The following is a 71369-nucleotide window of genomic DNA, read 5'->3' as shown; positions in this document are numbered from 1 at the left end:
GACTAACCTATTAACCGGAGGCCCGGCCCAAATTGCTGTTTTCTTGCCTATTTCAGTGTTTCGAAGAAAAGGAATATCAAACGGAGTCCAAACGGAATGAAACCTTCGGGAGAGTTATTTTTGGAACGGAAGCGATCCAGGAGACTTGGAGTAGACGTCAGGGAAGCTTCGAGGTGGCCACGAGGCAGGGAGGCGCGCCTGCCCCCCCTGGGCGCGCCCCCCACCCTCGTGGCTCCCCTGACCGACTTCTTTCGCCTATATATATCCATATACCCTAAAAACATCGAGGAACAGAATAGATCGGGAGTTCCGCCGCCGCAAGCCTCTGTAGCCACCAAAAACCAATCGGGACCCTGTTACGGCACCCTGCCAGAGGGGGGATCCCTCACCGGGGGCCATCTTCATCATCCCGGCGCTCTCCATGATGAGGAGGGAGTAGTTCACCCTCGGGGCTGAGGGTATGTACCAGTAGCTATGTGTTTGATCTCTCTCTCTCTTGTTCTTGAGATGGTATGATCTTGATGTATCACGAGCTTTGCTATTATAGTTGGATCTTATGATGTTTCTCCCCCTCTCCTCTCTTGTAATGGATTGATTTTTCCCTTTGAAGTGATCTTATCGAATTGAGTCTTTAAGGATTTGAGAACACTTGATGTATGTCTTGCATGTGCTTATCTGTGGTGACAATGGGATATCACGTGATTCACTTGATGTATTTCTTGGTGATCAACTTGCGGGTTCAGTGACCTTGTGAACTTATGCATAGGGGTTGGCACACATTTTCGTCTTGACTCTCCAGTAGAAACTTTGGGGCACGCTTTGAAGTTCTTTGTGTTGGTTGAATAGATATATCTGAGATTGTGTGATGCATATCGTATAATCAAACCCACAGATACTTGAGGTGACATTGGATTATCTAGGTGACATTAGGGTTTTGGTTGATTTGCGTCTTAAGGTGTTATTCTAGTACGAACTCTATGATAGGTCGATCCGAAAGAATAACTTTGAGGTGGTTTCGTACCCTACAATAATCTCTTCGTTTGTTCTCCGCTATTAGTGACTTTGGAGTGACTCTTTGTTGCATGTTGAGGGATAGTTATATGATCCAATTATGTTATTATTGTTGAGAGAACTTGCACTAGTGAAAGTATGAACCCTAGGCCTTGTTTCCTAGCATTGCAATACCGTTTACACTCACTTTTACCACTTGTTACCTTGCTGTTTTTATATTTTCAGATTAGAAAAACCTATATCTACCATCCATAGTGCACTTGTATCACCATCTCTTCGCCGAACTAGTGCACCTATACAATTTACCATTGTATTGGGTGTGTTGGGGACACAAGAGACTCTTTGTTATTTGGTTGCAGGGTTGCTTGAGAGAGACCATCTTCATCCTACGCCTCCCACGGATTGATAAACCTTAGGTCATCCACTTGAGGGAAATTTTCTACTGTCCTACAAACCTCTGCACTTGGAGGCCCAACAACGTCTACAAGAAGAAGGTTGCGTAGTAGACATCAAGCAGTTTCTGGCGCCGTTGCCGGGGAGGTTAGTGCTTGAAGGTATATCTTTAGATCTTGCAATCGAATCTTTTAGTTTCTTGTTTTATCACTAGTTTAGTTTATAAAAGAAAACTACAAAAAATGGAATTGAGGGTGCCTCATATGCTTCATCTTTTTAATGTCTTTCGTGAAAATAAGGATTCCGATAATTGTGCTCAATTGCTAGAGGAAGAATGCATTAGAATGTTTGGCACTAAATATTTGAATGATTAGCATGATTTCAATGTTGTTAGTATGAATTCCTTGAATACCCATGATGCTAATGATATGCAAAGCCACAAGCTTGGGGAAGCTATGTTTGATGAAGATGATATTTTTTGTCCCCCAAGTTTTGATGAGCAAATTTATTGTGATGATAGCATGCCTCCTATTTATGATGATTATATTGATGAAAGTGGGTTTGGAAGAGTGTCAACTTTAGGAAGTAATGATCCCACTATTTTGGAGGGTGTTGAATCTTATTGTGATAATTATGAAAGTGGATTTGGAGAGGCCATGACTTTATTTAGTGATGAATCCATTATTTCGGAAGAGGTTCCAATTGGTTATGAGAACAAAGTTGCTATCTATGATGATTATTGTGATGACTTCTATGCTATTAAAAATAATGATAACCATGAAACTTGTCATCATGATTTTCAATTGGATTATGCCTCACATGATAATTATTTTGTTGAGTTTGCTCCCACTACTATTCCCAATGAGAAGAATTTTGCTTATGTAGAGAGTAGTAAATTTTCTATACTTGTAGATCATGAAAAGAATGCTTTAGGTGCTGGTTATATTGTTGAATTCATTCATGATGCTACTGAAAATTATTATGAGGGAGGAACATATGCTTGTAGGAATTGCAATAATATCAAGTTTCCTCTCTATGTGCTTAAAATTTTAAAGTTATGCTTGTTTTGCCTTCCTATGCTAGTTGATTATTGTTCCCATAAGTTGTTTGCTCACAAAATCCCTATGCATAGGAAGTGGGTTAGACTTAAATGTGCTAGTCATATTTTTCATGATGCTCTCTTTATGTTTCTATTCTTATCTTTTATGTGAGCATCAATGAAATCATCATGCCTAGCTAGGGGCGTTAAACGTTAGCGCTTGTTGGGAGGCAACCCAATTTTATTTTAGTTCTTTGCCTTTTGCTCCTGCTTAGTAATAAATAATCCATCTAGCCTCTGGTTAGATGCGGTTTTATGTTTTAATTAGTGTTTGTGCCAAGTAGAACCTTTGGGAAGACTTGGGTGAAGTCTTTATGATCATGCTGTAAAAAATAGAAACTTTAGCGCTCACAAGATTAGCTGCCATTTTTTACTGGATAGCGATTTTAAGTTTATTCTTTTTGCAGATGATTAATAGACAAATTCCTCAGGTCTACCAATTTATTTCAGAATTTTTAGAGTTCCAGAAGTATACGTTTGATACAGATTACTACATACTGTTCTGTTTTTGACAGATTCTGTTTTCTATGTGTTGTTTCCTTATTTTGATGAATCTATGAGTAGTATAGGAGGGTATGAACCATAGATAAGTTGGAATACAGTAGATATTACACCAACATGAATTTAGAGCGAGTTAACAACAGTACCTAAGTGGTGGTTTTATTTTCTTATACTAACGGAGCTTACGAGTTTTCTGTTGAGTTTTGTGTTGTGAAGTTTTCAAGTTTTGGGTAAAGATTCGATGAACTATGAAATAAGGAGTGGCAAGAGCCTAATCTTGGGGATACCCAAGGCACCCCAAGGCAATATTCAAGGATGACCAAGAGCCTAAGCTTGGGGATGCCCCGGAAGGCATCCCCTCTTTCGTCTTCGTTCATCGGTAACATTACTTGGAGCTATATTTTTATTCACCACATGATATGTTTTTTGCTTGGAGCATCAATTTATTCTGTTAGGATTTGCTTGCTTTTATTTAGAATAATGTTTTGCATCTTTTATTTCAATAAAAGTGGCATTGATAGCCTTTACTATGCTTATTTTACAAGTCTACATGTTGCTGTTTGAAAACAGAAAGTTTACCGCTGTTGCAAAAATTCCCTAGAAAAGTCAGAATGTGATAAAACGTTGAAACCTTTGCATAATAATCTCTGATAAATTTACTACAGTGGGAATTTTCTTTCATAATTTTTGGAGCTAGGGAAGTATGGATCTTGCTGCCTTCTTTACAGACTGTCCTGTTTAGGCAGATTGATTTATGTTTGCTTCTTTAATGATTATATTTGAGGATAGGACTATTAAATATGCAGAGGCATTTAGTATGCAATGTTGAATAATAATTTTAGCGATTTTCTAGGGTATGATAAGGTTTTTGCATTGGTTTATACTAACTTATCTCACGAGTCCTTGTTGAGTTTTGTGTGGATGAAGCTTTTGAGATTTAGGAAGACCGTGATATGAGAGGAATTAATGAGACACAAAAGCTCAAGCTTGGGGATGCCCAAGGCATCCCAAGATAATATTTCAAGAAGTCTCAAGCGTCTAAGCTTGGGGATGCCCCGGTTGGCTTCCCACCTTTCTTCTTCGACAACTATCGGTTAGTATCAGTTGATCCTAAGTTTTTGCTTCTTCACGTGATGTTTGCTATTCTTAGAATGTCATTTTATTTTGTTTTGCTCGCTGTTTGAATAAAATATCAAGATCTGAAATTCTTCAATGAGAGAGAGTCTTCACATAGCTACATAATTATTTAACTACTCATTGATCTTCACTTATATCTTTTTGGAGTAGTTTGTCATTTACTCGTGTGCTTCACTTATATCCTATGAGTAAATAGTTGAATGAGCGAATATCATAAATCTGAAATTATATATGTTTTATATGCTTATCCCATGGGGAGTAATGACTTCACATATAAGAAGTAGAGGTGGTAAATTTATTGAAGGTTAGCAAACATTGTATTGGTCACTTGAACAATTCATGAAAGAATATTGAGGGAAGAGAGATTTCACATATAAATATACTATCTTGGACACCTTTTATAATTGTGAGCACTCATTAAAATATGACATGCTAAAAGGTTGATGTTGGACAAGGAAGACAACGTAATGGGTTATGTTTTCTTATATCCGAAATAAAGTATATTGTCATGGATCATTCAACATGCTGAGCTTGCCTTTATCCCTCATGCTAGCCAATTCTTTGCACCAAGTAGAGATACTACTTGTGCTTCCAAACATCCCTTAAACCAGTATTGCCATGAGAGTCCACCATACCTACCTATGGATTGACTAAGATCCTTCAAGTAAGTTGTCGTCGGTGCATGCAATAAAAATTGCTCTCTAAATATGTATGATCTATTAGTGTGGATAAAATAAGATGTATACGATCTTGTGATGTGGAAGCAATAAAAGCGACAGACTGCATAATAAAGGTCCCTATCACAAGTGGCAATATAAAGTGACGTTCTTTCGCATTAAGATTTTGTGCATCCAACTATAAAAGCACATGACAACCTCTGCTTCCCTCTGCGAAGGGCCTATCTTTTATTCTTGTCCTATACCTTATGCAAGAGTCATGGTGATCTTCACCTTTCCTTTTTACATTTTATCCTTTGGCAAGCACATTGTGTTGGAAAGATCCTGATATATATATATATATATATATATATATATATATATATATATATATATATATATATATATATATATATATATATATATATATATATCCAATTGGATGTAAGGCATCATGAACTATTATTGTTGACATTACCCTTGAGGTAAAAGGTTGGGAGGAGAATCTATAAGCCCCTATCTTTCTCTGTGTCTGATTAAAACTTTGAACCCATAAATATCGCGTGAGTGTTAGCAATTGTGAAAGACTAAATGATAGTTGAGTATGTGAAGTTTGCTGAATCAAAGCTCTGACATAGACTCTTCCTGAAAATAAGATGAATTGTAATTGTTTAATGACTAATAACACGGTTTGTTAGTTTTCAAGAAAGTTTATGATCTATACTTTAACATGTGAATAGTTTGTTACTTGATCATGAAAGGATTTATGGGATGAGCTACTGTTATGACAAATGATGATGCTAGAAAAGGTGAATGAAATTATCATTGATCAAACTTGTGCACCTGGTAGCATTCACACTTCATAAATTATTTCTTTTATCATTTACCTACTCGAGGACGAGCAAATTAAGCTTGGGGATGCTGATACGTCTCCAACGTATCTATAATTTATGAAGTATTCATGCTATTATATTATCTATTTTGGATGTTTATGGGCTTTACTAAACATGTTTATATTATATTTGGGACTAACCTATTAACCGGAGGCCCAGCCCAAATTGCTGTTTTCTTGCCTATTTCAGTGTTTCAAAGAAAAGGAATATCAAACGGAGTCCAAACGGAATGAAACCTTCGGGAGAGTTACTTTTTGAATGGAAGCAATCCAGGAGACTTGGAGTAGACGTCAGGGAAGCTTCGAGGTGGCCACGAGGCAGGGAGGCGTGCCTGCCCCCTGGGCGCGCCCCCCACCCTCGTGGCTCCCCTGACTGACTTCTTTCACCTATATATATATCCATATACCCTAAAAATATCGAGGAACAGAATAGATCGGGAGTTCCGCCGCCGCAAGCCTCTGTAGCCACCAAAAACCAATCGGGACCCTGTTCCGGCACCCTGCCGGAGGGGGGAACCCTCACTGGTGGCCATCTTCATCATCCCGGCGCTCTCCATGACGAGGAGGGAGTAGTTCACCCTCGGGGCTGAGGGTATGTACCAGCAGCTATGTGTTTGATCTCTCTCTCTCTCTCTCTCTCTCTCTCTCGTGTTCTTGAGATGGTACGATCTTGATGTATCGCGAGCTTTGCTATTATAGTTGGATCTTATGATGTTTCTCCCCCTCTACTCTCTTGTAATGGATTGAGTTTTCCCTTTGAAGTGATCTTATCGGATTGAGTCTTCAAGGATTTGAGAACACTTGATGTATGTCTTGCATGTGCTTATCTGTGGTGACAATGGGATATCACGTGATTCACTTGATGTATGTTTTGGTGATCAACTTGCGGGTTCAGTGACCTTGTGAACTTATGCATAGGGGTTGCCACACGTTTTCGTCTTGACTCTCCAGTAGAAACTTTGGGGCACTCTTCGAAGTTCTTTGTGTTGGTTAAATAGATGAATCTGAGATTGTGTGATGCATATCGTATAATCAAACACACAGATACTTGAGGTGAAATTGGAGTATGTAGGTGACATTAGGATTTTGGTTGATTTGCGTCTTAAGGTGTTATTCTAGTACGAACTCTATGATAGATCGATCCGAAAGAATAACTTTGAGGTGGTTTCGTACCCTAAAATAATCTCTTCGTTTGTTCTCCGCTATTACTGACTTTGGAGTGACTCTTTGTTGCATGTTGAGGGATAGTTATATGATCCAATTATATTATTATTGTTGAGAGAACTTGCACTAGTGAAAGTATGAACCCTAGGCCTTGTTTCTTAGCATTGCAATACCGTTTACGCTCACTTTTACCACTTGTTACCTTGCTGTTTTTATATTTTCATATTACAAAAACCTATATCTACCATCCATATTGCACTTGTATCACCATCTCTTCGCCGAACTAGTGCACCTATACAATTTACCATTGTATTGGGTGTGTCGGGACACAAGAGACTCTTTGTTATTTGGTTGCAGGGTTGCTTGAGAGAGACCATCTTCATCCTACGCCTCCCACGGATTGATAAACCTTAGGTCATCCACTTGAGGGAAATTTGCTACTGTCCTACAAACCTCTACACTTGGAGGCCCAACAACATCTACAAGAAGAAGGTTGCGTAGTAGACATCAATGGTATTTACCTAGAGAAACCCAGCTGCAGTGATGTGAAGTGATGGTGAGTTTTAGATGTAGCCGGTCCTGGACAGTCCTTGTGGAGAAGGGGATTTTTATCTCAGATGATACCACTACTAGGAAAATGCTTATACATAGAATTTTGGTAGTAGCGCCTGTTTGGGCACCCACGCTACTGGTATTTACCAGTAGCGCCGGCCAAAACGGGCGCTACTGCTACTGAGTAGCAGCAGCGCTGCTTGGAGCGGGCCGCGCTGCTGTTTAGCGGGCCGCCGGGGCCAAAGGGCAGGCCACTTAGCTGTAGCGTGTGTTTTGCGCCAACGCTACAGCTAGTGGGCTTAGCAGTAGCGCTAGCCCATTGCCGGCGCTGCTGTTAAGCCCACTCCCTCTCCCGCGCGCGCCCCCGGCCCGGCCTCATCTCACTCAGCTCACTCACACTCCACACTCCTCCCTCAATCCCCCGCGCGCTACCGTCGACCCCCGCATGCTGCCGTCCCCCGCGCCGGCCCTCCTCCCTGCTTCGGCCGCCCGCGCCGGCCCTCCTCCCTGCCGGCCGCCCTCCCCATCGTCGGCCTCCTCCCCCGCCGGCCTCCCCGGCCCCCGCGCCAGCTCTCCTCCTGCACCGGCCCTCCTCCACCGAGATATACTCCTCACTCCTTCCTCCTCCTCCCTCCCTCCCTAGTTATAGTTATTAGAGTAGTTATTTTGAATCCTATGTAGTTGAAAAATGTAGGTTATTAGAATAATGTAGGTTATGATCGAACCCTAGCTAGGACAGATTAGGTATGAACCCTAGTTAATTCGTATGAACCCTAGGTTTTTGAATTTAGCTAGGTTTTAAAGTTAGGACAGAAATTTAGCTAGGTTTTTAATTAGGTGTAGTTAATAGAATTTAGGTGTTTTAAGTGTATGTAAAAGAATTTTAGGTGTTTTAGTAGTTTTAGGTGTAGTTAACAGAATTTTAGGTGTTTTAGTTGTTTTAGGTGTAGTTAACAGAATTCTAGGTATTTTTTTAGTTAAAGCAATTGTTGTTATTTTTTTTAGTTAAAGCAATTTTTCCTGTTATATGCAAATTTGCAGTGGACATGTCATATTTTGAACATGTCACATTTTGGACATGTCAAATTTTTCCGAGTGGCCTATGTTTTGCCAGAAATGTCGATTCGTTTATGTTCTGGCAAATTTCAGGCGCTCGATATGTCATGTTTTTAGCAAAGGTCATGCCAAATTTTGCTAAGTGTTTATTAATTTTGTTTTCATAATTAAGCATTTTGTTCTCGACGTCGACGATGCCTATCCCGCATCCTCGTCGTCGACTCGGCGGAGGACTCCTGGTTGAGCCGAGTGGCCATGTCCGGGACTGGGCTCCGCCAGGCTGGTACTGGGTTGTGCTACCTTCTGGTGAGCGCAGCTTAGTGAGGAGCCAGCCCGTCGTCGACCCGGAGCTTCTTTGGTGGCGGTCACTGTCGGTGTCAAAACCGGCGGATCTCGGGTAGGGGGTCCCGAACTGTGCGTCTAAGGCGGATGGTAACAGGAGGCAGGGGACACAATGTTTACCCAGGTTCGGGCCCTCTCGATGGAGGTAATACCCTACTTCCTGCTTGATTGATCTTGATGATATGAGTATTACAAGAGTTGATCTACCACGAGATCGTAGAGGCTAAGCCCTAGAAGGTAGCCTATGATTATGATTGTTGTTGTCCTACGGACTAAACCCTCCGGTTTATATAGACACCGGAGGGGGCTAGGGTTACACAGAGTTGGTTACAAGGGAGGAGATCTATATATCCGAATTGCCAAGCTTGCCTTCCACGCCAAGGAGAGTCCTACCCGGACACGGGACGAAGTCTTCAATCTTGTATCTTCATAGTCCAATAGTCCGGCCAAAGTATATAGTCCGGCTGTCCGAGGACCCCCTAATCCAGGACTCCCTCAGTAGCCCCTGAACCAGGCTTCAATGACGATGAGTCCGGCGTGCAGATTGTCTTCGGCATTGCAAGGCGGGTTCTTCTCCAAATTCTGAGTACCTGACGAGTAGTGTCCGGCTTCCCATGAATGTTGCACTCCTTGGCTTCTGCGCCTAATAATGGCTATCCTCCACGTGTCGAGCGAATGCGAGAAGTCGGGGCATTTTTACACTTGCCACCCTAACCATGTGAGTAAATCGTCTATTTAAAGGGCCGGGGATCCTCAGATCCAGATCACACCATTCTCCCTCAGCGAGTATCCATCGGAGCGCGCCCGGAAAAATCCGTCCCATCATGGCCGGCCATCGCAGCTCCTCCTCTCGCTCCCATAGCCCTAAACCAGGCAATTGGAAGAAGTGTTCTGTCTCCCACAGACAGTTACTAGAGTTACAGACCCAGGGGTTTCTCCCTCCTGCGTATATGGTCCCCGTCCGAGCCGGGTAGCCACTTACAATGGTGGGGAGCAAGCGGAGAGCTTTCCCAACCCATCCATGGGGGAGCGGGTATGCCTTGTCCCTTACTTATTGAGGGGACTTGGATTTCCAATCCACCCGTTCCTCCGCGGGCTACTGGAGTTCTACGGCCTCCAGCTGCATAACTTTACTCCCGCCTCCATATTACACATCGCTGGCTACTTCGCCCTTTGCGAGCTGTTTTTGGGCTGCGAAGCTCATTTCGAGCTATGGAAGAGGCTATTCTGCCTCGTACCCCGTACACAGGAGGGGTCAATATACCAAGTGGGCGGAGCCGAGATATGGCGCATCGCCGGGACCGGATACTTGTCCGGTACTCCGAAGAAGACATCCGAAGACTGGCCTTGGGAGTGGTTTTATATGGAGGACGTCCCCCTTCCAGACCCTATTCGGATGGGCCTTCCTGAGTTCGACAACGCCCCTTTGAAGAAACGCCGCAGCTGGCGCCCTCGGAGCCCCCAGGAGGAAGATAACGGATAAGTCCTTTACCTGATGGGCCGGATAAAAACGCTGGCCAAATCAAGATTGACAATAATCGAGGTTATGTCAATATGCATAATGCGGGGGGTGCAGCCACTTCAATATCGGGGACAACCCATGTGGCACTTCAATGGAGAAGACGATGCCACCCGCTGCGGTCGTAAGGGACCGGACTCCGTCGCTGCTCTAGCGAAAATACTGTCCGATTTATATAAAGGAGAGGAAGAGGAGTTCATCCGCATTAAGCCACGGGATGGATTCTCCATGTACAACCCCCCAAACTGGGTGAGCTGCTAGTTTTTACTCCAAACCTTCCCGCATTCTTCGTCATAAGTATTTACCTTGCTATTTCATAGCAGGAACTGCGAAAAGCTGTGAGGGAGGTCCACAACCCGCCTCCACAACCAGAGGACCCTGACCGGGCCCTCGACCCCGGACTCGAAGAAGATCCGGACACATTTGTGGAGCTCATCGACAGGACATTCTAACAATTAAGCTGCGATGGTGCCTTGGTGGCCATCATAGCTGATTATCCTGGACTACTCCCTGCATCGCATGTAAGTAAAACCGGAGTCCTAACTTCCGAGAAGGATCCCTTTTTTGCACTTCACCTACCGCACACATATGGTGTCTTACAGGGAAGGTCCTCGGGACGCCATGCCGAACCCGCAATGACTCACCAACAAGGGGCACCGAAACCGGGTAGGCTTAAAAGGAAGGCGGTCAGGACTGAGACGCCGTCGCGGAGGTATGAAAAAAGAACCCCGCTCCATGGTTGTCGTCTTTTAAAATAACGTCTGTGTTTCCTAGCAGGAAAAACGCTCGCCGGACCATATCCGGAGAGCCTGCCGGCCACGCCTCCACCAGCCAGGCTCCCAAGCCGGACTTAGAGGCAGACACTAACGTGGGGCCAACACCGGATGTTCCTCCTACAGAGGATGCAGATAGGCTGTCCGCTACGAATTCCGAAGTGGAGAGTGCCATGAATCACAGGCGTCGCCGGGCCGTACTCCGCGACGCTTGTTTCTCTCAAGAGGCGTTCGATGCCTTCGACTCAGGAGACGCGTACATCCGAGCTGCTCGAAATGGTCTTGCCAGAGCCATGGGCCAGTATGTAAAGGATATACGGGTAAGAAAATCTAATAATTATGTATATCAGTAGCCCCTGAGACTTGAAACAGTTGGCACAACTGATTTAAGGATCGTTGTTTTCGTAGGTTCTTACGGAGAAGAATACCCAGTTGTCTCGAGAGCTAGAGGAGTGCAAAGCCCAGCTACGGGCCGCAGTTGCCGCAGTGAAGGAGTCCGAGAAGGCCCCATCTGCTAACACTTGTTTCTATCGAAAAGAATGACATGTACCAGTTGGTATTCAGCATGCATGCAAATCTAACAATAGATTCTGCAGATGACCCCGGAGTGAATCCGGAGGTCGTACGAGGGGATGAGCAACATGCTCAACGACAGCTAAAGGCTGGCGAGCGCATGCTTACGCAGGTTAGGCGGGAGAAAAACGATCTCCAAGATGCCAATACCCAGCTGGGCGTTGAACTGAAAGATGTTCGAGCCCAGCTTTCTGACTCCATAAAGGAGAATAAGAGGCTTCGACGCGGCATTTTTAGTAAGTGCTTGAACGAACTTTTATAGAGTTCGGCGAAGAAACCGGCTAACAGAGTTATATCTGTAGGTATGCTGACGGGTCGTCCCGCGGAGGAGATGCCCGGGTCTGCGGGTGATCTTCTACCAGAGCTCTCACAACTGCACGAACAAGTACGGCAGGTGATGCAAAGCATTGCCCAAGCCTTGTGGCCATCGGCCTCCCTGCCAGGAGGCATGGGGGAGCTTGTAGAGATGCTCAAGGGAGCGCGACAGCGCTTCCGATTATGGAAGATATCAGCCTGCCGACAAGGTGCAAGGGAAGCCTGGGCCATGGTGAAGACACGATATACCAAGGCTGACCCGAACCACATGGCCGAGGTCGGACCTGTGGGGTCTGATGGGAAAGAGATCCCCGTCAGTTTGGTGTATGACCAGGTGAAATTAGCCGCAAAGTATTCCCAACAGGATTGTAGGCTAGACATCCTGTTGGATGGTATAGAAGAAGAATTTAGTCAGTCTAAGTGACTGTGTACTTCCAGTGACATATATTGTCCCTAGCTGGATTGTAAATCATTTGTCATGGCGGACCTTTTCGCTTCGACCTCTGGACCCGACAGTCCGGAGTGTATCCGAATACCCGCTCAGTTATGTAAAAACCGGGGTACGCGTGGAAACCAGGCGTAGGGGTCATAAGTGCTTGAACAGACAAGTACCCAACTAGCTATGTTATATTACATGGATAGTAAGAAACATCTTCTAGGAAGAATAGTTCCGTTAAGGGTTCCTTTCCCTGGGTACGCATGCATTAATGTGCATGTCCGAACTGTGAAAAAGGACGCAGGATATAAACATCTGGGGGCATGTATTACAATAAATAGAAGTCATCTTTTGTTCACCGACCGAATATTCCCTTAAGAACGCTAGCTTTCGGCTTCACCCAGTCTGAGGTACACATCCGGCTGACCCGGCAGTAAGAATCGCAGAGGTGCTCCCCTTATGCCCTAGCCGAATTAACTGGAACGTAGGGCATAAACACAAGAGCCAGGCAACCCAGCTTGGCCAAAACTTAAGTCATATCGATGCATATAATGGCGAAGAAAAGGTACATGTGGAAAGGTAACACATGTACGGGGGCATAAAGCCCGGAACATAATTATATTAAGCTTCTGTATAAGAAGCCCCCAGGTATAATGAGCACGCGTGGCGCGTCAAGATTGTGTAGTCAAGACACATTTTAACCTTTTAAGGCTGTGAAGAAAAAGGGAAGAAAGAAAGAAAGAAAGAAAGAAAAGACAGATAACGGATATATAAAAAATTGACGAAGGTAAGGAGACGAACACATAGTCCGGCACTAGGCGTAGAACCTTCGGAGTCTGGCTGCGTTCCATGGGTTTGGCTCGAGTCGATTGTCTAATGCATCCCGCAGACAGTACGCTCCACCGGTCAGAACTTGGTCAATAACGAAGGGACCTTCCCATTTCGGCTTGAGCTTGTTCTTTTTCTTCTCCGGTAGGCGTAGAACGAGTTCGCCAACGTTATAAGTTTTGGCCCGTACTTCTCTGCTTTGATACCGTCGAGCCTGTTGCTGATAGAATGCGGAGCGGGCTTTTGCCATGTCACGCTCCTCCTCCAGGGCGTCCAAACTATCCTGCCGATCAAGCTCGGCTTCTTTCTCTTCGTACATGCGTACTCGAGGTGAGTCATGAATTATGTCGCAGGGCAGTACCGCCTCTGCGCCGTACACCATAAAGATGGTGTGTATCCGGTAGTGCGATTCGGCGTGGTCCGCAGCCCCCATAGTACGGAGTCGAGCTCCTCGACCCAGTGCGTATCTGATTCCTTCAAGGATCGCACTAATCTGGGTTTAATGCCGCTCATGATAAGACCATTCGCTCGCTCGGCTTGACCGTTCGTTTGCAGGTGATAGACAGAGGCATAATCGAGCTTAATGCCCATGTTGCTGCACCAAGTTTTTACCTCGTCGGCTGTAAAGTTCGAGCCGTTATCGGTGATGATGCTGTGGGGGACGCCGTAACGGTGTACAACCCCGGATATGAAGTCTATCACTAGTCCGGACTCGGCCGTTTTAACTGGTTTGGCTTCTATCCATTTGGTGAATTTATCCACCATGACCAATAGGTATTTTTTCTTATGGCTTCCCCTTTTAAGGGGTCCGACCATATCAAGCCCTCAGACCGCAAAGGGCCAAGTAATGGGGATTGTTTGGAGAGCGGTAGGTGGCATATGGCTTTGTTTTGCAAAAAGCTGGCAACCGACGCAACGTTGAACGAGGTCATGTGCGTCTGCTCGGGCCGTCGGCCAGTAAAAACTTGTACGGAAGGCCTTGCTTACAAGGGCCCGAGCTGCGGCGTGGTGGCCGCCAAGTCCAGCATGAATTTCTGCCAAAAGTTGCCATCCTTCCTCTTCGGAGATGCACCTTTGAAGTACTTCGGTAGCGCTTTTCTTATAAAGCTCTCCCTCGTGGACCTTGTAGGCTTTAGACCGCCGCACAATGCAACGTGCCTCGTTTGGGTCCTCAGGGAGTTCTTGCCTAGTTAGGTAGGCCAAGAAGGGTTCTGTCCACGGGGCGATGACAGCCATAATCACGTGGGCCGAAGGCGTTATTTCGGTGGCAGAGCCTCCGATTACGTCGGAGTGTTCCATATCTGGTGTTGTGGCCAGGTCCGGACTGTTGTTGCTGGTCTCTCCTTCCCATACCACGGATGGCTTAAATAGCCTTTCCAAAAAGATATTAGGTGGGACAGGGTCGCGTTTAGCGCCGATGCGGGCGAGGATATCCGCCGCTTGATTGTTTTCTCGGACCACATGGTGGAATTCAAGCCCCTCGAACTGAGCTGACATTTTGAGGACGGCGTTGCGGTAAGCCGCCATTTTAGGGTCCTTGGCGTCAAAGTCTCCATTTATTTGAGATATTGCGAGGTTCGAATCCCCACGCACCTTTAGGCGTTGAATGCCCATGGATACTATCATCCGGAGACCATGCAACAGGGCCTCATATTCTGCTGCATTGTTGGAGTCTGTGTATAATATTTGGAGTACATATTGGACTGTATCTTCGGTGGGGGATGTCAGGACGACGCCTGCCCCCAGACCAGCCAGCATCTTAGAGGCGTCAAAGTGCATGATCCAATTGGAGTACGCGCTGTACTCTTTGAGTGGTACTTCAGAAGCCACCGTAATTGAACACTCTTGAAAGTAGTGTCATAATTTCCGGGATGCCATGAAGACCGCGTATGCTATCTTTTGATAATGTGGGTATCGTGATTTGCATGGAGTGAGGACAGTGGATATGTAGTATACAGGCTTTTGAAGCGGGAACTTATGTCCGTCCGTCTCTCGTTCGACGACGAGCACTGCGCTTACAACTTGGTGTGTTGCCGCTATATATAACAGCATTGGTTCACCGACGTTTGACATGGCCAAGATTGGGTTGGTGGCCAAAACGGCTTTTATTTCTTCCAATCCGGCCGTGGCCGCATCCGTCCACTCGAAGTGTTCGGTGCGTCGGAGAAGGCGATAGAGGGGTAGTGCCTTTTCTCCTAATCGGGAGATAAAGCGGCTTAAGGCAGCCACGCATCCAGTTAATTTCTGGATTTGCTTGAGGTCTGTTGGGATAGCCAACTGGGACAGAGCTCGGATTTTGGCCAGATTTGCTTCAATTCCTCTACTGGAGACGATGAAGCCCAAGAGCTTTCCGGCGGGCACGCCGAAAACGCATTTTTCCGGATTGAGCTTGATGTCATATGTTCGGAGATTGTCGAACGTGAGCCTAAAGTCGTCTATTAAGGATTCGACGTGTCTGGTTTTAATGACCACGTCGTCTACGTATGCCTCCACTGTTTTTCCAATTTGTGTTTCCAGATATGTCTGAATCATGCGTTGATAGGTTGCACCGGCGTTTTTGAGCCTGAAAGGCATGGTGTTAAAACAGAAGGGGCCGTATGGAGTGATAAATGCCGTTGCGGCTTGATCGGACTCCGCCATCTTAATTTGATGGTATCCGGAGTATGCGTCGAGGAAACACAATGAGTCATGTCCTGCGGTAGCGTCGATAATTTGATCGATGTGGGGGAGGGGGAAGGGATCCTTGGGGCAAGCCTTGTTAAGGTCCTTGAAATCGACACATAGGCGCCAGGATTTGTCCTTCTTTGGTACCATCACCAGGTTTGCTAGCCAGTCCAGATGTTTTATTTCTCTAATGAATCCGGCCTCGAGTAACTTGGCTAGCTCTTCTCCCATGGCTTGTCGCTTAGGCTCAGAGAAACGCCGAAGAGTCTACTTGACCGGCTTGAACCCCTTTAGAATGTTAAGGCTATGCTCGGCCAGCCTGCGTGGGATTCCTGGCATGTCTGAAGGATGCCAGGCGAAGATGTCCCAATTCTCGCGCAAGAAGTCCCGCAGTGCGGCGTCTAATGTGGGGTTTAACTGTGCCCCGATGGATGCTGTTTTTGTAGGGTCCGTTGGGTGGACCTGGAATTTGACTATTTCGTCTGCTGGTTTAAAAGAGGTGGGCTTGGGTCTTTTGTCGACTATCACGTCGTCCTTGTCCACTGTGGAGCGCAGCGCAGTTAGTTCTTCGGCCGCAAGGGCTTCGGATAACGCCTTGAGGGCTAGTGCGGCGGTTTTATTTTTGGCGCGGAGTGCTATGTCCGGATCACTAGCTAGAGTGATGATTCCATTGGGCCCGGGCATTTTGAGCTTCATGTACCCGTAATGGGGTATAGCTTGGAAGATCGTGAATGCCTCCCGCCCTAAAAGGGCGTGGTATCCGCTACTGAACGGGGCCACTTCGAATGTGATTTCTTCAGACCTATAATTCTCCGGCGTGCCGAATACCACATCTAGTGTGATTTTTCTCGCACATCGTGCCTCCCGACTAGGGATGATTCCTCTGAAGGTCGTGCTGCTTTGCTCAATGCGGCTCTTTTCTATTTCCATTTTTTGAAGAGTCTCCTCATAGATGAGGTTTAATCCGCTGCCACCGTCCATGAGCACTTTAGTAAGCCGGAAACCGTCCACAATTGGACTAAGGACCAAGGCGGCTGGTGCTCGGGTTGTTCGGAATTTAGGTTCGTCATTGGCATTGAAGGTTATAGCCGTATCGCTCCATGGATTTATTGCTGCCACGTGGCAGACTTCGGCAAGGCTACGGAGTGCTCGCTTGCGCCTATTATTTGAGGCGAAGGTCTCGAAGACTGTTAATACTGTATTGTTATTTTTCAACGGGATGGTGCTCTGTTGTATTGTTGATGAGGATATCCTCGCCGCTCTTGGCCACCTGCCGGAGTATCCAACGTGCTCTAAGGCTATGTGTTGGCATGGTATCCGTTGTACTGTGAATTTTGCATGGCCCATTGAGCCATCCCTCCAATACGATTCCACGCCCTGTAGTGGGCTTTTGTTTCTTTGTAATTGGATCGGGTGACTTACGAGAGTACACCCTTTTAGTTCGGACGGGGGGTTTAGTGAGAGCCGGAGGATCCCAAAATTTTGTTTAGGTTTTCCAGGCGCTTTCCATCGCACAGTACTTCTGTACTATGGCCGCCAAGTCAGCAAAGTGTGCTATGTCACGGCGACTTATGGCGTTGAGGATTCCCTTGTCCGTGCAATTTTTGCAAAATAATGAAATTGCGTCTTCCTCGCGACAGTCCTTGACCTTGCTCATTACAAGGAGGAATCTGGCCCAATAGTGATGTACTGTCTCTTGGGGCTCTTGTCTAATGTGGGAAAGATCACTTATATCTGGGTGGGTGGGTAGATTTAGGTCCGAACCCTGACCCGATCTGAGACCCAGGGGCGGAGGAGTTTTCGAGCTTGGCAGTTCGGGCTCCGGGATGTTGCACAATAGATCTGGCCCGCTGTCTGATTCTAGGTTCAAAGCTTGGGCCATGTCCTCCCGTAGACGGGTACCCGGCTTGGAGAGCTCGGGAATCCGGACATAGTTTGTCCTCAAGATAGAGGAAGAATCGCTGCGTTGCTCCTCCACCACCGCTATCTGATGGGTGACCGGCAGAGAGTTAATCTCCCTTTGGTCGGGTTTAAGCCCGATCCGATCATAGTCCGTAGCGACTCCCAGGGCGGCGATGCGATCCAAGAGCTCGTTCAAGGAAGAGAGCTCCATTGGATCCATCTGCTCGGCGAATCCCGAGCCGACGTGGAGGCTGTTTTTGATGACCCGAGAAGTCATCGTCGGCGCAACGGCCGAACGGGCGGTCATGACGAAGCCGCCTAGTCGGAGAGTTTGGCCTACAGCCAGGGCTCCCCCAGAGGTGATGTTGTCCTTGACAACAAGACGAGCCATCAAGCCTTATGGTGATGGCACAGTGGAACTCTGAATGAAAGCACCAATGTCGGTGTCAAAATCGGTGGATCTCGGGTAGGGGGTCCCGAACTGTGCGTGTAAGGCGGATGGTAACAGGAGGCGGGGGACACAATGTTTACCCAGGTTCGGGCCCTCTCGATGGAGGTAATACCCTACTTCCTGCTTGATTGATCTTGATGATATGAGTATTACAAGAGTTGATCTACCACAAGATCGTAGAGGCTAAGCCCTAGAAGCTAGCCTATAATTATGATTGTTGTTGTCCTACGGACTAAACCCTCCGGTTTATATAGACACCGAAGGGGGCTAGGGTTACACAGAGTCGGTTACAAGGGAGGAGATCTACAGATCCGAATTGCCAAGCTTGCCTTCCACGCCAAGGAGAGTCCTGCCCGGACACGGGACGAAGTCTTCAATCTTCTATCTTCATAGTCCAACAGTCCGGCCAAAGTATATAGTCCGGCTGTCTGAGGACCCCCTAATCCAGGACTCCCTCAGTCATGTGGGCCTGCATCGGTGGAGAGGCTTGAGTCCCCCGCGCATGTGGTACAGCACCGTGTCATGGAGGAGAACGCGCACGTCCAGCGCTACTTGGTTGCGTTGGCGAACGGGCGGTTCTCCAATACCTGGCAGATTCTTTGGGGATCTCACCGGAGCTATGATCCGGTGATGGTTCCTTCTCTTTGGGTGTCCACCGCGGCCCACTAAACCTAGAGGAGCTATTATTCGAGATGTATTAGTGATATTATATGATGATCTTTGCTACAAACTACTATATATGTACTCGATGATGGATTATTAATTACCTATTAGTTATTTGCTTATTGAATGCAAAAGATGAGCGCGGTTTGTGCTACAAACTACTATATATGTATTCGATGATGGATTATATGATGATCTTTGCTACAAACTAGGTTCGATGATGATCTTTGCTACAAACTACTACAAACTACAATTTTTAGGTGTTTTAGTTGTCATATGATGATCTTTGCTACAAACTACTATATATGTATTGGATGATGGATTATTAATTACCTATTAGGAAATGTCTGACGACGAAAGGGAATTCGCTATGTGCGATTACTGCGAAGATGAGCGCGGTCTGTGCGACAGGCCTCACCTGGTAGAAGGTCGGCACTTCAGCATCAAGCTCCAAGAGACCTTCGATGTTGAAACGGTACGCAACGACGACAAGTGTTTTTGTTATTTTTTGCATGACTTCTCTGCTTCTTCAACGTGTAATTTCCATCTTTTACAATTCGACTAGCTTATCCCATGCCATGCAAGACGCTATGTCTTGGAGAAGATGGGTTTTGAAGATCATAAAAGAATGGAGACAAACATAATTCAACTAAGGACCCATCATGGTTATGATTTTGCTGTAAATCTATACAATTCTGTGAACTCATCCAATTTTGGTTGCCTGAATTGGGAAGCCCTTTGCAAGGCGTATGATTTTCATGAGGGTATGCTTCTCACCTTCGATCTTGGTGATCCTGACATCGACGAAAATAATATGACCATTTGGGTCCTTGTTGACACGCTTCCAGTTCTACCGCTGTGTGAGTTTCTTAAACATATTTACCAAGTAATTTATATTGTTTATTTCAAAATATTTGACAGCTTATTTTCATTGACAGCTTATTTTCATTCTTCAAAAAATATACGAAAAATGGTAGACAGAACCTACTACTACAATGATGAAGCACAATTAATTTATAAGGAGCAAGATGGTCTTATCGCATTTTTTACTAATCTTGAGAATTACAATAGCTATTATCAAACTCCTCCACATTATGGTCAATACGTGCCACTAGTGCACGTGTTGAACTACGGTAACATCAATGGAGATATCATGGTAAGATTTTCTACTATTACGACATCCGTGCATCTTTTGCATAAATTCTTCTAAAACTAAACTACATTGCTAACTACAAAGTTATTACTATGTTTTTGAACAGAAAATCCCGATGGATTGTGTGCCTCATCTGATGTTGCCGAGAGATCGCGTTAATGTTATGAGCTTACGGCCACCACGGCCAGGTCAGCCGCAGTATCCACATCACTCCTGTCCATACCGGATTTCTAAAAGCGAGGAAGCCATGATAATAAATGATTTCAAAAAATGTTTGAACCATCGTAGAGAGCTACTTGGAAGCAACATTGTGCGTAGGCCAAGACTTGGAGACAGGATGATCTCCGTTCTTTATTATGGAGAGTCAGTTTTCCTTAATGGAGAGTCAATGCCTATCTTGTTTTATGATATTTTACCTAAGAGAGGGTAGAGTAGGTCCTATGAGAGGAGTAGGTCGTAGCTAGAATGTGTTATTATGTGCTACGATGTGTTAGAGTTGATGATGATGATGATGAAGAGTTGTGATTATGACTAGTGACCAACTTGTTATATGATGTCTCATTGACGAACATTGTTTGGTGGTGATGACAAGTGGTAATGAATATGCTATTTAAACAGACTAGTTCATGATGAGTTGTTATTGTATAAAAAATATATCTGTTTAAACATGTATAGCGCCAAAATGCTAAAAAAAACATAAAGTTAGCAGTGGCGCGGGCCAAAATATTACCAGCAGCGCTCACTTACCAGTAGCGCTCCCAAGTGCCGCGCTACTCGTACTTGAACTTACCAGTAGCGCTGGCCTAAAAACGCGCTACTGCTACAAAATAGCTGTAGCGCCGTAGCAGTAGCGCTGGTGCCCGTGCTACTGGTAGCTCAAAAACCAGCGCTACTGGTAAGCTTTTCCCTAGTAGTAGTGTACTTCCAGCCAAAAGGTGCGCACAGAGTTTAACTGCAAGTTGCAACCACAATGCCTATATCAGGAGAGTTTCTTGTTACCAATTTCAACTTTCTGTATGTGCGTCACCTCACCGCCATCTTGCAACTTATAATACCTGCTGCAGGCATTATACGGCACGGCTCTTCTGTAAGAAAAGTATGATGGGAGCATTATCGTGGCCATGGACCAAACAATTGTGGAAAAAATTGGCTATGTCGGTGAGAGGAAGGTGATAAGCGCTTGGAAAAAATTGTGTGGCCAGTGGTTGCCTGGGTTACTAGTTCAATCTTCCTGCACCTCAACATCTTGTTTTCTTTATCGGTGAAAGGGAAAAGGGGTATATATCCCACTAAAGCCAAAATTGCCACACGTTACTGTTCTTCATTTTCATTTCATTTTCTAATTCATTATACGTGCTTTTATTTAACACGTAAACTTGAATGTCTACGCGAAATCATTGTGCAGGAAATCTCTTGGTTGCGGCGCAGAGCGGCTTGTTGTCGAGGTTGAAAGCACAGAGGAGAAGTACCATCCGACCCCCGCGTCGTCCCCAGGCGACTCGGGGGATCCCATCTCGCTGGCCGGCGCCGCACCTCTCTCTCCTCCCCCCTCGCCGCCGCCGGGCAAAACCCGCGCTGCGGACGGCGGCGGCGGGGCGTTCGCTGCGCAGCGGCGAGGTTCCTTGGTGGTGGGAGGCGCTCTTTCCGCCGGCTCGGCGGCGCAGCCGCGGCGGCTCCCCATGTGCGACACCGGCGGCTCCCTGCGTGGATCTCGCGCTAGCGCCTCCAGATCCGGCCGGCGCGGGTGAGGAGGGGTGGCGGCCCTCCTTCCCCTGCTCATGGGCGATGGGGCGGCTTCGGCGGCCCGGCAGCCCGGCGGCTTCGGCGTCCCTGCGGCAGTGGCGTCCCGGTGGTTGGCTCCTCCGCGGACGCCCCTTTGTGCTGCGGTGGCGGCTCCCAGTATGCAGCGGCGACGGATCCCGGCGCGGTTCTCGCGCTTCTGGACTCGGTCGGCGCGGGTGCGGAGGGGTGGCGGCCCTCCTGCCCCTGCTCGTGGGCAGTGTACTCGTCTGCGTGGTGGCTGCGTGGTGGATGCGGTCCCTTTGGCTGCCTGAGGTGGGGGAATGTGGATCTGGCAGGCGCCCAGATCTAGCTTGTCGGTGCTGCTCCGGGTGCCGGTGAGGAGTGGGTTGTGGTGGCTCTCCGATGTTGCTGGCGCGGCGTCTTCGTGGAGGTGGGTGGGCCAGTGGAGGTTCGGTGCGTGTGGGTGCCGGTGGTGACGGGTGCTCTGGGCGAAAGTTTTGCCAGGTTCCGGCCAGCGGCGTCGGCGTCCGTGGGCGTCGTTTCACCTCCTTGGAGGCGCCGTCGTGGAGCCCCGTGTCCGTCACCCTCAGACCTTGCTCTTCGGGTGAAAGCCTAAGGCCCGACCGGGTCGGGCGGCGGCATCGTCATCGTCGCCTCCCCCTTGGGGGCGTCGCCTTGAAGAGCATTGGTTCCCCTTTGCGCGCTTCATGGGCTGGACACTCCCGACATTGCGGTCGGCTGGTGCCCGTCCGGTGATGTGGATGTTAGCGGGGCTTCTTGTGTGATAACGATGGCAGTTTCAAGCGGAGCAGGCTTGCTGATGGGTCTTGGTAGTCAGTCTCTACCGGCGTGTTCGAGGGGTTGCCATGCCCCGCTTTGTCTTCCTGAAGTCGGAGCTGCTGAGGAGGGGCCCTTGCGGCGACGATAACACGAGACGGGTGGTTAGCTCTGGCGCTGGCTCGGCACAAGCCCAACGCTTTTCCCTTGGGATGCTCGTCGATAGAGTCAGAGCTGTCTAGTCGCCGGCGCGTGTGGCTGACTGTTTGGCATCGGCCGGCGCAGGCCTCGACGCTTGTTTGCGGTGAGGGCTTCTTCGGTGGTCGTCGATGGTGGAGTCGGGGTCGCCCTCGCGGAGGTGTGATGACGATGATGCTGGGCTGCAACCTCGACGATGCTTTTCTCCTCGGCGGCGTGTGTGCATTCTTGTGCGGGTAGCCAGATCGCCCTGTGTCTTGTGTGGGCATGTTGTAACGGTTTTTGCCCGGTTTTCCGTTAATTAACCGGACAACTCTCTTCTTTTTTATTAATGAGATGAGGCAAAACTTTTGCCTCTGTTTCAGAAAAAAATATCATTGTGCAGTATTTAAGATGGAAGCAAAATCAGTATTATCAAAGCAAGACAAACGACTTACATGACACTGATCGATCAAGGTAGATTCTGGTAAGCTTCTTCTGCTCTGCTCTGCGATTCAGAATTTCTGTGGCTTGCTTCATCCAGGTTCCAGATCATCGTCAGTCTTAAGGGAACTAGTATTGTCGTCGACCTTCATTCCAGCGGGTGGGAGATCGAGGTTTCGATCATGTGGCAATCGGCCACTAGTCACCATGGATCTGCATTAATTCGTAAGAAGTGATTGGTCGATGGTAGCACTGAAATTTCCGAAGAAGAAAACCGTCAATCCAAGAGCGTGCGGGGTCGCCTTCGCCACCTGCCGCGGCCGCCGAACGCAGGCGCTCCGCCCCTCTCTCTCTCTCTCTCTGTTTTTTTTTAGATTTTTTTTTTGAGACAAAAAGATTTATTTTTAGATCTCTGGTTTTTTTTTTGAGAAACTTTTAGATTCTGGTATGCGGCGACCAAGATGATGGGCCTCCACGGCCCGCGCTAAAAATTGCCATAGCTCGGCAGGCCCTGCGCGTAATTTTTTTTATTAAAGTTTGATTGAATCGTGGGCTGGGTCGTTTCCGCAAAACATGCAGCCGTTGTTTTGGTCCACGATTTTTACGAGAGGAAACTCGTCGTAGTCGACACGTACTCGAAACTCGTAGCCGAGTCGGGGCACCAGATACCATCACGTACGAATATAAAAGGCGAGACCCCCACCCGATTTCCTCCACCAGAACATCGACGAGACAAAAAAAGACAACCAGAACATCGAGGAGAGCAGATAGAAGGAAATCCGTCGGGAGGATTCGAGTGCTTAAGCCAACAACAACCACGTGCGAACGCGAGATCGACCAAGCAAGTTAGCGAAACAATGGGCTGCTGCATGAGCCGGTTCGTCAAGGCGACGATCGCAGTCGTCTTGCTCGTCATGATCTTCACGTCCGGCGCAATGGCGGCCACCAGCTTGGACGCCACCCGGATCCAGCAGCTGCCGTTGGCGGACGGACTTCTCCAAGGGCCAGAGAGTGTCGCCTTCGACGCCCAAGGGCACGGCCCATATAGCGGCGTCTCCGACGGCCGCATTCTCAGGTGGGACGGGGACAAGATAGGCTGGACCACTTACGCATATGGCCCTGGCTATGACGAAGATATGTGCACGGCTTCGATATTCCGCTCAGCAACTTCCACGGAGAGTCAGTGTGGCCGGCCGCTCGGTTTACAGTTTCACCACAAGTCTGGGGATCTATACGTGGCTGACGCCTACAGGGGACTCATGCGGGTTGGTCCTGGTGGCGGGGAAGCCACGGTATTGGTCAATGCGATTGATGATAAACCTCTCCGCTTCACCAACGGGGTTGACATCGACCAGGTCACCGGTCAAGTCTACTTCACTGATAGTTCTATGAACTATGACAGGACGCATCATGAACTAGTCACAAGATCAGGGGATTTAACAGGGCGTCTCATGAGGTACGCCCCACGTACCGGTGACGTCGCGGTCCTCCAAACACGCCTGGCGTATGCAAACGGCGTCGCTATCAGCACCGACCGTACGCATCTAATCGTCGCATCTACCGGACCGTGCAAACTACTGAGGCACTGGATCAAAGGGAGCAAGGCGGGGACGTCTGAGCCATTTGCCGATCTCCCCGGCTACCCTGATAACGTGAGGCCTGACAGAAGGGGAGGTTACTGGGTGGCGTTACATGGGGAGAAGAATGAATTGCCCTCTCGCCCCAATAGCCATTTGCTCGCTGTGAGGATCGGAGCTGATGGCAAGATACTTGAAGAGATGAGGGGGCCCAAGCGCGTCAAACCCGCTGAGGTGATGGAAAGAGACAACGGAAAATTGTACATAGGCTCTATTGACTTGCCGTATGTCGGCATAGTTACACGCAAGCAGGGAGGCTAAAATATTTTTTGTGTTTTGCAAATAAATGTAATATCTTTATTATGCACATTGATTGTTGATAAATTATTGTGTACTATGTCTTAAGTTCCTCAGACCCACCAATATTTTTTTATTTGATTGATTGCAATAATCGTGAGTTTCTTTGTTGATTGACGGAAAGGTTATCAATCGTAAGTTACGGCAAACTGTTCATTAATATGATGCATGCTTTGACGATGATTTCCCCTTGTTGGGTGTGTTTGTTTGTACCACGGGGAACATTTTATGTGCAGCGATTGTGGGAAGGTGGATGTATTTGCCGCCGATTGCCATATTGAGCTGTCTCGTATAACATAAAGCAATAATACTTTGATTCGGAGGGAAATCAAAAGATGGATTAGTTTGGAGGCACAGACTGAAACCTGGATCAATCGATTTGGACTAAACAACAGCTCGTCTAGATGTTTTTTCGTTCCCTCAACAGAGACACTTTTGGTACGTGCGTCAATCACTTGTTGGCGATGAACACGTCGTAGAGCACGGTGTCGGAGCGGGCCCCTCGTCCATGTCGGCGCCTCCCAACGATCGACGGCGCCGAGGCCTTGGGACGGCAGCACGAACGTCACCTCGGTCGCCAGCCTCCATGGTGGTGGCCGTGGCGCAGTACCCGCCGCAGGTGTACAATCTTGGCAGCGGGTCCTCTACGATTTCATCATGGTCTCGACCCGCCTGGCGCCCACCTCAGGCTCGCCGGCGTGATGGTGCGATGAGAAGCCCGTGTGCAGTTGGCGGTGCCACTGAACTCATCCAAGCGCCGTACTACAGTACAGTCAAAAGATGTTCACTGGGCCAAAACTGAAGTTCAATTTTAAATGGCACGGCGGTTTTAAATAAACCCATCGTTCTCGCATCCTATATATTCCGTCAAAGAAAGAAGGTCACTCATTTTATTTTTCCTGGTCCGAAATTTAACTCGCTCTTGGTGTCACCGTAGAAATTCTGGACTAGTAGGTGCTATTTGGCTTAGTTTGCTCGCCCATACCAATTCCCAGCTATAAATACCACACAGCAGAAGTCGATGTCAACCAGCAGCAGGAAACCAGCTACCACCCCAGCCGAGTGAATGAGCATGGCCGCATCACGGCAGATCTCCACGGCCGAGCTGCGGCTCTGCATCAAGGAGGCGCTGGGCGGCGACATGTCGACCGAGGAGGTGCAGGCCCTGATGGCCTCCGCAGATACCGATGGCGACGGGCTGCTGGACGAGGAGGGGTTCCTGAGGCTGGTGCGGGAGGCTGAGGCCGGCCACGAGGAAGAGGAAAACAGGTGCAGGGAGGCGTTCGGGGTGTACGAGATGGAAGGGAGGGGCTGCATCACCCCGCTCAGCCTCAAGCTGATGATGAGCAGGCTAGGCCTGCACCTGGAAGTCGACGTCTCGACGAGTGTCAGGTTATGATCCGCCGGTTCGACCTCAACGGCGACGGGGTGCTCACCTTCGACGAGTTCAAGACCATGATGATGATGATGGCATGAGATCTAGATTATGCCCACACATACAAAAACTCAACTTCTATGCAAGACATTCGGTTTTCTATAATGAAAACCGGACAGGGTGGCCTCTGTTTTGCTCGAAAAAAAAGGAAGGTTGATTGTAATTCTATAATTTCTATCTTTGACTCAGCAGCACATACAATTGTATTGTTCTATAGCCAACTAGACTGGCCCCACATCCCTTGAGAAAAACAAAGTGCCAAACTAAAAAAGATGAACAAATGACAATGCTTCCATTTCCAGTGCTCCACTATAATATCAGTGGATACCTGGGAGGGACATGACACATCTATAAAATGTTGCAACCAAGAAAAACATCTTTCCAGCAGTAGCATATAAATAGCACTTACCCATCATTATTCCAACATACCTGGTCCTAAATAAAACAGATGGACCAGACTCCACACTTGACTCCTTTGGCACCTTCCATGCTCCAGTAAAAAGAACAGACAGGAAAGCTCTAGCAGTCGAACCTGTACACTACGGTCTTCTGCACCACGGGCGCATAAACGTTAAAAACTAGATTGCCCCGACGAGCGAGCTGACCAGTTCATCCACTGCACAGAGTTGCAGCAATATAAGTACATGTCTCCACAGTCTATTTGTGATCATCAGGTGGGTGTGCTATAGTAAATGACCCACATAAAAGGGGGGATCCATCTCTTTTTGTTGGTCTATGAGATTAATCTGAAACCTACACTTAAAGTCACAGACTGAAATAAGGCTACTTTCCTGAGCCCATGGAACTTCTCCCAGCTCAAAACCTTATCAAGGGGGCAATCATGCATGTCTTCGGATATATAAGAATAACCATTCCGAAGACAATTGCGCAGAGGCCTTGAGCTATATTAACCAGGAACCGATTCAGAAGAGATGTGTCCACCGCTAGCACCAGTGGGATTAAAACTGCTGGCAGGCGTGGTTCTCTGAGCGAAATCAAGCAGCATCTGGCGTTGCTGCTCGTTTGTGTGGGGGAGGCTTGCACGTAGCAACTCTACTGGCATCTCCCTGCTGGTTGCTTGGGAGGCTTCAGATCCAATCACAGAGCCTGATGCCTGCATCACAAACATCTGCAGAATACTTTCATACTTACTGAGGCAGTATTTTGTCAGAAGCCCAAAGAAAGCATCAAACGATGCCTGCCAGAGAGCTCGGTTTGACGGGGTATAGCTGGATACGGCACGCTGATCAGTCAGCAACTCAGTTGCTCGGTCCAGTACTGACTTGATAATAAGAGAAGCCCCGTCACCAGCAGAGCTACCAAGAGGACGGAGAGGTGGTTGCTCAGATGAACAGACAACTGCAGCAAGGCAAGCACTAAGAGCACCGAGCTCCATATGGTGAGCACAAGTCGAAACAGTCTTTGCCAGAGCAACTGTTGTCTCTGCTGCACTTGAATCTGATGGTAAACCCCCAAACAAGAACCTCAGGTGTCGGAAAATAGCCATGCACACAATCCTGGTCAACTCGCTTCCAGGGACAATAAGCCGGATATAACGAGCCAGAAGCTTACGTCCTTTGGGAAGAGAAACAATGCGAAGAAAGACAATATCATCCTTAGGGGCTAAACCAGATGAATTGGCAGATTTGCTGGGCCCAAGAGGGTCAGCAAGCTGAAGTGACGCGGCTAGACCTTCAAGGAGAACTTGTCGCCTTCGCCTCAGCTGGAAGCTGTTCTCCTGTGCCTGGCTAGACTGCAGGAGCCTGTCAATATCATCCACCTCAAGAAGAAGACCAATGGCATCTTCAACAGTGACCCTGGCTGCTACCATAGGTTCTTTCTCCAGGGACCTCACGGAAGACTTCTGATCATGAGGACCCTCACCTGACAAAGGATTGTCAACTTCAAGAAGAGACCGGGGCCTGCGAATGGAAGAGAAAGAAACTCTCCCAAGAGCATCGACCTGAAGATATGCATGCTGGTCACCACTTGATCTGGACTTGGAGGGCAAGTCTTTAACTGATGTTGGGGAGAAATTGGTCTTTTGCTTAGAACTGGAACCCTTTTTCGCCATGCAAGCTTGATGATAATAATCAACAACGTAAGGATCACTGCTGTGACTTGCCGAGTGCTGCATTCTTAGAATAGACTCAATCTCTTCAGATGACATGTACTTGGATCTAAACTTCAGTCCACCACTCTCACCGTTCTGACTACCAGTAGTATCAGATGGTGGTTGAGAAAAACGTAAACTGTGTTTTCCCCTTCCTGATCTTGATCTCTTGTCTCTTGATGAAGGAAGACTGGTAGCAGATTCAAACCTGCCTGGTATCTCTGGGGGGTGATGATGGTAGAATAGGTGGGGTGGTAAATTTAGGTAATTATGATGGTGGGATGGTTGGAGCTGTGCCAATCTCTGCTGTTGCTGAGAGAATAGCAGTGATGACATTGGGCTATTCGGAAGCGATATTTGTTTCTGTAACAAGTTTGGCAGTAGATTAAGGTGCTCCCCAGTGAACAGGTTGGCTTGGTTTGACCAGTCATTTTGCATTGGATTGCTTACATGCATATTAGGACCACCAAAGGGCATGCTTCCACCATATGGTAGTCCATGAGGTAACCCAACCATATGATACGGGGAACCTGGCAGTGGCATGCTCGGAGAACCCATCTGTATCCCAGCTCCAAACGATGGAATGCTCCCATGACGTGTAAGACCTTGAGCAGGATGTGGTGATCTACCACCTGGTGGCGGAAACGAGGTTAACGGAGGAGACTTTGGTCCTGTGATAGGTTCACTGGAACGGTGCTGCAGTGGCTGCTGAGGATAGGAAGATGTTCGACTTAACGGCTTGTTGTCCCCTTGCTGCATCAAAGAATGTGACTGCGATGACCACCATCTTTTACCTTCCTGGAATTCCTCATTTTCTAATATATCCTGATAATTGGGAAACTCGACATCCTCAGTCCAATCAACAGTTAAAGAACCTGAAGAATAAAAATCATTCCATAGATCAGTAACATATTGAATCTTGGGGCATATAACTGACTTTTACTATACACATAAGTTCGCATAAGAAAAAAAAATTATCCGACAGAACAGTATATAAGAACCTAAATTCGAGTCCACAAGGGATTGAAGTTTACTTTAAATAGTTGCTTTCCAACCAATAAATACAGACACCTAACCACTCTTCCTGATAACACTGATGACATTAAATTCCAAAATTATGTGCAACAATGCAATAAAATCATATCGTACTGGAGCACATGCTGAGCTTTCAACAAAGCCACATCCAAAAACTACAATATATTAATATAAACATTTCTGAAAAAAATCATAAATGTTTTTATCTACTGACATAGATAACATGATGTATAGCATGTCAAAAATCCACAAATAATATACAAGGTTAACAATAAGAGGCAAAACAGTTGAAGCGACAAAAATAAATATGGTGCAGAAGAGCATGCTGTGAAGATTGACTTGAAGATTCTTAAACAACCAAAGTTTGAGCATCATGTTTCATAGAGAGCAATAGTGAATATCACAAGTAAGCTTCACACCATTAAACACCAGTGTTATTTTGTCATAAGAGTAGCAATGTCAACTTACTTCCTCTTGAAATGGATCGTCTGTCACCGATAACACCAGGATTCCGTGTTCCACCACTAACGGTTCGGTTCAACTGAAATAAAATATGTAAATTTCTGAGTGCAAGCTAAGAAACAGTAACAGTAAACAAGCAGCTACTATGAACACACACATCATGTATAAGTATTAAGTCAAACAAAGACGGAGATGAAGGCGCAATGAACATAATCCTAAGTTGCATAGCCACTGACCAAAATATTACTCCAAAGCGAGTTCAATCCCCATGAACTCGGTGTCTACATCTTTTATGCCCAATAGGGCCTTTCATGGGTAAAAACGTTGAAAACGTAGAATAGGTAAATGTGGTCAGAATCAATAATCTATCTACGTCCATTAAGTTCAGATAATCAAATTATCAAGGATATAATAAGAAAAGAATGGATTGTCAAACAATAAGAGTAACCACTTAGCAAAATATGATAAAGCATAATGGGGCTTCAAAAAGTTGCTAATTCAAGAAGAATCTGCTGAATACTGTGTATCCCAAAAACATATGTGATAGGTGCATGTGGGAAAGGTCATATCCAACTCCTATCAATTTTTAAAGCTGAAACACTGGAGCAATAAGTCAAGAGTAGCAAACCTTAGCAAAAGTACTCGCAAGATCATCGACGTCCGACAAGTTACTTAGATTGTCAATCTGTGGAAAAAGGAGCTTGAGTCAGAATAACAGCATGCACTAGAGAATTTAAATAAATTATAAATCACAAGAAAAGATTAAAAAAAAACAGGAAGCATTTTGAAAATGGTATGCAGAGGGTGTCGGGTTAGCTAAAAGCATACACATGTCCCTGATTCCCCATACAAACTTTGTTTCTGAAAAGTACTGCACAGGGATTGACGGCTAATTACTCTATCATTACATGCACAGTTTGCCCATTACAATCAACTCGAGGTATAAGTTTATACATGCGCTCTAGCTAATCATGATCACGCAGTACAACTGAGCCACACAGTCAGTGAGTCACTAAAAATTGGTCATGTTAAGCACCACAAGCTTAAACTCGCTATGCCCAGAAATACATGACATGAATCTTAACGGCCAAACTTAGTCCATAGGAGACTTAAAACTAAGTATTAGCATTGCAAGATCAACGACGCAATGTTGACTGCAAAAGCAACTAGAGCAGTTCAAAAATGGCATGCCTACCAACAGACCAATCAGCTCTATTATTCTGCAACATAGTAGATTCAATGGTTATTTTCACACAGCAGTATTGACAATGTTGATCCCAAAGTTGCAGAAATAACTATGTTGAACCCAACAAAGTAATTCTGGGGGTCAAACAACACAAGTGAAAGTATGCTAGGATCCAAAGTGCACCAAAAATCCTACTCATAATTTCCTAAAAAAAATCCTACTCATAATCAACAATCAGATAAAAACATAGGCTAGGCTACTCATATAAGCAACAATCAGTGCTCTAGGGGTGTAAAGTCTTGACCAGTTAGTAATAGGGTGGGTGCAAGAGGATTTCCGCTTACTACATCCGAGGCAAGAAATTCCACCCTCTAAAGGAACTTTTGTGCTCTGAAAAGAAGTGCTGAAATCGTTCACTAGACGCACATTAAGATAGCCCAAAACTTCCCACCGGTCACCGAAGGACTTTGTGTTCCAACATTAGTGAATTGATCCTCATTTCCACCACATATTACCCCATAGGCCCACAAGGATTTATTCTTGATTCCTCCCGCACTAACCCTCCACTACTAACATCCAACTTGCAAAAACCGCACGCCATCGAATAGGATCAAGCACGCATGAGAGCCAAACACACAACACAAACAAGGCCAGAAGTCCATAACAAATATGGTCAGGGTGTGGACTAGGAAGGTCCCGGAATCAGCACCTCTTCTCCCACCGAAGAGAGCCGGTACAAGCCACCATCCTCTGGCCCGCTGAATCCACCGCCATTGCCATGGCCACCATCAGCCTCCAAGCAACCTAGCTCGAGCCCGTCGCGCGGCTCCTTCCCGAAGAAGGCGTACTGCCCGGCGTCAAAACTATCTGCAGCAAGGAAGCACAGATCAAATTAGCATCTTTACCCAGATTACAAGCTAGAACCAAGAACAGCATGTGAAGACCAATCAAGCGAACAAACTAGAACATGTCTTGAGCTCGCCGGGTCCGGGAGGCCCAACTGGAGTAATTCGCCGCTGGCAAGGCAAGATTCGCACCAGAAGCGCGACGAAGGCGCCAGACCCGAGCACCAGCACCCCAACAACACCAACCAAACCGGCGACCAGATCAAACGCTCCCAGGAAAACCGGCAAAAAGCGCACCGAACTCATTCACCACGCCGGCGCAAGCCTCACCTGCGGTGGAGGAGGAGGAAGCGCCGGCGCCGGCGCCGCCGTCGGCCTCAGCGCCCGGCATCTCCGCAGAAACCTAGCAGCAGCAACAGTAGCAGCGGCGGCGGCAGTCGGCGTCGCGCATCTAAGCTAGGCGAGGGCGCGATTCTCTTGGGCTTTCGGATCTGAGAGTTGTGCCTGTGCGTGCGAGGGAAGGGAACGGATAGCTCGGCTCGGCGGCCTCAGTGCTTTGCTCCCTCGGTCCTACTTCTCCCCCTCCCTCCTCTTTCTCTCTCCCCCTCCCTTCTCTTTCTCTCTCCTGCCTATAAATAAATGAGTACATAAATAAAGGGGAATATATTTTGGGATAAGGTAGCAATTGATTGCTCCCAAAGAAATAGGGCATGCAAATTTAAAGCAGTCCAAAAATAAACGCCTCCTTGTCCCCCTTGGGCGGGATTAGGGCTTTCACATTTTTGTTGCATTAATTACATATATATATAAAAGAATGCTGTTGCCTTGCAAGGCACACAACAATGGATCAAGCAGGGGAAGTGAGATTAGAAACGGTAGATGATGGGAGATGCTAAAGAAGCGTAGATAAGAGAGGCAGAGGGAGGCTTTTGGCGTGGCTTGATTGTTACTCTATCTACATTTAACTTTTCTTTATGCGTTTTCTTCTTTACCCCTTCTCTCTCTCTTTCTTTCTTTGAGACCATCTCTCTCTTCTTATGTGGTGTCCTGTTTTTGGATGGGACTTTGAAATAATTGGTTTTTTTTGTGTTTGTGTGTCACTGCTAAACTGTGTCATTTACTATATGGTTTTCTCTCTCTTCTATGATCATATACTTGTCTCGAGTAATGATGGTCTTTGGGGGTGGATTTAGCACTCTGTTAGCACTTGGTTGGTGGTGATGGGGAGTGGAGGTACTGTATTCGAGGGAGGGATCAAGCATCCTATGTTACTGTTACTAATAGAAAAAAATGAGTAGTGGTGTGGTGCTTTGTTTACATCAAAATGTTACTTCCTCCGTTTTAAAGTAGGTACCGTGGTTTTAGTTCAAAATGATACTCCACGATGCTTATTTTTCAAACAGAGGAAGTACTATATTGGACACTAACTTTACCCTGTGATTTACCGGGAAATGTAACCTTTCGCGAGCGTCTTCCTGCCAAGATTTTTGGCTTAGTTGATGTGACTCCTGCCTAGCCTTTCGAAAACAACGTTCAACTGATGTACTAGCTTATTATTATTCTTACCCTAGTGTGGTTGATTTTGGAGATGGCCTTCTGACCTATAAGAGAGATTTTACTATCCTCCTATGCTCATGTGTTGCTAGTGCCGTCGATGGCACCCAATCCGCATGCGCATGTGTAGCTTGCTTCTAAAAACGGACTAGAAACCTCATTTTCCAAGGTAGAACCATAAATGCTATGGTACCATGGCATGGTGCGGCCGTGCAAGGCTTCGACCATAAGTATTTCTTTCGTTCTAAAATAAATATCTTAATCTTAGTAACTTTGTACTCGAGTTAGTATAAAGTCGAGATACTCATTCTGGGATGGAGAAGTACAATTGTAACTCGCACCCGGTTCGGTCGCCCCAGACATTTATCTGCACGACCAAATGCCAGACTACCATTTCGTTTGTCCCTGGTCGAAATACATGCTCCTTTTTCCGACCCTGAAATGCCATCTAGAATCCCCGGAAAAAAGAAATACCATCTAGAAGAAGACGTGAGATCTAAAGAAGAGAGCCGGTACCAAACATGACCCTACAAAAGGAGCACGTACACCATCACCAAGTAATAATAAACTTTTAAAAGGGAGAAAGTGGTCAGGGATATGTGGATGGATGATAGGAGTATTCGCGCACGTAGAATGCTTTAGTATTTCTTTTCCGGTGGTGCAGTGAGTGATGCGGCAGGCAACAGGAGTCCTTTTCTCCGGGCCCTTTCCTTCTTCTTTTTAAATTTTTTTCAGCTGTCACGAGAGAGATAGAGTGTGTGAATTATTGGGCGCAGGAATATTCCGTGCCACCCAAATGGCTGGAGGAATATGTTCCGAGGAGCCTGGCAGGCAGGCAGCTGGTTAATCAGTCACCAAAAGCTCCGAGATGAGCAGATGGCACACCTGAGCTGAGCTGAGGTCGGACTGTACTTTTTCCCATTAATATGTGGAGTTGCTCTAGGTGTGTGTGAAGGGCGGTGGTTCATGCTCGGCCAATTTTTGAGCTGTTTCCCAAACGATGCATTCTCCAGGCCTTGTAAATTAACGATGAGAGCCAAGAGGCTGATACGGACTATTTAAAGAGTGATTTTTGATGCGTTTACAGCGTGCACGTACTTGGCCAAAGTTGGGTGGTTTCGAAGAAGCTTGATTAGATCGAGCAGTTCGGCTTACAAGCTACGAGGGGGAGTCGCGTATGTCTCACAGTGGAAACTTGCGAGTAGGATAGCATCCCCTTCTCTTTTTCTAAACGAGGATAACTTTTTTTTTCAAAAGTAGAAGTAGTAGGACAGCATCTGCGCTGCACGAGCCACCCTATATCTCTCCCGCTCCGTTTTGGACGACGGATCACCAAAGCAAAACCGCGTGCGTGCGTGCGTGCAGTCAAAAGCCGGTGCCACGCATCGCGGGAGTCTTGCTTGGGGGCTTTCCCCTTCCGGCTCCGGGCTCGCTGACGCCGTGCCAGTAGGTGGGTGCGCGCCCGCGCCGTGTTTATCCGCGAGCGAGCAGGCAGGGTGGGGAAAAGGCCGAGAGGGCTCAGGCCAACTCCACCGCGCGACTCCAAATTGTCCGAGGCTGTCCGTTTGAGATTAAACGGACACACGAGACGTCCCAACGCAGGACCCCATCCGCAAAAAGCGTTCGTTTCTGGTCCGTCTCACCCCATCCTGGGCGCAAACTTGGTCTGGTTTTGCGTCTGAAACGGACACGCCCGAACGTTTTCTGCATGGTCCTCGTCCGCCCCTGTCCCTTCGCATGTGAGGCCTGACCCGCTTGTCATTGAACAAAGGGGCCCACACACCCACCCATCCCCCTCTCTCTCCTCCTGTTCTCTCATCTTCACCGCTCCGGCGCGCGACGCAGGCTGGCACGGCGCCGGCGTGGCGGGGCGCATCGCTGGCGGGCCGGGGGCGGGGTGCGGCGCGGGCGGCGCGGCGCGGCGCTGGCGAGGCGGGCAGGGCGGGGCGAGGTGCAAGCGGCGGCGTGGCGTGCGTGGGTTGTGGCGCGGGGTGCAGGCGGCGGCGGGGCAACGCGGGCGCGGGCGTGCAGCGGCGCGGGGCGGGCGCGGGCGCGGGCGCGGACGTGCAGGCGACGGCAGGGCAGCGCGGGCGCGGACGTGCAGGCGACGGCGGGGCAGCGCGGGCGCGGCGGGGCAGAGGAGGTGCGGCAAGGCGCGGCGCCGGCTGCGGGCTGGACAGGGGCAGGGCGTGGGAGAGCGCCCCGGCGAGCGAGCACGAGCGGCCACGGCATGCCACGGCGGGCGCGGACGGCAGCGGACGTTTTGGGGTTAGTTGCTGTGTTGAACGACTCGAACAGACGCCAGACGCATATGTCCGCTTTCACACCCATCGCCATCCAAATGGATTAGAAATCGGACGTCCGTTTGGGGTCTTGCGGTGGAGTTGGCCTGAGCACATGCGGTGATGAGGCAGACGAGACGGCTATGCGTTCCTTCTCGATTTGGACAAAGCACACACGTCCTTTTCCTCCTCTCCCTCCCGTCTCTTTCCGTGCCCGTCCTCCTCTTTGCGGTAGCTGCAGCGGCCGTATCTGCCATCGTTCGCGGCCATCCCTCCGCCGTGTCGTTTTCGCTGCGTGCTTGCCGCGCCGGGTAATACGACGCGGTGCCATCTCATCCTGCCGATCTGCCGCTAGCCTTGTTTGTTTCTTTCCGGTTCCCGTGCATGCCACTTTTAAAACAATTCCACTGGTGAATGAACTCCCCTGAAATTTTCTTTGACGAACAAGTCAACCGGTTTTATCGACCACCTGGGTCTCGTTTACGATTAAAATCAGTTCCGATTTTTCAAGCAAGTCTTCGCATTATTGCGTATAAATACAAAAAAACGAGTATCTTCAGAGCCAAGCGTGTCGGCTATCCTTTTCTTTTGTTCTTAAACATGGAGAGAGAATCAGTGGTAGTATTAAACGAATTGCTTGCGTGTGGTGGCGGTTTTTAGAGGGAGGCGAGGCTCGCAGTCAGGAAGGAGCTCACTCACTCCCCAGCGTGAGGCATCCGATGGTTCTCACGTGAGGATGCACGTTGTGCATTGGATCCCAGGGAACCGAAGCCCGCACGCACATGGTGATTGTACTGCACTAGTGCACTGTACTGCGCTTCGTCTCGCATTAATCGGGCGTGCTGCTCATCATGGTCGCGGTTGAGCGAGCCCGTACGCGCGCCCACAAGAAACTATCGATAAAATACTGCATTATGTGAACAACTGTACTCCGTAGTCAGTCACAGGCCGGTGAAGTACTGCTGCTGGTGTACAGAAGTAGTAATAAATAAGTTGACACCGGCCGGTGGTAACCGTCGCGCTTGGCCAAAAATCGTCAAGAGGATCGTTCTGTCCACGCGCAGGGCAGCTCGGCGTGCATGATGCGTGCCCGGCCGATCCCCACTCATCGTGACCCACGATCGATCTTCTATCTAGGAGTAGTTCTAGTCAGTCTAGCCGCTTATACTAATCCGCCGCCCCACTGGGCGTGCGTACGTTGCTTCACGCGGAATGCACAACGAGAAAAGGGACTCGCTTATTCGTGCACTCTCCCCCGCTCCAAGGGACGCCAGCGTTGGCGTGCCGGCGTCCGCGTCGGTTGCGTCACGCATGGCGCGCGAGCGGTCACGCTCAGAGGAGAGCCGACGGTCGCCAGCCGTCCAGTGGATTCTCCCCCGGTCGCGGCGTGGACGGAGGGAGGGAGCTGCAGGCGTGCAGTACGGTGCAGGGTGCACCCGCGCGCCATACCCACCTACCCGGGACTGGCCGGTCGCGCGTCAACGGGCCGCCCGGCCGGTGAATCGACCAGGAAAACCGGGAAAAAGGAACGGGGGCATGGCATCTTCTTCCGGAAAGGAAAAGTAAACGCCGCTCGGCCCGGCACGCGTCGCCGCCAGGCCGTCGCACGTGGTGTGTCGACGTCGGCGTGGGCGCGGGGCGGACAGCGAAACGGGACGGGGGGCACGAGCGCCGCGTGGTGCGCCGCGCGCCGGTCGGCGGCACGTGGGGGACGGAGATAGGGGGAGTGCGTGCGCCGGGCGGCGGGGGATGGATGGATAGATCGCGTCCGCGCCGGCCTCGTGCAGTCGTGCTCGCGGTGGATGGACGCGGGCGGATGGGCGGTGCCTTCCTTCGCTTTCGCCGCCACGTTGAGGTGTTCGACTTTTTTTTTTTAGGTTGCGACCTGCGGTTTCCTCAGGGCCAGCTGTGGATGGGCCATCATGGATGCGGTAATCGACTTCGTGCTGTTTGGCCCATTCGTAAGGACGAACAAGGGAGAGCCAGAATACGGCCCACACTATACTCCCATCTCACCTTGTGTTGCCCAAAATGTCTCAAAAAAAAAACCTTTGTTGCCCAAAAAAAGCCTACCTTAACTCTGCCTTCCCCCGATATGACAGCAAACATATGTTAAAGGAAAATAAATACATTCTTTGATTGTAAATAAAAGAAGAGCTATATCAATTAATCCATTGAATATTTCGTACTAAAACGTGAAAAACAAACACCGAACAAATTAAGACCCCCTATACTTATATTAGAAGACGCCATAATTCATTAGGAGTACCAGTATTACTTACTTTCTCCTTGGACTTCTGAGTCCCGTATACGGTTGCGGTTATATATGCTTTCTAGTCCAAAGCAAACAACATGACCGCGTGGCCTAATGGATAAGGCGCTCGCCTCCGGAGCGGGAGATTCTGGGTTCGAGTCCCAGCGTGGTCGATTTTTTACAACATTCCAATTTTATTATTACAGGCTAGGCATACACGAGATCGATTTTTTACAACATTCCAATTTTATTATTACAGGCTAGGCATACACGAGATGCAGTACAATAGTATCTTTTCTTTAATCTTAAAAAAACTCGGGTCAATCTCTTTCTTTTTTCTAAAAAAGATTGAGCCAAGAAATAGATCATGATACCAATAACGAGGCTTCAAATCGAGCTACGGAAGGAATCTAGGATGGCAACTGAGTTATCAATTTTGCAATTTACGAATTGTTTTGTTGAGGGTCAAAATGTAGGCAGCATATGCGTCAAGTCAGTGCCCAATAGTTGAGATGAGAGTCATAGAGTATGAAATTGATAGGAGCACTAGAAGCTTATTTCATTATGTCGTGATGAAACTTCATCTCTGGCATTACAAAAACCAGCGTTCGTACCAGGGCTGCTATAATCGAATTTGAAAAGGCATTGAAGCCAAACTTGCATTCACACATCAGAAGGAATAAGTTGACACGTGCTGGGGAAAAAACTCTTGGATTTTGCTGCTGTACATCTATCTCTACGGTAAACAAGTTTCAAAAAGTACCCAGAAGGTGATTCGATAAAACTCCGAATCACCTCCCAAAAAAAACATACTTTGTGTAACTCTGCTATTTCGCAGATCAAGTACCACACCCACAAAAAAACGGATTTGTTGACCAGCGTCAAATTCAAGGTGCCTACATCCATTGGTGGCTTGAGGCCGATGCAGCGCCTTAAGATCAGAGCATACCACAGACCCTCTCCGCGACATTGAAGATATTCGATGTTGAGTTAAACCACTTTCAGAGCATACCACCTCTGCCAAAAATGAAGTACCTCCTTCAGTGATCCCAGACATGCAACTACTTCAAATTTGGCCTTGTTGACAAATCTTTCTAGTGATCCTTTCATATTCAGATTTCTGCCGAAAGAATTATGCATGAAGAAGCACAATCCTAGCTTGTGGATCTGCATTTGAATCTCATACCTGCCTTAAAAGGTCTGCAGAGAAGTCAAGTTCAGCCTCCTCAAAGAGAACAAAACATCCTCCTCCATATGCTCTCTGGGCGAAAGAATAATCATAATGCCATCATGTGAGATCATGAGTGCCCCGGCGCTGAACAACCCAAAATACTAATGGGATGCTTTCTTAGTTTCTTCTTAGTCCACCGGAGCAGATAGCCTGAATGCTGCAATACCCACCGACTCAGCTAAAAAAGGAACGAGCAAAAGATTGATTCTCCTTGCTTAACTGACCAAACCATTCGGAAATCTGACTCGCTTGCAGAACACATGGACCTGATAATGGTCCAGTCTGGCTAGAAACTATTTTATCAAATGTCAACGGAAAGAGACTGAGCAGCGCACCAATGGCAGAGAACTGAACAGGTATGCTCCTCGATCTTGTAAAACTCGTCCCTATTAGCACTGCTAACTTGTTCCTCAGCTCAACTACTGCTTCTGTCTCATAACCAACATCATCAATGAAAAACCTGCAAAATAGTAATCAAGCAATTGTAAAATGTCAATGAAAAGTGAAAACAGCTCGAGAAGGTAACGTGTACCAGCACTAAATCTATTAACAGAAGTTGAAACAGTATTTATGCAATAAACATGCACAAAAGCATATTTCAAAATAAAAAGAAGAGGGGGAAAGAGACTATCACCCTTAAAAGGCCTAAAGATAAAGAACATGCCTAGTTGTAAAACTAGAGAACATAGAAAGCTAAGAGATCATTTCACCACTAATAGACTCATTTAAAGAACATAAATCATGGCAGAGTATCAGTCATATCAAAAGAGCTGGTCTAGCTTGGAGAATGAAGACCGTAAGTCAGAACAGATTGTATCACCGGTTTCATGCTTAAAAGAATGCGAGAGAAGAAATGAAGGGCCTCCCAGTGTGAAGAATTCTTGTGACAGTGTCTCAACTTAATCATGTGAAAGAAAGTTCCCAAGGATGCCACTGTGACATTAGATTCTAATCTTTACACCCATCACATATATTGGAATAACTGCTAGAGTGGCATGAGACCAGTTATTCAAAGCTACTGGTGTCCCTTGCAGTTTTCTTTAAGAAAAAAAATACCACCTCAACAATCAAGATACATGAGATCTCAATTTCCAAAAAGATGTACCAAATATTTTCCAACATGTTATGCTGTATACTTAGATTAGCAAACATAAAACTGCACAATACACACGTGATGTCACACAACACATGCACCTGGGGTCTTCTAGTGATGGAAAACTGATCAGTCACCCATCATGAGAGAAGGAGAAGAAACAATTCAATAACCCCCCCCCCCCCCCCCCCAGTGTTTTTTATTTGATGTTTAAGACTTTTGTATACTTACTATTTTCCTAAAAGGCACAAGGTAAACCACATATTAAGTTGAGTGTCTTGCTACCATATTAAATTGTTTGTCCCCGAAACATGATATCTTCAACCTTTGTGGCTAACAGTTAAAGAAATTAAATGCAGGAAAGGGTAGACAAATTGAGCTAGGGGAACTACAGGAATAAGTAGGCACATGACTAGTACCTCTTACTAAAATCCCGTAACATCAAATAGAAAGAACACATTTCCTCGTAAAATCATGAAATAAAGAAAAACAGAGGCAGTACATATTTCACAACTGTGTAAGTGATTTCTAAGCATTCATATTTAAAGCAGAAGGAAAATGGCACAAACCTTCCAAGCTGGCTGACAAGTACCAAGAGAGCAGCTGAATACTCCTCACATGTGCATGATTCCAAAATCTTCAGAAGACGAACAACAACATTTTTGTATGTCCACTCGCAGCTCTAAAAACAAACATGAATAGTCAGCCTATAATGAAACAGATGATGTGTGCAATTGCATAGCAGATATTCGATTGCTACTAATAGTAAGAAGAATAGTTTCAACTTAAGCAAAGTTCATCAAAAGAGCCATGATGCTAGAAACAACGATGTTTAGTTCTTTTGAAATGATTCTGATTTGACAGGGGAGCTAAAGGTAAAAACTACTACCTCTGTAACTAAATACAAGACGTTTTTGCAACTCAATTTGAACTGCAAAAACATCTTATATTTAGTTATGGAGGTAGTATTAAACTAATACTATCTAACTATGAAATACAAGAGCTGAAAAAATTCCCCTGGTACATGAAAATGTGCTGTCTGGCAGTCAATATTGTTCACATGTTAGATAATTCCAAAAAATAAACTATCAAGATAAACTGAAATCAAGTAAGATGAAGAAGTTGACCATACCATGTAGTTGCCAAACAGCTCAAGCAGAGATATTATCTCAGTGAAATAGCACAGGTCTCTCTCTGCAGGATAATTGGTATCCTCAGTAAATTTTGCTTGCTTGGAGATATTGCAAGATTCACCACAATTGATCTCCAGTCCACTTGATCCTGAATGAGAACTGTGCCTTGTAATAGCTTCATTTGAATTGGCATGATTGTTCCATGACAGAGCACATAAATCTAGCTCATCGAGCAGAGAAGAGATAAAAACATCTATAGACACTGTATCCACATCAAACACACATTGTGTACAGGATGGGAAAGCTGTTGGTCTATTGGACTGAATATAAGATGACACAAGGCACGAAGAAGTGTCTGTGCTCTCAAGAAGCAGGACAACCAACCGTACAGTTGTCATGAGAAGGTTACAGCTCTTCAGAAAGCGCAACTTATCACCACATACGGAACCAAAGACATGGAGAGCCAACATGGTCCAGGAAAGGTTTAATTTGCCCATCTGAAGAACTCTGTATGAAACCTCTAAAACCACATCCAGCCTCTCCACTTTAACACATATTGAAGCCAAAAGGATGCAAGCAGAGATAAACTGATTTACAGTCGCAGGCTTAGTGGATACTTGTATGCCAGTTTCATCATCTAGGTGACAATACTTGATTGCAACAGAATTCCTAACTCCCATTTTATCACAAACCATAACTTCTTTGTTCACGAGAAAATCCTCAATTAAGGAGACAAGGACATCCAGATGGTTGCTTTTTAGGAGGCCCAATATCGTTTCCATGTAAGGTTTCACTGCAAGGAAAATAATGGGAATTTCAAAATAATGTCTGAAAACGCGATTCAGAAGCTATTTGTACGACATACAATGACTAGCTCGGTATAGCCATAATCTCATGTGGTGTGGCTCAAGTATAAAATAAGTTAACAACAATGAATAAATGAAGACAACCAAGGCATGGAGTAGTTTCTTATAGAAGAAAGCTAATTCACTTCGCCAGAAGAAAAATACTCACAAACTGAACTTGACAAATAACCTACATGTACTTCAGAAGAAAACTCTACTTGCCATATCACAATCTAAGCTTGATGAATAATTTCAAATACTGCCATCAAGGAATTTCAGTTAACGCGTGAGAATATAAAATGTTATTGGTAGAAGTAGAAGTAACATTGTGTAACTTTATGAGAAATGATAGTCAAATAGCAGCAATGTCTAAAAGGCTACCAATGGTATATAAAACTGTAGCATTAAAGAAGTTTCTACCTGGTGGAACAGCATCAAAATAAAAAATACAGATTTGGATGGAATTCCATTTTTGTGGTACTTTTGTTGATTTTACTCTTAACTGGTTCTAAACTCTCCCACACGATAAAGGAACCAAATGTTTGCACAAAGTTCTTGCGCAGCATAAACCACATCAAAGTTGCAAACCCAGTTATTTATTATTTGTTTGCACATAAGGGGGAAAGGGAAATAATTAAGTGATGAAAAAATGAAATATCGAAAGCCTACCCGTCATCATACCAGTCATGGAAAAGGCCGACGAAGCAAGGTATTGATCAACAGGTTCTGTTGTTAATTTACGAACATCCCACAACAAAAGGGAAAAAATGAAGGGAACCCTCTCTCTGCATAAGAAAACAGAAGTGTTACTTATTTTGCAATATGAATGCTCATGGCAGTAATAGAAGAGCATGTAACTGCTAAAATGAATAGACAAGCAGTCAGCTCAATGCAAGCAGACTTACTCTGGAAGCAGCAATGGTTCGGCTGATACTCTTTCTAGTAATGGACCATCAACATAAATATCCTCAGAAAGTTTAACAGCTTCAGAAGACAGGGCATCCCAATAGCGAAGTATCTTTATTAGGCTGCTTCTTTTCAAACTAGAAACGCCAACAAAGTCAATAGTGTTGTTTCCAGCTCCATGACAACGACCAATCACACTATTTGAGGTCAAACTGACTGGCCCAGCTACTTGTGATTTACTTGTTCCAACATTACTTCGCAGTTCAGGATCTGATGATGCATCAAACATTTGATTTAGCCTGCTTTTATTAGGTGCCGAATGCAAACTGGCATTTGCATGGTCTCTGCAGCTACTTTCTGAGAACTGTGGTCCCATGGTATTCTCCAAATCCACAGCGATGGAAACTAACGAATTTGAGGCCACATTCCCACGTGAAACATTGACCGATCTGGCTGTAACTGACACATCAACCAATTTGGTGTTGTAAGGATCATTATCTGCTGTATTAGATTTATTGTTTGCACACAGCTCCTTAACACTGCCACTGTATTCAGTTCTACTATAGGATGATTGAAACTTAGCATTCTGAGATAATTTCTGAACTTCCGACAAACTGCCATCAGACCTTGACGCAGAACAATCTCTATCATATTGAATATCATTGCCATCAACCAAATGCGGAGACATAGGCCTTCTAGTTATAGTGGGTAGAACAATGGGCACATCTGGTGAAAGAGGTCTCTTCATTGCCTTTCTGTACTTCTCCTCATCAGCATCATTGTCCAAATTGAGCAACTTCAAGCAGTCCCCTTCAATCAATTTCTCAAAAGAGAGCAATGAAGCAAATTTACTGCCTGCGCAAGCATTTGCTGCTCCAGGAGACAATACTTTAGCACAGCCACTCAAGGATTTATCAACGGCCGCATGACATTTCCTGCTACGATTTTGCGAGCCCTCTTTGTTTATACATGGGATGATGATATTTTGTTCCTGCGGACATGAACGATCATCACCGAATGCCAAATAATTATTTGCAGTGGCATCATGGGGAAGTGATTCTACAGAATTTTTTGTCCTTTTTCTCTTCCTACCACCATTAGGCATTTGATCTGCAACTTCTGTACCACCAGGCAGTGATGACTTCAATGCCTTCCGTCGAGATGAATGACCAGAAATCTCCAGCAGCGCTCTATCTTGTTTCCTTGTATTGCAGTCTTTAGGGGGTAACTCTGAACCTGTCAAGTTCTGGTTCTTTCTGGTACCTGTTGATGAGACAAATAGGCTTTCCTTACCCTGGGAGCCCATGAACTTTTTATCAGATATGGATGTGGGACGTGAAGATCTGTGGTGATTTTTGGACTCCGTTCTGAGAGCACTACCAATAGGAGGCTCTAATTCAGAACTAGTACCTGAGATTGGTCTTGTGCAGCTTTCTCTAGGCAACTGATATGAAGTGTATTCTCTTGGGGCAGAAGTAGAAGGAATAATCCCAGCTTGTAACCCGAAATATGGGGCAGCAACTGGATTACGAGGACGAAGAGTATGTTCCAAGTCATGTACCTCCTGTTGACGCTTCAGCTGCCAAGATGATCATGATAACATTAGTTCATATAAAAGTAGGTGCAAGAGAAAATTCTTAGCGAATGTTAGAACTTAAAAGTATAGGTGCATACTAATAAAATTCAGCAGCTGATCAACAGAATATTAGTGGCATCTACATGTAAAAACACTAGCAAGTGCACATCATTTTGTCTAAATATACCAATTGCACCTCTAGTAACATAAAAAATGACCTCCACTTTAGTCTTTATATCAAAATGTGCTTTGGACTTATGTTTGCAAACTACGACTCAGATATTAAATTGTTTAAGTTTAAATGTAGATTGTTTTGGACTTAAATTTGCAAACTACGACTCAGATATTCAATAGTCTAAACAGAAATTGATTCAAACAGTTTACATTTAAGTATCAAACTGGCACAAAATGATAACAATATTCAATATATCTATCGTTAAAACTATCATAAAATAAGTTTTTTTTAGTAACATGTTAATATAGAATGGGAAAAGTTAGAACTTGTAGATCGAGCATCTAAAATGATATCAAATTCGAGAATAGAGGAGCTAACATTTTCTTGCCGTACTACAAACCCCTTCACTGTTAACTTCCCTCGATTCTTCGATGTGAACACATGAAGATTGACAAAAGCAACTGTGATGTCTCCATTTGAGAACAGAATGCAGGTCCTTTTAGCATTGGAACAGTAAAAAAATCTAAGTTTGACCATCTCTAATGATGAAAAACTACTAGCATCCAAATGATGTTACTAGATTTATCGTTAAGTCTACTTCTACAGTCTGAGCAGACTAACAGAAAAAATTCCACCATGTAGACAATTTTGCAAAAAACATTTACATATCCGTATGAAGAAATTCTCTGTTTGCAGTGGTGAGCTATTGTACGTTGAATTTGAAATTATACATTACCATGATACCTTTGAGCATCAAATTCTACATAACTACCTTCCTTCATAGAGCTCATGATACTGATAAGTAGCTATCAGGATACATACCTTTTTCATTGCATGAATACCTTCAACACCACCAGCAAGATAGTCATCAAGCATGTTAAACCGATTCAGCGGCTTCATCCAGTCCTGTTTTAGGAGCTCAATCTCTTTTCTTATCAATGATTTCTCTAACTTTGATTCATTTTTCACATGCTTTAGTTGATCTTTCTTCCGCTTCAGCTTCTCTTTGAGAAGTTTTATGTTAGCACTTTCAGTAGCTACACCAATATGTTGTATTCCATGTTTGCCAAGAGAAACCATATCCCTAGTGGCACTCAAATCATCAGACTTCCTCTGTAAACATTCACTACGTTTTCTCTCCTCTTCCAACTTCTGTAACAGGTGGTCTGCACGGTTTTTCTCAGACATAGCATTCTTTCTTTGAGCCTCAATGCTAACTTGCAAGCTTTCATTCAGTTTCTTCTGTTCCTGTAACTGTGCAAGCAAATGGTTAGAATGGCTCTTCTCTTCCATTGCCTTTTTCCTCTCAACTTCAATTAGTTTTTTGTTCTTCTCTGCTAACATTTTTTCAGAATCGGCACATTTCTTTTCTCTGGCAGCCTTCTGCTTCTCCGCTTCGGCCTTTTTATGTGCCTCCCCTGTTTTCTGAATCTGAGCAGACAACTGCGCCCTGGTTTCATTTACTTCAGTCCTCAATTTTTCACATGATGCCTTCAAATCATTGGCTATTTTTCTTTCTGTATCAGCAAGCCTTTTGTACTCTTCATACTTATGTGTTTCAGACTTCAATAATTTTTGCGCTTCTAAAGCCTTGCTCTTTGCTTCTTCGACCTTTTTCTTCTCAGAATCACTTTTCAACTTTTCTTCTCCTAAAACCTGTTTGAGCCTTCTATTTTCTTCCTCCAACTCAGAGATGCGTAAGAGCTCATCACTGTTTTTGCCGAAATTTTGTTTTTGATGCAGGGCTGAGTTCTCTGCCTTCAGTTCAATTACCTCTTTCTCTAATATATCTCTGGCATCAGACTCGGTTTCCCTAGCTGCTTCTGCTGAATCAGCTCGGAGACGCTCCTCCTTGCACACTGACCATCCAGAAAGCAGAAAGAACAACCTATTAGTGCATGATGTGCATACCGAAAGGTTCACAGATGAAGTGGTAAAGCCATGTAGAAACAAGAACGCCTTGTGGATTGACCGTAACAGAAATCTTAAGTACTTGAATTTCTAGCTACATGCAACATGGACAAGGTCTATATTACAGATGAAATAGTGGATGTTGAGAGTATAAGAAAGCATTAGGAGAAAATAAACATACTTTGAAAGGCTCATCTTCTTTGGGATAGACACCTTCTGTTAAATTCCTGGTAGCATGCTACTAGCATGCCATTAGATTAGAATTTAGAGCATTAGATACTTCAGAACAACAATCTTTTAATACATGAAGGATTTTGTTTTCTCTAGATGAAGGAGAGGATTTTATTATAAGATCAATTAGTGGCTTAACATAATCCTTTCAATAAAGGGTGAATTTTACTGACTCATAATGAAGCATCAAGTGGCTTAACATATATAGCAAGCTAAAGTGTGACAACCCAAAATTTAGTTTTGTTCTTGTTCATCTTGCGAAGTGAGCATTCCAACACACTCCAGCCAATCATAATGCGGAAGGAATCAACCAGATCAGCACAGCATGAACGAGCTGGAGAACTCCGTACCTTCCGCCAGAGCTGATTTCTCATTCCGCACCTTGTCAATCTCGCTGTTCAGGAGCTTCACCGCCTCCCGCAGCACCGCCCGGCCCTTCTCAATCTGCTGGTACTTCTTCCATAGCTACGGAACCAGAGAAACAAAAAAGGGGATCCGTCAAGAAAGCGAACAGACCGAAAAGAGAACGCGTCGCAAAGAGTCGAGGAGAAGGGGGGCCCGGTTACCTTGGCGCAGCAGGGATTGGGGCCGCCGGCGACACCGGCGGTGGCGGCGAGGGGCGGGGTTTCCTGCGAGGAGTCGTTCTCCGCCGTCTCCGCCGCCATTCCGGCGTGATTTGTGGGGAGGGTGGGGTTTAGGGTTTGTGCGGCGCGCCGAGGGCTTCCACCTTCCAATGCCCAGAGAAGGCCGGCGATGGGAATCGGAATCCGGAACGGGAATCGACTGCCTCGTGCGCGGCACGTGCGGGAGCGACAAGAGACGAGGCGGTGGTTTTTTTTTTTTTTTTGAGAGAGAGAATTCCTTTTAGGCCTTTTAGTTCAAAGGAAAAGGATTCAAAAGAAATTTGGGAGGATTTTAAGTTGTTTGATTCTTAGGATTATATATAATTCGTATGATTTTTTTTTCTTATCATTCATATGTACTAGGTTCAATAGAAAATTTTACATCCACTCTAACCTTATGTGAAGAATCTTACATTTCTCTTGCGCATATTCAAACACCCATATTGATCCTATAAGATTGAAGATGACATGCCATTTAATTTATGTGTTTTATCTACTGCTATTCCCTCCGTTCGGAATTACTTGTCATAAAAATGAATGTATCTACAATTAAAATACATCTAGATACATTCATTTTTTGGACGAGTAAATCCGAACGGAAGAAGTACATTCTACAAATCCTGCAACTCAAATAGGGCCTTAAGAGCATCCGTAGAGCTACTATAATCTCGGCCCGCAAAAACCGTTTGCGCCTCCCCGTATAATGGATTTGCAGCACCGTGCGGTGTTGGGTGGAACAAATGCCACATTGCGGTACGGGTTTGCGGCATCTACTCTGTCCGAAGCCATGCGGTGCTGCAAAATGTTGTACGGATAAATAATGACGGTAAAAAAACAGTGTTCCAAAATGCTTCCGAAAGTAGCATTTTTTTTTGGCATCGCTTCCACGACGAAACTTTGCAAGCACTTGGAATATTTGTCAAAGTTTGCCACAAAAAAAATTCAGAATTTTTTTTAAAAAAATCAATGTTCCTCAAATTTGTAATAATCCTTTCCTAGTTTCGTAATACTTGATTATTAATTATTAATAATAAAAATTCGGAATTCATCACATTTGCCTATGATGTGTGACATACACGTGCGATTGTGATTTATCTGAAAAGGTATCTGCTAATTATGAAGGGAGAATTTTTTTAACACAGTACAGACGCAAATGCTCATACATACACGTATACACTCACCCCTATGGACGCACACACGCATATCCTACTCCATGAGCACCTCCGAAAGACCAAGCCGGCATATCATCTTGAGATTTATGAAGTCAGTGTAGGTGCCTCGTCGTCGACGAGAACGTCTCCTTGCACTGAAAGCGTATCGCCGGAAATTCTAAAATAAATCCAGGAATAATACGAACACCATGACTTGAACCCTGGTGAGCTGTGGATACCACTGTCTCTCTAACCATCCAACCACAAGTTGGTTATTCGTTATTCGTGTGTTGTATGTGCAACTAGTAGATTAGTGGAGATGGGGATTGATCACTAAAAAAATTAAAAGGCAAACAAGCAAAGAAATCGTACTCCTTTACCCTTGAGGCACAAGGATGGGTCATACGACCAGGGAGCCAGCCGGCGCTGGCGCCTTCAAAAAGCTAGAGTTCTCTGCCTCTCGCCAGCGCCGGTCCGCCCCGTCTCCGGTGGTCTTAGGGCCATGGAGGCGGAGTGGGTCTCGGCCCTCGCCGGTGGGAGGCTCTATTTTTATATCTTTTTTGAGTGTTGTTAGGGTTTGTGTCCTGCTCAGAAAGGCGAGACGGCGGCGGCTCCTTGAAGATGGAATAAAGGTCTCCCGCCTAGCCACTGTTCCGGTGAAGCAGTATCATCGGGGGGCGTGTGGAGGTGTGTCTCCGGTGGATCTGTCTTTGGTGGATTTGCTCGGATCTGTTCATCATTCGTCTTCGTTTGTGTGTTTTCAGGTTGGATCCTTTTGATCTACACTCTTCATCCGCGGCGGTTACTGTTCTGGTGCGTTGGTTCTATGGGGCCTTAGCACGACGACTTTCCGACTGTCTACTACAACAAGGTTTGCCCAGCTCCAGCGATGGAGGGGCGATGATAGCGGCACGTCTTCTGCTCGCTTCAGTGCTTGTAATCGTCGTTAGGTGGTCTACGGGTCTGGATGTAATTTTTATTATTTCTAGTGTTCGTTGTACTACTCTGATTGAAGATGAATAGATTGAAAGGTTCACGAAAAAAAAATTGTACTCCTTTTCCCCCGCTATATATCAGTTGAGAATTAAGAATTATCAATTGATATACAGCCGGAAAAAAAACACGCTGTACACGCTCATTGTGCGCCAATGGGCTGGGCACCTGCGCGGACGTGCTGGTGAGCGGGCCTATTGGGCCTGCATAGTAGCGGTTTTGTATGTTGAATTCCAATATTATTAGGATATCTTTTATCTTTTTTATACACGTGAATTCTCAGATTTTTATAATACGCTTACTGCTGTTATACAAAAGCCATATCCTTTGTTCATACCAAGCTTTCTAATTCTGTGTTGTCACAGTTTTGTAATTAACGGCAATGATCTAAATTTCTTTGCAGCATGGAGCCGTATCTGCTGCAAATCCGGCCGGGTCTTCTCCATTAACCAATAATGCACAAACCACGCCTCCTCCACTACTATGGTAACTAGAAGAACGCCCGTGCGTTGCAACGGGGTCACATTAACTTTAAGTGTTCAATATTAATCATGTTAATATTACATTTAATATTCTCATACATATCAAGTGACACTGGCGACCTTTTTTACAATCAAAACCTCACACACATACACTCTCCGTACCTCTTCCTCACTCTCTCTCCCCCTCCCCCTCTCTCTCTCTCTAACACACACATATCCATCTTATTGGGTATGGGACCATAATCCATCTATTTCACACACACGCTAGTGCATAACAATATGGATTATGTGTATTATATTTGCCACCACAACTGAGGGAATTTATTTCATGTAAATCGGCCAGCCACAACTCCATGACAAACAATACATCTAAATTCTCAGCGTTATTTTTATGTAATATGCATTATCTTTTTACTATTTCTTGTCCGTGATTAAACTATTACTTGAACTTGCTACCACCAAATGATCTCTCTCTCTCACACACACACACACTCACACACACACTATCTGATATTGTAGGACCAAAAACTTTTACCAATTACCATATTGTAGAACACCACACTCCTCACTGCATCGATGGGCGTTGGGTGGTGTCTCTTGGTCACCTGGCATCCTCTAATTCTGCGCCACCATCTCGATTATCTCCCTTGGCACCGAATTGTAAACACCTGCCCTCCTTCTCCTCCTTCCCTGTGCTCCACAACACCCGAGCTGACCGCGAATAAAATCTGGACTGCTGGTACGGGCGCCCATGAGCTAATACAACGATTCTCAATCAGACATGACAAGAATGTAAAAAAGAGCACATACCTTGATGCGAAAACTGCTGCCGCCTACCAAGTGAAGACCAGCAGGTGCGCTGCTCCGCCGTGGACCTGTGCTGGCTTGAGTCCATGTCCGCCGTTGGCCGCTGCTCGCATTCGTCCCACCCATCGCCCAAGCCGGCGTTAGGAGCAAACTCAATAGCCTTGCCCGCCTTAATGGTTCCACACCACGAGATCGAATCAAACATCATAGAGTTCGGGGAGGAGTAGCATTTCCACCGTCAGCTCCTCGCTGATGTATCAGCGTAGAGTGCGGGGAGGACACAGAACGTAAATACCTGTGGTTTAGCGCTGGTGGCGGGAACGACCGACACGGCCTCCTTGCGCCGCTCTTTGCTGCCTGCCTTGCTCTGGGGATCCTAGCGCCCTGCCCTAGGGTTACTCGCTGGCGGCGGCTGCGGCGGCGTTTCCCTCAAGAAAAAAAGCACGTCTCATGTCCGGCTCGTGCAGGAATCCATCACCAAGTAGGATCAGTAGTTCCATCCCGAATCGGTTATGTTGCAAGTCCTAGCTAGGGAAATACCCAATGGTTCCTGGTTGTATATGCACCCTATATGGGATTTTTTTTTAAAATATTTTTTTAAAAAGTCAAAATAGGTAAGAACTATTTTGACAAAACACTTGACTTACTTTTGCACTGGTATATACACTTTCACAAAAAAAAAACAAAAGTTGACATCACAGCAAAAAAGACAAAATTTATTTGCTATTATAGGTCACTATTCACACTATTTTAGCTAAAAATTTGTCTTTTTCGAAAAGAAGTCAAAGGGATATTTTTTGTGTGTGGATTTTTTCTCACGGGTACAGCAAAAGGTCAAGTTTATTTCAAAAATATTTTCAGGAATTCTTGACTTTTTGTTGAATTACTAATTTTTTTCCCATATAGGGTGTATATGTCCCATAGACCACAAATCCTCCTCCGTCCTAGCTATAGCTATATATATGTATTACCCTGCACCCCTATAAACAGTACTCCCTCCGTAAACTAATATAAGAGTGTTTAGATCACTATTTTAGTTGTCTAAACGCTTTTATATTAGTTTACAGAGGGAGTACACCCAGAGACCAATAGAAAGATCAGCGGGCACGAGGCATGCCCGTGTGTATCAATTGCTTGCGCGTATCCGTGTTGCTTCTAGTAGATCGATACTACATCAACCGTGGTTAGCCAGCTACGTCCAATCTATTCGAGTGTTTTCGTCTGCGTACGTGTTTTTCTGGTATATACTTCAGAATTCACTAATTCAGTCAGTCGGGGGCTGGATGTCTAAGCAAAGAAGGCAGGGCGAGGAGGATGAGGCCAACTACTACCACGACCGCAGCGGCAACAAGGAGAAGAGCCTCTATCTGGTTCTAGACGACTGGCACAAGGGCTTCACCATCCGCAAGATCGATGCCGACAGTCCCGACCTCAGCGCCTCCCCTGTCCTCCGGCTAGTGTCACCTAAGCGTGGCCGTGCCATGAAGTTCGCAGCCCTGGGCGGCTACATCATCGCCACGAGCAACATACATGCCGGAACCCTCTTCTACGACACTGACACCGCCGGACTGGCCGTCGGCCCTCCCGTTCCAGACGCACTGCTTTGTGGCTCCAACACCTTCCTGACCTCCGGCGCCAGTGACACGCTGTTCGCGTTCGCCTTCCACTTCATGGAGCGGCCTGTGTCCTTTGAGGCGATGGCGAAGCCGCCGACGACGGAAGACGACGACCTGCTGCCCACCGACTGGTCCTGGAGAAGCATGCCGACGCCCTTCACCAAGGACGAGATGATCTTCTCCTACGCGCTGCACCCGGACGGGCGCACCATATTCGTGTCGTCGTGGAGCAGGGCGGTCTGCGGCACGTACTCCGTCGACACCAGGAGCTGCAAGTGGAGGCGCCATGGGGAGTGGATGCTGCCTTCCAAAGGCCGAGGCTACGTCGACGCCGAGCTAGACGCATGGGTCGGGCTGCACGTGGACGGCTACGTCTGCTCCTGCCAGGTTGCCTCCCGCAGCGGCGGCACCACGCAGCAGCGGCACCACGCAGCAGCCGGAGTGGAAGATGGCCGACGAGCGTAGGATGTGGATCCCGTGACATCAGCTGGAGTTTCGCCTGCGTCGGATGTGACGGCGTGGGCGGAGTATCGAGGAGTCGCCGGCGTCGGCCAGGGCCTGGGGCACAGAGGAGTCCTCCTAGTCAAGGAGATCGGAGAGAAGAAGATGATGGCGGCGCGAGGACACATGAGGGCAGGCGTCGAGAGGATCGGCCGTCCAGGCTCGTGAGGAGGGCAGCGATGGGAGGAACGCGTTAATGGTACCGTGTACAAAAATCCCATCAAAGCAAGTAAAATATACCATCGATGCTTAATTGATTCTGATTTGTAGGGCATGTGCCCACGATCCTCGCACGCCGTACCTTTTTTTGATGTGTATGATTCATGATAAGAAATGAAAATCACATCAATGTAAGGAAATATCCCATCAATGCTTGATTGATTGTGATTAATTTTTTTATATGGTAACTAATCCGATGGGTTTATGTGGGCGGTGAAGCGAAAAGGCAGGTGGGAGGGGAGACGAAAAATAACCGGTCAGAAAAAAAAATGAATTGATTATTGCCTTGTACGTTTAGTTTTGGTATTTGAAGATTGATTACCATCCGTTAGTTGGGTTACCAAAGAATAAATCAATCATCATATGTGAATTCATTGTGTTACCAAATAAATGTTGGATTTGTCCGGCCAATAGGAGGGGGGCGAATAAAAAACCGACGAAATTGGGAGGTGGGAGGGAGGACGAAAAAAACCCAGCAAAAAATAACCGGCGGACTATTCACCAACTGCTCTATTAGGAGTAGAGATTATGCACTGCCTAATTTATATACGTAGTATATTTGCTTGTTGACTGTATATTTGTTCTGAACTTGTTTTTTGTTCTATAGGTCGCCTAGGAACAAAAAGTTTTTACCCCTTGCTGCTGGGTACTTCACTTTTGTGTGTGCAGCAATGTCTGCAGTACTTTACTGGGATACTCGCCCTCTAGTATTGGACACTGCGACGAAGCAGTCTGATTAATGTTCAGATGTATCTAACCTCCGAAGACCTATGCTTGGGAAAAAGCAGAATAAGTGGAGTTGTTGCGGATGTAAGAACTGTTATTAAAGTATTCCTAGTTGTGGATGTAAGAACTTTGTAAGTGATTCTAGCATATGACTTGTTGAACAACGGCTATGATGATTCAGTAGTGCTTGAGCTTCGTACCTGTTTTTTTTCTTCTGCTTATGTATGTTGCCACAGCCGAAATCGTTTCTACCGTCTCCTTGCAGCTCTTGCTTTCTTTTCAGGTTTTACCCCAATTGCCACGCCAGATAATTTCGGGTTTCATTATTATTTTTTTCAACAGATTTGGTCAGTGAAAAAATAAACCGAATTTCACTATTAAAAACTAAAACCTGAGAGTTCTGTTACCTGATAATTTCGGTTCAGTTTTTGGGTTAACTCGAATTTCAGTATTAAAAACTGAAACCTAAGAGTTCTGTTACCAGATAATTTCGGTTCAGTTTTTGGGTTAACTCAAATTATTGTCAGAGTTTAGACCTCTAATTCTATCAATGATATCATTGATCTTGAAGCGGAACGTGCCTTAGAAATGATTCGAAACTTAGCAGTTGTCAAACCTATGAATGATTCGGATATAGATGCATTGGGGGTTAGGGTACTTGATAGCTTTTGTGCGGATCTTGCACCCTCAGGATCAAAACCTTCTGCACCCCACGCTGGATTTCACCCCGAGACTGAGGAGGATGAGTGCTTTATTTCCCCAAGGGTTTCAAACCTTGCTGATACTCAGGCGGCTAGGTCCACTGAACTCGGTTGTGAGGACCGGGTAGAGGGCCAAAACAAGCCTAAGCGCAAGTGGAAACGAAAGATTTATCCGGCTTCGGCTGTGCGCAAAAGTGCTAGGATCCGGACCACTAAAAAATTTCATGATGAAATATGAAGGGAATCTTTTGAAATAGTAGAGGTCTTAAGAACTTGGCTAAAAAAAGGTTTCTAGCGGATGCTTCTATAGAGCACAAGTTGGATTTTATCGCCCTCTCTGAAACTGGAAGGGACAATTTTACCCCTCAGTTTCTTAGCACTTTATCGGGAGGAGTTGATTTCGATTGGCATTGCCTACCCCCAAGAGGAAGATCCGGTGGGATTTTACTTGGGGTTAATTGCGACACTTTGGAAGTCCGGAATGTGGTTATGTGAGATTTTGCGGTTAAGTTTCGGCCAGATCGAAGGTTTATGGGTTTCAATGGGCACTCGTGGCGGTGTATGGCGCCGCACAACCTGAACTCAAACCTGATTTTTTGGCAGACTTAGTTCGTATTTGCGGTAGCGAGCAGCTCCCAATTCTGGTTGGGGGCGATTTTAACATTATTCGAAGACGGGAGGAAAAAAACAATGATAATTTTGACGGCAGATGGTCGTTTATGTTTAATACAATCATTGAAAGCATGGATCTTCGAGAGATCGAGCTGTCCGGTAGAAAATTCACTGGGGCTAATAGGTTACCAAATCCAACGTTTGAGAAGTTGGATCGTGTCCTCGCCATCGTCGAATGGGAGCAGAAGTTTCCTATGATGACGGTCCAAGCGTTGTCACGCGCGATCTCCGATCATACCCCATTGCTTGTTGACTGTGGAGAGGCAACTCATGTGGGAAACAAAAACACTTTCTCTTTCGAATTAGCATGGTTTGAAAGAGAAAGGTTCTTGGATCTGGTAGCACGAGAATGGGCTAAAGATTTAGGAGGGAGGTAGAATGTAGAGAGATGGTAGAATAAAATAAGGCACCTAAGGTAGGTCTTACGTGGCTGGGCCAAACATTTGAGTGGGATATATAAGGTTGAAAAGGAAAGGCTCCTTATCAATTCCTTTGAATTAAAGGCTGAGTCCTCCATTCTAGATACCAGGGAGCTGGAAACTGAAGTGGAGGCAAAAATGATATCGAAAGAACTGCTTCGAGAGGAGGAATTGAAGTGGGCACTAAGAGCTAAAGTTCGCAAAATCGTCCAAGGGGACGATAACACTCAATTCTTCCACATGATAGCGAATGGCAAGCATCTAAAGAAGAGAATCTTTCAGCTAGAGCAAGATGAGGGGACGATTTTAGGACAGGAGAACCTAAAACTATACAACACCAATTACTATAAGCAGCTTTTTGGGCCACCTGAGGATAATTTCGTGTCCTTAGATGAGTCGAGGATTGAGGATATCCCTCAACTAGCAGCCGATGAGAACGGCATTTTAACCGCCCCATTTTCGAAGAAAGAGGTTTTGAGGCAATTTCACAAATGAAGAATAATAAAGCGCCGGGGCCAGATGGTTTTCCGGCTGAGTTTTATAAAAAGTGATGGCACATCATTAAGGGTGACTTGCTCCCGATGTTCCATGATTTGTTCGCTGGACATTTGCAGCTATTTCACCTGAATTTCGGAACGATTACGTTGCTTCCGAAGAAAATAGAGGCAGTGTGGATTGAGCAGTTCAGACCGATCTGTCTTCTTAATGTCAGCTTCAAAATTTTCACCAAGGTTGGAACTAATAGGCTTATGCAGATTGCGCATTCTGTGGTGCAGCCATCTCAAACTGCTTTCATGCCGGATAGAAACATCCTAGAAGGGGTTGTGATCCTACATGAAACACTCCATGAAATCCACACACAAAAACTCGATGGGGTGGTTGTTAAAGTGGATTTTGAGAAAGCGTACGATAAGGTAAAATGGCCATTTCTTTAGCAGGCCTTGCGAATGAAAGCATTCGATCAGGCTTGGAGAAACCAGGTTGATTCTTTCACGCAAAAAGGGAGTGTAGGAATCAAAGTGAATGATGACATAGATCATTATTTCCAGACACACAAGGGTCTGAGGCAGGGAGACCCGATGTCACCGATTCTGTTCAACATAGTGGTAGACATGTTGAAGATCCTAATAGGAAGAGCTAAGGATAATGGCCAGATAGGTGGCCTTGTCCCGCATTTAGTAGATGGGGTTGTGTCCATTTTACAGTACGTGGATGATACTATCATCTTTATGGAGCATGATTTGGCAAAAGCAAGAAACATGAAGCTTGTGTTATGCTTATTCGAACAGTTGTCGGGGTTAAAGATTAACTTCCATAAAAGTGAATTGTTCTGCTTTGGAAGAGCTAGAGACGAACAAGAAGCTTACAAACAACTGTTCGGGTGCGAATTGGGGTCTTTGCCCTTCACGTATTTGGGTATACCAATTCACCATCGCAAGCTTTCCAACACAGAATGGAAGTGCATTGAGGATCGATTTGAAAAGAAACTAAGCTCCTGGAAGGGCAAGCTTATGTCATACGGAGGCCGACTAATTCTCATTAATTCGGTACTCATGAGTATGCCTATGTTTCTCTTGTCCTTTTTTGAGGTACCAGTTGGAGTTCGGAAAAGACTAGATTTCTATCGATCGCATTTCTTCTGGCAGAGCGATGAGTTAAAACGAAAGTACAGACTCGCTAAATGGGACATAATCTATAGGCCAAAAGACCAAGGGGGTCTCGGCATAGAAAATTTAGAGGTGAAGAACAGATGTCTTCTCAGCAAGTGGTTGTATAAGCTATCTGTAGAGACCGATGCCACATGGGCCCAGATTCTGCATAATAAGTACCTACATTTCAAAACCCTATCCCAGGTGTCAGTCACACCGACCGATTCACCATTTTGGAAGGGACTGATGAGAGTGAAATCAGTCTTCTTCAACATGACAAAATTTATAGTTGGAAATGGTACTACTACGAGATTCTGGGAGGATACATGGTTAGGGGAGACGCCCCTTGCTCTCCAATATCCTTCTCTCTATAATATTGTTCAGCGAAGAGACGCTTACATTGCAACAGTATTACAGTCCAACCCTCTCAATATTCAATTCAGGAGGACTTTAGCGGTAAACCATTGGGAAGCTTGGCTCCATCTTGTGAGAAGATTGATGGATGTTCACCTCTCTCAACAGCCAGATCAGTTGCACTGGAAACTCACTAAGAATGGAGAGTTTTAGGTTAAATCCATGTATTTGGATATTATTAACACTGGCTCTATACCTCGATCGAAACATGTTTGGAAAGTCAAAGTGCCTTTAAAATTAAAGTGTTTATGTGGTTTGTCCATAAACAAGTCATTCTAACTAAGGACAATTTGGCAAAACACAACTGGACAGGATCTAGAAGATGTAGCTTCCGTGATCATGATGAATCCATCAAACACCTCTTTCTTGACTGCGCAATGGCAAAAAAATTATGGAGGCATGTCCACATAGCATTTAATATTACTCCTCGGAATACTATCAACACGTTATTTGGGACGTGGTTAGATGGAATAGATTCAGAAACGACGAGACATATTCATGTAGGAGTATGTGCTTTATTATGCGCAGTATGGAACTGCAGGAATGATATGGTTTTTAACGGAACAACAAATTTTCATTTCTTGCAGGTTATTTTTCGGGACACTGCATTGATCCGTATGTGGTCGCTACTCACTCCGACGGATGACAGGTAGCGTTTGGTTACTGGGTCTATCCGGTGGGAGACGGTAGCACGGGCTATCTTCAACTGGTTTGAATGGCGGTCATGTAATAGGATAGATGTTTAGTTTCCTATCTTCTATATGCCTGCCGGTTGTGGCTATGCTGCTCTTTTCTGTTTTTGCTCTATGTAAGCTTTGTTTCCCTTATGAGACCTGAAGACTTTGTTGAACCTTTTATTTTATTAATAATATGGCCGTATGCATCGATCTGATGCAGAGGCCGGAGGATAACCTCATTTTCGAAAAAAAGCAGCACATCAAGCAGTAGAGACTAACAACGATGACAGCACAACAAGCGTTATAGAACACTAGCACACAAGAACTGCCATGGCATAGCGGTGCAGCACACACCACTTTCCACGGCGGCAGTGCAGCACACATCACTCTCTACTCCACGCCGCCTCCAAGTCCAGCCTGCTCCAACTCTTTGTCTACAACCCTGCCCTGTCGCACGACAACACAAGTGTACAACTTAGAAATATTAGTACAACATGAGATTGGCATGGAAAATGTGTTTTTTCGTTTCAGTAAAGCCCCGCTTGGATTAGCGTTTTTAGCCGTTTACAGCTGGTTTAGAATACACGCCTAAACCGTCCGTTTTGTTTCCAAGAGAAAAATCAGCTATGACCAGTATTTTACACCTGTAAAATAAATACAGGTGTAGAAGCGGGGCATAAGTTTCCAACTCACCAATATTCAGAAAGTGGATTGTTCTACTCTACGAGTGTAGACGGACGACTTGCTGTTTAACAAAACGTTGAAACATTAAGGTTTGCTAGTTCTTTTTTGCATAATATTATGTCTATAGGGACAAAAGATGAAAACAAATTTACATACAGCAGGCACCTTACCCCCTTAAATATTTACCGCTATATAGAAAATCAAATTACATTTTGTCCATGTTTTCTTACTTTTACTAGCATGAAACGTTATTATGGTAACATGATTAGTAGGAAGAGAGCGGTTATAATTGCTATAAAGAATCTCAATAAATACTGGAGTTCTACTATTCTATCGGTCATTCAGATATTTTACAGGTTGATAAAAATTAAGATTGCGTCTAGAAATGGAGTTTCTAGTGACGAGAATTCAAGTTTTCATCTCACCGGATTTAAGTAGATAGACCTGCCATGGTGATGAAAGCCTCTTGAGAGGCCTTTGACTTTGAAGAATTTCCACTACCATACTCTTTGTTCTGAGAAAGAATGAAAGAAATGTACAACAAACAAGAACTTGGACAATGAATGGTGTAAAGGATGTCATCAAATCATCTAGGACACATGACTCCGATGCAACTGTTGATACATGAATTGCTAACACATCACGAGCCAATCTTGATAATATTAAAATCTAGAAGCATTAACTTCCACCATGCTAGAATATCAAAATCATCGTTGTCCTCTTCATTCTCTTCCATAAGGTATCTGTAAACTTCAGATTTACTAGTGCTCATTTCACCACCAATTTTTTTTTGCAATTCGAGACTGCAACTTCCTCCCTTCCCTTCCGTGAGCACCTTGGGAGTCACTTGCTTGTGCACTTGTATCACTTAATTGGAGCATAGAGATATTTGTATTTATCAAATAATGCATAGAAACAAGCATTCACCGCATCCCAAACTTTGGGTCCTTTTTCTTCGCCAAGCATTTCAACAATGGCCAACTTTGTGTAACTAGTATCTTCGATCAAGAACACCCACAATAAATATGAGCAAGTTCATGTTCTCATCATCTTTTTCCCCCCTCCCTTTTCCCTCCCTGTTCTCACTCTCAATATAAGCCCTCTTCTCATGCCACTGTCCCCAATACTTATAATACTTATCTTGCATTCGCTTTGCCATTGCCTTATGCAAAGGATCTTCACTATTAGCCCATCCTTCCAGCAACATATTGACTTCACCAATCTCATGAAAGAATTCGTTGGCAGTTGAGGAAACACTAAGAGTGAGACCATAAAAAAGCCTAAGAAATTATGCCATCTTCTTAGCATTCTCCCAACCATTTTAACCAAAGTCCCGGGACCTTTCTCATTTTTTAGATCAACTAAATACAAAGCGTCTTCTTCCTCATACCTTACAGATACTTTTTCATAAGTGATTGCAGCTTTAAATATAAGGTTGTTGAATTCCATATAGTGCATATGTCTAGGTTCAAGAATGCCTTGCTGTCCACCTTCTCTAGTTCAACTTTTTTTTAATTTGGCCAACCTAGAGCTCCCATTTCTGATAAACCTAACTGCAGCACACACACGCTTAATTGACTCATCTAAGTCTTTAAGGCCACCAGAAACAATCAAATTAATAATATGGGCAACACACCTCATGTGGAGAATTACCATTAGCAATGTTTCTTTTGATTTGCTCATTTTCTTTCGGATGTAAGTTACACCACCATCATTGGCGCTATGATTATCACTTGTTATTGTCATAACCTTGTCAATACCCCACTCCATCAAGCATTCTCTAGGGATTTCTCAATATTTCTCCCTTATGACCTTTACTAGGAATAAACTAATAACCTTCTTGTGTAGTTTCCAATCACCATCAATAAAATGTGTTGTGACTACCATGTAGCTATCTTGTTGTTGAGAAGTCCAACAAATAGTTGTGAGGCACAGTCTTTCACATGATTTCATGGAAAAACAGTTTGAGCTTGGCTTCTCTCCAAAATAATGCATACACCATCTCTAGTGGTGGTTCTTCTAAAGGGCACAGAGAAACGTGAACAAGCCTTTGCCACCATTTTCTAAAACTCAACCTTTTCGTATGAGCAAAGGGATGCTCGTCTTCGATGATCATTTCAACAATAGCTTTCCTAATTACTTCTGGATCAAATTCATTTTTGGAGATGGACTAGGCCTATTGGAGTTTTGGGCCTCAAGTCCTATACGATGAACGGTGAAAGCCCACTCATGTGGGCACACACGAGATTCTTCAGTTTTACAGCTAACCAAGGCTATAAAGCAAATCCGATTTACTAAATCGGGTAGCTAGATCTAGAAACCAAATTTTCAGTTGCTAACTCAAAAACCGATGAATGCAGTTTATTTATTTTGTGTTCGGTTCGGTTTTTTATTCTTTTTTTGTTTTTATGCCCAGCCCTAAGGCTGCATGTAGATAGAGGATTCGGTTGAGAAACCGAGGCCCACGTGCCCCACGTGTCCCAACCCCTCTCATTTCACACCGTTTTTTAGAGAAGGCCATCATGACTGGATATGGGCAGAAATTTAATAGACACACATTTTTAGGTGAGTTGTGGCACATATTTCCTTAACTTCAATGTCGTGACTAAGGATAATTTCGGGGTCATTGTGTTTGACCTTTCTAACACGGACATATCCCTGTTTGTTATCATGTTCATGCTTGACTACCATGCCTGCAATTGTGTACTTGTGCGTCCGTCTCTGTCATTATTATGAATGTACGTACATAAATTTTCTAATGTGGTTACACATACGTTTCTTTTCATGGTTGTATTTGCGGATATTCAAAGCCATGTAGGGTGCCAGAAGACCTTCGTGGATCCTTCGTAAAACATGTTGCACATATGCCACTTTGCTTGTCGGCTGCCGTTGGTCTTTGCGTTCTGTTGAATAGGCATTTTTTCGATTAATTTAATCCAGGAAATAATCATGAACATGGCATTGATAGAAATAATGACATACTGATTACGATCTAGACAAGCACGTACTACGCAAAATAGTAGACATATCTACACATAATGCTAGTACGGCTAACATGGAAATAAGTAGGAGCGGGATAAACGAGTTATACCCTCCAGTAGGCCCGGCAGAAGCCGCAGCGACGGCGGTGGCAGCAGCGGCGTCCTCGGCGGCCTTCTTGTCAGCTTTGATTTTCTTGGCGGCGACACGTTCGGCGTCGGTTGGACATGATGACGATGAAGGCGACACGGACTTAGAGGAAGCAGACGAACAGAAGGCGAGCAGTCACGTAGTCGCTCCCCAAAAAACCTAATCGCCCCTCTCCCGTACAAGATCCGGAGAGACGGGGTTTCGGAGGCCTACTCTCCCATCAACCGTGTACACGGTGAACGGGATGGAGTTGCCGGCGGCAGCAACAACAATGTAATGACGTGGGCGTGGAGGCAGATGTGGTCTGATTCGCGTGGCGGCTAGGGTTGGCAAACGCCCCACATATATATGTGCGCCTAAGCGCATAGATGTGAGCTCGGCTCGGCTCATTCCCGCAATCCGCGACGCGTCGTGATGAGGCGTGGCATGGCAAGGTGGATGGCGAAGGAGGAGCGCACGGGAACCACTTCTCTTCTCAAGCTCCAAAAACATGTGGAAGAGAATCTCTTATAAGAAGGTCCAACTCCTCTCCAACTAGTAAGGTCGGACTAAACTTTCCACCATACCTAGTGCCATATAACCCACATGGGTCCTTAGAGATTTTTCTAAAATTGTTAGATGGGTCCAAGGCCCACCCTCATATTTCAACAATCCCCCACCAGATCTCAAGTGTCCATTTTTGTCCTTTGTTCCAAATACTATTTTAATATACCAGTATTTCAGTGGAGACCTATTAAGGTTGAGTTCCACCTAGAGCAAGTAGCTACATTAATTCCTTCACAACTGAACAATGGACTATTGCCTTGAATTGTTGTTTGGCGTAAAGAAGTTTCACCACATGTCTTACTAGTACTAGACTGCCGAAGGCTGACCCCTGGGGTGGAGCATATTAGTCACACTCCTGGCCTTTTCATGAGCTTACTAGAGATCACCCCAATCTCATAGACTGTGACCAACAGTCGGGCTGATATAGGTGTGTTCCTTCAAAGATCGCTCTGTAGGATAGCATCTTACTTACATAAGCTTTGGTACACATTAAGACAGTAGTCAACCTACCATAGAGTTTCCAAGAGTATTACATCTCCAACGGAGTGGGTTAGTAAAGGTACTCTCCTCAGTTCACCATTGGCTTGTTTTCCCATGCCCTACTTCATGGGATCTTCGATCACATAGGTTGAGTTACCACCATGGCAACTCATGTGGGTCTCATACCCATCTCCCTCGATGCATTATCTATCACAATACGCGATAGCCCTTTAGTAAAGGGGTATGCCAGATTCTTAGCCGTTTGGATATAATCCAACGCTATCACTTCGGAGTTTCTTAATTTTCTCGGCAGCTTTTAATCTCATTCTTACGTGTTTATTGGACTTCATGTTGTCCTTTGAACTCTTCACCTTGGCCATAACAGTTTGATTGTCACACTTCATAAGGATAGCCGGAAGCGGCTTCTCAACCAATGGCAAGTCCATCAAAAGATCTCGAAGTCATTCTGCTTCAACACCAGACGTGTCTAATGTTGTCAATTCTGCTTCCATTGTCGATCTCGTTAAGATCTTTTGCTTGCAAGGCTTCCAGGAAACACCACCACCTTCAAGAGTAGACATATAACCTGTTGTGGCCTTCATCTCATCAGCATCACAGATCCAATTCGCATCACTATACCCTTCAAGTACCGACGGGTATCCGGTATAGTTAGGTCCATAGTTCATAATACCTTTCAGATAGCGCATAACTCTTTCGATAGCATGACAATGTACATCACCCGATTTGGAAACAAACTGGCTCAGTTTGTTCACAGCAAACACAATGTCATGCCTCATTGCGCTCCCTAGGTACACGAGTGAACCAATTTTTGGGATTATCTCAATTGATCCTTAGCTGTGCCTTCGAACTTTCGAATCAACACACTAGGATCATATGGTATTTGAGATGGTTTGCTGTCTAAATATCCAAAATGACTCAACACCTTCTCAACATAACGGGATTGCAGAAGTGTAATCCCACCCTCAACATATCTCAGTAGCTTGATGTTAAAGATAACATTAGCCACACCAAGGTCCTTCATCTCAAAGTTCTGAGATAAAAATGACTTAACCTCCTCAATCACTTTGAGGTTGGTTCGAAATATCAGTATGTCATCAACATACAAGCACAGTATAAATCCTTCGCCCCAACCATGGCGATACTCTACACATTTGTTAGCTTCATTAACAACGAAGCCAACAGATGTCAGAGTTGTATTAAACTTCTCATGCCATTGCTTAGGTGCTTGTCTGAAGCCATATAAAGATTTCAGCAACCTAACACTTTTCCTTCGTGACCATCTATCACAAAACCATCTGCTTATTGCATGTAGATTTCCTCGTCTAACTCTCCATTCAGGAAAGCCGTCTTAACATCCATTTGGTGGATGAGAAGACCTTGCGAGGCCGACAACGAGAGTAATACTCAAATTGTGGTTAGTTTGGCCACAAGTGAATAAGTATCAAAGAAATCTTCCTCTTCTTTCTGGGCATAGCCCTTGGCCACAAGACTAGCCTTGTACTTTTGAATTGTACCATCGGGTCTAAGCTTCTTTTTGAACACCCACTTACGTCCCAATGGTTTGCAACCATAGGGACCTTCAGTGATCTCCCATGTCTCATTAGCCATGATTGAATCCATCTCGCTACGGACCACATCCTTCTAGTAGTCAGCTTCCGGAGAGGCATACGCTTCTGAAATAGAAGTGGAAGTATCATCCACGAGATACACGAAGAAATCATCACCAAAGGTCTTTGCATTCCTTTGTCTCTTGCCCCTACCAAGGGTTTCCTCATCATCATCCTCAGGATTTTTATCATGTGTTTGTTCATAATATTCCATAGGAATGGCAGACTCAGGAGTCTCGACAAATTCTCGTCTACAAGTGCTTCACATATCTCTCATAGGAAAAATATCCTCGAAGAATATAGCATCCTTAGACTCCATAATTGTACCGACCTTCTAGTCAGGTACCTTAGATTTCACTACTAGAAATCTATAGCCAACGCTATTCTTAGCGTAGCCCAAATTAACACAGTCAACGGTCTTTGGTCCAAGCTTACACTTTTTGGGGATCGGCACATTGACTTTCGCCAAACAGTCCATGCAAGTACGAGAGTGTTGTCTTCGCCCATTTCTCATAGGGAGCGATCTCATTATATGTTGTCGAAACTTTATTCAGGACATGACATGATGTCAATATAGCCTCCCCCACCATGCCCCTTGGATAAACCCGATGTATCTAGCATGACGTTAACCAAATCAGATAGAGTATGGTTTTTCCGCTTAGCAACCCTGTTTGACTGGGGCGAATAGAGATGCGTCCTCTCATGAATAATACCGTGTTCCGCACAAAAAGAATCAAACTCACTCGAAAAGTACTCTCCACCATGATCTGACTGGACTCGTTTAATTTTCTTTTCAAGTTGATTCTCAACTTCTTCCTAATAGATTTTAAAGTAGTGTAGAGCCTCATCTTTAGTATTTAACAGATACACATAACAATATCTAGTGGAATCATCTATCAATGTCATGACGTATTTATTTCCACCTTTAGTCAACACACCATTCATCTCACAAAGATAAGAATGTATGAGTTCTAATGACGCCAAGTGTCTCTCCTCCGCAGCCTTGTGAGGCTTGCGAGGTTGCTTAGCTTGCACACACGGAAGGCACTTAGAACCTTTGGCTAAAGTGAATCTCGAGATTAAATTCAACTTAGCTAGTCGCGTCATAACACCGAAACTAATGTGACAAAGACGTGAATGACAAACTTTAGATTCATTAACACTCGAATAATATAGTTCATGACTTTATTACAAAAATCTGCAAGGGAAAGGCGGAACATCCCTCCGCACTCATAACCTTTTCCAACAAAGAGTCCATATTTCGTAACAACTAATTTATTAGACTCGAAGACCAATTTAAACCCTTCTCTACATAGACGGGAGCCACTAACGAGGTTCTTCTTGATTGTGGGGACATGTTGCATGTTCTTTAGATGCACGATCCTTCCCCAAGTAAACTTCAGATTGATCGTGCCAATATCATGAACAGAAGCACTCGTGCCATTCCCCATCAATGCAGACATGTGGCATGTGACCTAGTAAGAAGAAAATAATGAAATGTCAGCACACAGATGAACGCTTGCACCTTTGTCCACCCACCAATCGGTGGACTGAAACACTAAAAACACAGTAAATAAATTGTTGTACCCGAATGCACCATTATCATTGTTGCTCATAATCATGTTGGCAGACTTGGGGTCCTGCCGTGGCTTCTTGTACTCATTTGGGCACTTCTTGGCCCAATGTTCGTCCGAACCACAAGTGAAGCAACCATCTTCCTTCTTGTTCTTCTCGAATGTCTTCTTACCCTTCTTCTTAAAGTCAGTATTCTTTTGGACACCTTTCTTTCCCTTGGGCTTGTGGGAGTTGAAGTTCCATTGATGTACCATATTGGCAACAGAAGTACCTTCAACCCCTTTTCCGTGCGATTCCTTTGCTCTCAAGTTCTGCTCAACACTCAGATGGCCGATGGCATCCTCTACTGAGAATTCACGTCTCTGATGTTTCAGAGTGGTAGCAAAGTTCCTCCAGGAATTAGGGAGCTTAGCGATTATACATCCCGCGACAAACTTTCCCGGTAAATCTCACTTAAGAAGCTCAAGCTCCTTAGCGATGCATATTATCTCATGAGCCTGCTCCAATACAGGACGGTTCCCGACCATCTTGTAATCGTGGAACTGCTGTATAATATACACCTCGCCCCAGCATCTGTGGCCTTGAATTCAGATTCGAGCGCCTCCCACAAGTCATTAGCAACCCGCATATGTAAATATGTGTCAACCAACTTATCTCCGATCACGCTAAGAACTGCTCCAAGAAATACGACAGTGGCTTCCTTGAAAGCCTTCTCCCGTTCAGGAACAATTGTTCCAGTGGAAGGGACACCGGCGATCCAGAACACATTCATAGCCATGAGCCATAAGATGGTTTTGGTCTGCCAACGCTTAAAGTATGTACCGGTAAACTTATCCGGTTTCAGTGCAGTGGCAAAGCCACTAGCCGAAAAATTTCATACACAAATTAGGTTTTTGGATTGTTGAGTAAATAGGCATTTATCGATTAACTTAATCCAGGACATAATCATGAACATGGCATTGGCAAAATTAACGACATACTGATTACGATCTAGACAAGAACGTACTACGCAAACAGTAAACACATTTACACATAATGCTAGTATGGCTAACACGGAAATAAATAGGATCGGGATAAACGAGTTACACCCTACAGTAGGCCACACAGTAGCCGCGACGGAGACGGTGGTAGCAGCGGCGTCCTTCTTGTCGGCTTCAATTTTCTTGGCGGCGGCACGTTCGGCGTCGGTGGACATGATCACGATGAAGGCGACACGGACTTAGAGGAAGCAGACGAACAGAGGCGAGCAGTTGCTCCCCAATAAACCTAATCACCCTTCTCCGTTACAGGATCCGGAGAGGTGGGATTTTGGAGGCCTGCTCTCCCATCAACCATGTATGCGGTGAACGGGATGGAGTCGCTGGTGGCAGCAACAACAATGGAACGACATGGGCGTGGAGGCATATGCGCCGCGACATGCGGTGGAGGAGGAGCACGTGGGAACCACTTCTCTTCTTAAGCTCCAATAGATGTGGAAGAGAATCCCTTATAAGAAGGTACAACTCCTCTCCAACTAGCAAGGTGGGACTAAACTTCCCACCACACCTAGTGCCATATAACCCACATAGGTGATGACCCACAAGTATAGGGGATCAATCATAGTCCTTTCGATAAGTAAGAGTGTCGAACCCAACAGGAGTAAGGAAATGACAAGTGGTTTTCAACAAGGTATTTTCTGCAAGCACTGAAATAGTCGGTAAAAAGTAGTTTGATAGCAAGATAATTTGTAACGAGCAAGTAACGGTAACGGTAAATAAAGTGCAGCAAGTTAGCCCAATCCTTTTGTGGCAAAGGATAGGCAAAAACGGTTTCTTATAATAGGCAAAGCGTTCTTGAGGGTACACGGGAATTTCATCTAGTCACTTTCATCATGTTGGTTTGATTCGTGTTCGCTACTTTGATAATTTGATATGTGGGTAGACCGGTGCTTAGGTGTTGTTCTTACTTGAACAAACCTCCTACTTATGATTAACCCCCTCGCAAGCATCCGCAACTACGAGAAAAGTATTAAGATAAAATCTAACCATCAAAATGGCAATTTTCCCCGTGGGGGAGGGTATCCATGGGCATTTACCAGCTAAGAAGCGGTGATGGGGGTCAAAATCCCCCCATGGGTATAACGGGGCGAGTACCCCAGAAGCAAGTGGGGCGGGGATGGGGTGCAAACTGGCTCCATTGAGCCTCCATGGATACCCAAGACCCCACCTGTCAGTCAAACTGGCCACCTAGTATATATACAAGAAAACCCTAAATCGACTCATCCGCTCACCACTCCACTCTGTTTCCCATCCCCCGCAGCCGCCTCTCCCTCTCACTCTCCCCAATCCCCATCCCTCCCGATCCATTCATCCATCCATCCCTAGATCGACAACCACCGGTGGCGCCCAGCACCGGCCTGTTGGAAATATGCCCTAGAGGCAATAATAAAATGGTTATTATTATATTTCCTTGTTCATGATGATTGTCTATTGTTCATGCTATAATTGTGTTATCCGGAAATCGTAATACATGTGTGAATACATAGACCACAACATGTCCCTAGGGAGCCTCTAGTTGTCTAGCTCGTTGATCAACAGATAGTCATGGTTTCCTGACTATGGACATTGGATGTCATTGATAACGGGATCACATCATTAGGAGAATGATGTGATGGACAAGACCCAATCCTAAGCATAGCACAAGATCGTGTAGTTCGTTTGCTAGAGCTTTTCCAAATGTCAAGTATCATTTCCTTAGACCATGAGATTGTGCAACTCCCGGATACCATAGGAGTGCTTTGGGTGTGCCAAACGTCACAACGTAACTGGGTGGCTATAAAGGTGCACTACGGGTATCTCCGAAAGTGTCTGTTGGGTTGGCACGAATCGAGACTGGGATTTGTCACTCTGTATGACGGAGAGGTATCTCTGGGCCCACTCGGTAATGCATCATCATAATGAGCTCAATGTGACCAAGTGTTTGGTCACGGGATCATGCATTATGGTACGAGTAAAGTGTCTTGCCGGTAACGAGATTGAACAAGGTATTGGGAACTGACGATCGAATCTCGGGCAAGTAACGTACCGATTGACAAAGGGAATTGTATACGGGATTGATTGAATCCTCGACATCGTGGTTCATCCGATGAGATCATCGTGGAACATGTGGGAGCCAACATGGGTATCCGGATCCCGCTGTTGGTTATTGACCGGAGAGTCGTCTCGGTCATGTCTGCATGTCTCCCGAACCCGTAGGGTCTACACACTTAAGGTTCGGTGACGCTAGGGTTGTAGAGATACTAGTATGCGGTAACCCGAAAGTTGTTCGGAGTCCCGGATGAGATCCCGGACGCCACGAGGAGTTTCGGAATGGTCCGGAGGTGAAGAATTATATATAGGAAGTCTAGTTTCGGCCACCGGGAAAGTTTCGGGGGTCACCGGTATTGTACCGGGACCACCGGAAGGGTCCCGGGGGTCCACCTGGTGGGGCCACCTATCCCGGAGGGCCCCATGGGCTGAAGTGGGGAAGGGAACCAGCCCCTGATGGGCTGGTGCGCCCCCCTTGGGCCTCCCCTGCGCCTAGGGTTGGAAACCCTAGGGGTGGGGGGGTGCCCCACTTGACTTGGGGGGCAAGTCCCCCCCTGGGCCGCCGCCCCCCTTGAGATGGGATCCCTGGGGCCGGCGCCCCCCTGGACCCCTATATAAAGAGAGGGGGAGGGAGGGCAGCCATAACCCAAGCCCTGGTGCCTCCCTCTCCCTCCCGTGACACATCTCCCTCCTCCCGCAGCGCTTGGCGAAGCCCTGTTGGAATCCCGCTACTTCCACCACCACGCCGTCGTGCTGCTGGATCTCCATCAACCTCTCCTTCCCCCTTGCTGGATCAAGAAGGAGGAACGTCTCTGCTCCGTAGTGTGTTGAACGCGGAGGTGCCATCCGTTCGGCGCTAGGATCATCGGTGATTTGGATCACGACGAGTACGACTCCATCAACCCCGTTCTCTTGAACGCTTCCGCTCGCGATCTACAAGGGTATGTAGATGCACTCCTTCCCTCTCGTTGCTAGTAAACTCCATAGATTGATCTTGGTGATGCGTAGAAAATTTTGAATTTCTGCTACGTTCCCCTACCGTGGCATCATGAGCCAGGTTTATGCGTAGTTTCTATGCACGAGTAGAACACAAACTTGTTGTGGGCGTAGATGTTGTCAACTTTCTTGCCACTACTAGTCTTATCTTGTTTCGGCGGCATCGTGGGATGAAGCGGCCCGGACCGACCTTA

The 71369-nt window shown here is 45.6% G+C and overlaps 4 protein-coding genes, 1 non-coding gene and 1 pseudogene across 12 annotated transcripts; 4 read left to right on the top strand and 2 right to left on the bottom strand.

Annotated features, from left to right (window-relative positions):
* The first annotated feature begins 24078 nt into the window (after positions 1-24078).
* On the top strand, positions 24079-25119 carry LOC109777365 (protein STRICTOSIDINE SYNTHASE-LIKE 10-like). Its single transcript, XM_073511915.1, has one exon. The coding sequence runs from the start codon at positions 24079-24081 to the stop codon at positions 25117-25119; it is 1041 nt and encodes a 346-aa protein (XP_073368016.1).
* Positions 25120-25898: 779 nt separating this feature from the next.
* On the top strand, positions 25899-27035 carry LOC120976810 (putative calcium-binding protein CML23). Its single transcript, XM_073510744.1, has one exon. The coding sequence runs from the start codon at positions 26222-26224 to the stop codon at positions 26552-26554; it is 333 nt and encodes a 110-aa protein (XP_073366845.1). The 5' UTR covers positions 25899-26221; the 3' UTR covers positions 26555-27035.
* Positions 26721-32862, bottom strand: LOC109777367 (protein PAT1 homolog 1). Its single transcript, XM_020336010.4, has 5 exons — positions 32562-32862; positions 32096-32253; positions 30829-30885; positions 30207-30279; positions 26721-29578 (listed from the first exon to the last, which is right to left on the bottom strand). The coding sequence occupies exons 1-5, from the start codon at positions 32620-32622 to the stop codon at positions 27498-27500; spliced, it is 2430 nt and encodes an 809-aa protein (XP_020191599.1). The 5' UTR covers positions 32623-32862; the 3' UTR covers positions 26721-27497.
* Positions 32863-38421: 5559 nt separating this feature from the next.
* TRNAR-CCG (transfer RNA arginine (anticodon CCG)) lies at positions 38422-38494 on the top strand. The gene has a single exon. It is a non-coding gene; the product is annotated as a tRNA-Arg (tRNA).
* A 447-nt stretch (positions 38495-38941) lies between these two features.
* LOC109777369 (uncharacterized) lies at positions 38942-48265 on the bottom strand. 8 transcript variants are annotated; one of them, XM_073510743.1, is made up of 10 exons: positions 47989-48171; positions 47773-47887; positions 47373-47432; positions 46103-47139; positions 44940-45108; positions 43529-44792; positions 43305-43408; positions 41778-42571; positions 41215-41327; positions 38942-40012 (listed from the first exon to the last, which is right to left on the bottom strand). In XM_073510743.1, coding segments are annotated over exons 3-10 (3768 nt in total). In that variant the 5' UTR covers positions 47374-47432; positions 47773-47887; positions 47989-48171; the 3' UTR covers positions 38942-39726. The 8 variants fall into 8 exon arrangements, with proteins under 8 accessions (XP_073366844.1, XP_020191602.1, XP_073366841.1 ...); XM_020336013.4 differs by lacking the exon at positions 47373-47432 and having other exon boundaries at positions 43293-43408; positions 47989-48201; XM_073510740.1 differs by lacking the exon at positions 47373-47432 and having other exon boundaries at positions 47989-48201.
* Positions 48266-52761: 4496 nt separating this feature from the next.
* Positions 52762-53575, top strand: LOC109777366 (uncharacterized; annotated as a pseudogene).
* Positions 53576-71369: the final 17794 nt, after the last annotated feature.

This window comes from Aegilops tauschii, chromosome 3, assembly GCF_002575655.3.
Source record: "Aegilops tauschii subsp. strangulata cultivar AL8/78 chromosome 3, Aet v6.0, whole genome shotgun sequence".
NCBI lineage: Eukaryota > Viridiplantae > Streptophyta > Magnoliopsida > Poales > Poaceae > Aegilops > Aegilops tauschii.
Note: the sequence above shows the minus strand (reverse complement) of the source record. Positions and strands in the feature narration are given on the sequence as shown.

Coding starts and splice junctions, on each gene's coding strand:
- LOC109777365 (XM_073511915.1), top strand. CDS start 24,079: ATGGGCTGCTGCATGAGCCGGTTCGTCAAGGCGACGATCGCAGTCGTC.
- LOC120976810 (XM_073510744.1), top strand. CDS start 26,222: ATGAGCATGGCCGCATCACGGCAGATCTCCACGGCCGAGCTGCGGCTC.
- LOC109777367 (XM_020336010.4), bottom strand. CDS start 32,622: ATGCCGGGCGCTGAGGCCGACGGCGGCGCCGGCGCCGGCGCTTCCTCC. Junction 30,886..32,095: donor TCTCTTCGGTGGGAGAAGAG/GTGCTGATTCCG, acceptor CTTTTTCCACAG/ATTGACAATCTAAGTAACTT. Junction 29,579..30,206: donor ACGATCCATTTCAAGAGGAA/GTAAGTTGACAT, acceptor TTTATTCTTCAG/GTTCTTTAACTGTTGATTGG.
- LOC109777369 (XM_020336011.4), bottom strand. CDS start 48,087: ATGGCGGCGGAGACGGCGGAGAACGACTCCTCGCAGGAAACCCCGCCC. Junction 47,140..47,772: donor GAAATCAGCTCTGGCGGAAG/GTACGGAGTTCT, acceptor CTGGATGGTCAG/TGTGCAAGGAGGAGCGTCTC. Junction 43,409..43,528: donor GAACCATTGCTGCTTCCAGA/GTAAGTCTGCTT, acceptor TTTCTTATGCAG/AGAGAGGGTTCCCTTCATTT.